General features: G+C 36.2%; 1 protein-coding gene, 1 non-coding gene and 1 pseudogene across 2 annotated transcripts; 1 reads left to right on the plus strand and 2 right to left on the minus strand.

The window, feature by feature from the left end:
* Window positions 1–573: 573 nt before the first annotated feature.
* On the minus strand, window positions 574–1,123 carry LOC132266264 (uncharacterized). Its single transcript, XM_059767118.1, has 2 exons — window positions 1,006–1,123; window positions 574–875 (listed from the first exon to the last, which is right to left on the minus strand). The coding sequence occupies exons 1-2, from the start codon at window positions 1,121–1,123 to the stop codon at window positions 574–576; spliced, it is 420 nt and encodes a 139-aa protein (XP_059623101.1).
* A 5,283-nt stretch (window positions 1,124–6,406) lies between these two features.
* Window positions 6,407–6,505, minus strand: LOC132267794 (small nucleolar RNA R71; annotated as a pseudogene).
* A 26,316-nt stretch (window positions 6,506–32,821) lies between these two features.
* TRNAK-UUU (transfer RNA lysine (anticodon UUU)) lies at window positions 32,822–32,894 on the plus strand. Its single transcript has one exon. It is a non-coding gene; the product is annotated as a tRNA-Lys (tRNA).
* Window positions 32,895–72,089: the final 39,195 nt, after the last annotated feature.

Here is a 72,089-nt window from a genome sequence, read left to right on the forward strand (position 1 = left end):
AGTAGGCCTTTCCCATTTCACCACTGCTTCCACTTTTGACGAGTCAACATAAATACCATCCCCAGATCTCACATGCCCCAAAAATACAACTTTATCAAGCCAAAACTCACATTTGCTGAACTTAGCAAAAAATTGTTTCTCTCGTAAAATCTGTAGCATAATTCTTAAATGTTTTTCATATTCATCTACACTCCGAGAATATATCAAAATATCATCGATGAAGACAATAACAAAAGAGTCAACATACGGATGAAATACTGGATTCATTAAATCCATAAACACTGCTGGAGCATTTGTTAACCCAAAAGGCATTACCAAAAACTCATAATGGCCATATTGAGTCCGAAAAGCAGTTTTAGAAATATCACTATCCTTTACCTTTAACTGGTAATATCCTGACCTCAAGTCAATCTTAGAAAACACCTTTGCCCCTTGCAACTGATCAAATAGATTATCAATTCGTGGCAATGGATACTTATTTCTGATGGTTACTTTATTTAACTGTCTGTAATCAATACACAACCACATAGTACCATTCTTCTTCTTAACAAATAACACTGGTGCACCCTATGGTCAAATACTAGGTCCAATGAAGCTCTTATCCAGTAAATCTTGCAACTGTATCTTCAACTCTTTCAATTCTATTGGTGCCATTCGATATGGAGCAATAGAAATTTGAGTTGTTCCCGGTACCAACTCAATGGTAAAATCTACCTTTCTGTCCACTGGTAACCCCGACAATTCTTCTGGAAACACATCTGTGAATTCTCTTACCACTGGTACATCTTCTAGTTTCACCTCTTTATTTTCAATGTCAACTATATAAGCCAAGTAACCCTGACACCCTTTCTTGAATAACTCTCTAGTTTGTATAGCTGAAATGAGACAGTTCGGAATAACATTTCTTTCCCTAATAAATCTGAACTCTGGCGCCCTAGTATCTAAAATACAACTTTTTCTGGAAACAATCTATTGAAGCATGATACGCAGATAGCCAATTTATACCCAAAATTATATCAAACTCTGGTATGCTTAACGGTATCAAATTCATTTTTAACTGTTTATCTCCCATTTTTACTACACAATCTCGATATTCATTAGCAACCACTACCACTTCCTCCATTGGTGTAAAAATAAACAATTTATTATTTAGTGATGAAAGTGGTCTACCCAAATGCATAGCAATAGATGATGTAACAAATGAATGTGTTGAGCCGGGATCAATAAGCACAGTAACATTTCTATCCAAAATAGAAAGTGTACCTATCACCACTTCCGGCGTTGCTTGAGCATCCTAAAGTATCATAGCAAACAATTTTCCCTAGGCTTGTGAACCGCATGTAGCATCCCTACCTCCTCTTGATGAGCTCCCCTGTGCAAAACCTCTACTAGAACTAGCAACACTACCCACTGAGGTCACTCCTGTCAACATAGGGCAGTCTCTCTTCTGATGACCCGACTGATGGCAATGATAACACTTTTCTATTTTCAACATAGGACAATCCTTCTTCTGGTGACCTTCCCTTCCACACTGAAAACAACCCCTGCCAGTACCATGTCCTCCAAAGCTACCTTGTTGTACAGATTATTGTTCGAAAAACCCTTGACATCTTCCAATACCTGCTGTCTACCCTTGAGATTCACTACCCCTTCCCCTTTCATACTGTGACTTTTGACCTCCTTGACTTGAAATTCCTTTACATCCTCTTGATTGTGATGGTTCAGATCTATTTCTTTTGTATTGTTCCATTCTTTCTTGCAATTCTTTCACATCCCTTTCGGCAATCATTACTTTATTCACCAGTCTATTGTAATTTGTTTCCTCAAAAACTGAAACTTTGGACTTAATAGCAGCCTCTAAACCATCCTGGAATATTGTACATTTATCTTCTTTATTCTGTACAAACTTAGGTGCAAACCTCGATAAAGCTGTAAACGTAGCTTCATAATCAGATACAAACATTCTATCCTATTTTAGGAGAATAAACTCCTGCTCCTTCTCCTTTCTGTAAATTGGAGGGAAATACTTCTCATAAAAAGATTTAACAAATGGATTCTAGAATATCATCTCTTTTTCTCTTGGAGTAAGCAATAAATGTTTTGTTATGTCTCACCAATAACTAGTTTCATTTTTTAACATAAATGTAGCTAAGTTCACCTTCTGGTTTTCTGCTGCACCCATCACTGCAAATATTGATTCCATTCTTCTTACCCACCCCTCTGCTTCTTCTGGTTTGGTAGTACCTAAAAATTCTAGGAGTGTTAGCTTTATAAACCTCTCATAATACGAACCTTTCTTTCTTTTCTGTTGCCTCTCCAGCCTTTCTTGCGTTATGATTTGACTTGCCACAAATTTTTCATTCTGTTATGCCAAGTTTGTTATAGCCTTCTCCATTTCCTGCATACTAATTAACTGCTCCTGTTCTCTTCCCATATCACCCTGAATGGGTTATTCTACTTTAGCCTCAATAGGAACATAAGTGGCTTCTTCCTCAGTTCCATGACAACCATTTCCCCCTTCCATTACTTTTTATCTGTAATGAATCTCAAATATAACAACATATATATATGATACATAATCACCATATATATTTATTAGTATAAAATCAAGTCAAATAAATGACTCTACTACACACCTCCTACTACCACTGCCAGTCTAGACTCTTACTACCTCCAGAACCTAGAAAACCTAGGCTCTGATACCAAAAGCTGACATACCCCAACCCAATTTACACTATTTAATAAATTGAACAATTGGAATGTATCTAACCATCTGCATTAACCTCATTCATATGTAACGTCTTCCTACATCAAAGTGCCTGCTTAACAGTTCACAATGAAAAAATAAACTATAAATCCATTTTGCAAGTTCTAAGAAAATTAAACCGTTAATTACAAGTCAAAATATTAAATTCTACTACAATATTTACATTTTATACAAAAGATGTTCCATTATTCTTTTCCCCACTTACACCATAGACTCTAGACCTAGTAGTAGCAATCCACCCTTGTTCCTGAAAAATTATAGATATGGAAGGAGTGAGCTTGAAGCCCAGTGAATGTAGCACTACTATATCAGAGTAATATAAACAAATATTATCTGATAACTTCAATTAAAATTCATTAACAAATATAACTTCCAGCTTTACAGGCATTAAAATATAGTACTCTCCTTCTAGGCTAGAGTATGGACCTTATATAATATAGTAATTTCCTTCTTGGCCAGCGTATTGATAAGCGCTGAAAAATGCGTATTTAAACCCCTTAAGCTTAGGCATTCTAGTACCTTTATCTATCTTACTTTACCGTTTGAGATTGATTTCGTATTATTTTCATTTTCAGGCACTTATCTTGAAAATAAGCTAACTCAGCCAAATAAGAGCTTAATTGAAGTAATTCTGGGATTAAACAAAGAAAGGAGCAAAGTGGAGAAAGAAAGAAGCAAATGAAGCCAAAGGTGGGTAGCAGCAAAGTTCGATCGATCCAACTTCAAGGTTCGATCGATCGAACACTTATCGATCTCAGTACTTCAAGATAAATCCAAACTTTGACCCAAAGCATAAAGTCCAAAGTTCGATCGATCCAACACCACCCTTTGATCGATCGAACATTTTTGTCCTTATTCAAATGATTGATCTTATCGACAGCTGTACCACCCACTAACCACTTTTGTCCTTTTCCCAAAAATATCTCTTAAAATATCTCAGATTTGTCTTTTCCCAAAAAGCTCAACCAGTTGGATCGATCCAGCCTCAATTCAATAGATCTCAGCCAAGTTCGATCGATCCAAGTCCAAGGTTCGATCGATCGAACTTCCTCCAGTGCGAAAAAGTTAAATTTTCAGCTTATTGAAAGTTGTCCTTTATTCAATCATTAGGGAATATTGTGTGCACGACCCCAGCTCATTTTGGGTGTGATTTGAACTACCTATATAAGGATAAGGATTGCTTTTTACAAAGGGAGGCTAATATCATTTTTCATATTATCTCTTGGAGAGCAAGCTTAGAGGATGAGGAGGCTAGAGACACCATTGGAGACTCTTCATTAACAAGGAACAGATTTCTTCCGTGGAGTTAGCCCTTGAGGGTTGGAGCAACATCACCATGAATGGCTAGACATCCTCTTGGGGCTAAAGTTAGCCCCAAACATGTTTTTTATATCTTAATCTTGTGTATTATTGAGGGATTAGTGCTGTAATTAATGTTTTGACACTTTGACATATATAGATCTTGATTGTTCAATGATTTATGTAGTTAAATGCTTCCAATTGATCATTTCATTCTATCCATATGTCTATGTATGTTAGAATAGATGTTCATATACTTGTCTCTAGATTTTGTGTTATTAATGCATGTCTATGTGTATTGATGCTATAGATTTAGAGATTGTCAAAATATAGTGCTTAATGGAATGCTCTTGTGATTTTCTTGATGGTTCATACTTATTTCTTGATGGATTATGCCTCTCCCCTAGTTTATTTTCATGCTAGTAGTGTAGATGTAGTGTAGTTGTAGTGTAGTGTTAAATGGGAGGACAATCCATGCTTGTTGTTTGATGATCCAAACTTTTGAATGCAAGTAGCATATGTCTCTAACCTTGTGTTGTATTTGGATTGTGAGCTTAATGAAAGGATTAATGACTTGTTTTGATCCATTGTGCCTTTCACATGTTGTTTAGACAATATATGCTTCATTGCTTAGATATATTGTGCCTTTCACATGATGTTTAGACAATACATGCTTAACTAGCCATCCTTGCTTGTTGAATCAACCAAACACACACACACCAATATTACAACATACCATTTGCCCTCATTAGTCACTTGTCAATAGTATAGAAATGCATTGCTTGGTGGTGATCTCTAAACCCTAAGACTCTTCTCTCTCTTACTTATTCCTAGTTGCATTCTTTTGTTATCACTTAGTTTAATTTAGTTGCTCTCTAGTCTAATCAACCAACCAACCAATTGTTTATCACTCGACCTACTAGCCCTAATAGCGATTCCACAACCTTGTTTGACCCTCACAATCCCTTGGGATGATCCCTACTCGCCCTAGCTATATTCTTAGTGAAAGGTAGTAGTGGCTTTTATAAATGTAAAACTCTTGGCCCTCGCCTAAAATTCACACTCTCAAACTTGATGGTAGTGCGACGAACCGGTCAGTTTTTGGCGCCGTTGCTGGGGATTGATTTGATTTGGCAATGTCGGATTTGTGGAATCAATTAGGATTAGTACTCTTTTGATCGTGTCTTTACTTTATTTTTTATTTTTCTTTTTGGTTACTTATTGTGTTGTTCTTACTTGACTAGGTGCATTGTTGGAGAGGAAGCAAGCAAATGAGCATTCAAGCAAAGCAAAGAAAGTAAAAAAGCTAAAAATTTAATTTTTTTTTGCTAAGCTAAGCTTTAAATTTGGAGTTGAAGTGCTGAAGGACCTTTGTGAGACTTTCTTTACTCAATCCCTTAGTTAAATCGTTGGCCCACATGGAGGCTTGTTTTTAATTTCTTAAACAAATCGTGAGCCCGCGTGGAGGCTTGTTCTTAATTTTCTTTGCATCATTATTGTTAAAGCATGGGAGTATGAATTAAATGTTTGTGGAAGAAGTCTAATTGCATTGTTGTGAAGGCATAGTGTTTGTCATTCTTTGTGCTTATTGTGTTTTGCATTATGCATGCATGGACTTCGTTCATTAAGACCCACTCTTATCCCTTTGGATTTGCATCTTGAATCCATCGTTAGAAATCCTAGAGGAAGAGGAAGTTTAAATAAAACCAATCTATCAATGGATAACCATAATGATGATCATGTTGAGGACCTTGGTCATATAGACTAACAAGGTATCCTTCATCCAAATGTGCACAATGAGAACATACAAGTACCATTAGCCATGCCTAGGCCATACATTCACCAACCACCACAACAACAAGGCCAAGCTCCATATGGAATGCCAAGGCCAATGTATGCTCCACAACCTCCCATCATCAATCAAGGAATTCAAAACCAAGGTGTTCATGTTGTACCTCAAGTAGCTAATCCACCTTTTGATTTAAGAGACCATTATGTGCCTAATGAGTATAATGCACCTACATGCATCCAATTGCCTCCATTTAGAGCACATCATTATGAAATTAAGCCACAAACCATTCAAATGCTTCATAACTATCATGGACTTCTAAGTGAAGAACCTTACAAGCATTTGGATAAGTTTCTTGAAGTATGTTCCACCATAAAATATACGGACATGCCGGAAGAGGTTTTAAGACTCAAACTTTTTCCATTCACCTTAAAAGACAAGGCAAAGTATTGGTTTAACAATCTTAGACCTTTTTCAATCACTTCTTGGGCATAAATGCAACAAAAGTTCTTGAAGAAATGCTATTCGGTTTCAAAAACCAATGGCATGAGAACCTCAATTAGAGAATTTTCACATGGGGATGGAGAAACGTTTCATGAGGCATAGGAACGTTTCAATGAATTGCTTAGGAAGTGTCCACATCATGACATGCCCAAATGGCAATTAGTTCAATATTTCTTTGAGAGCTTATCGGACAATTATAAGGGTATGGTTGATGCTTCCATGGGTGGCTCATACATTGATAGGCATGAGGATGTCGTGTGGCGTCTTTATGAGAGTATGAGTGAAAATTCTTTGCATAGAACATTATCATCCAAGAATGGTAGAAATTCATAAGGTAGGAAGAGTGTTGGCTTACATCAAGTCGACCATTCAAATAAAATAGCCACCGAAATGAGGTCTTTATCTCAAAGGTTTGATCAATTTTTGATTAACCAAAACTCGGCGAACCAAGTATCTTCCTTCCCTAACCATTCTCATCGTGCATCAAATGAAACATGTATGACTTGTTCTAGTGTTTTTCATTCTACTTCTCATAGTCCTCACGGACAAGTGCAAAATGAACCTAATGAACAAGTCAATGCAGCTTTTGTGAACCAAGGGAACAATCCTTATGGTACTCATTATAATCCAAGTTGGAGGAATCATCCGAATTTCTCTTGGAAAAACTAAGGAGAGGGCTCAAACCCTTCCCAAGGCGGTTTTCAAGGGAAGTACATTCCACCTCCACTTCAAAACCAAGGATCCCAAGGTTATAGACCTTATTAATCACAAGGGAATCAATTTGCTAATTCTCATTTTCCCAACCAATCTTATTCTCAAGGAAATACTAGAAGTCCCACCTTTGAAGAAAAAGTTTTGAATGCTTTGGGCACTTTATAGGCTAATACTCAATTGTTTCATTCTCACTTTCAATCTATTGCGAAGCTAGAAACCCAAGTAGGGCAAATAGCAAGCACTCTCAATGCAAGAGAGAAGGGAAAGATGCCTATTAATGCCCCACCTAAGCAACAATGTGTTGTGGAAACCCATTCCTCATCGGAAGGCCACACCATTAAACATGTTAATATGGTGACTACCTTGCGGAGTGGTAGGATTATGGACAATCAAGTTGAAATGTCCAATGAAGAGAGTGAACCGGTGCAACCTCAAGTTGTCACCCATCCCGTTTCACATCCCATTCCTCCTTCATTGCATATACATGATCTTGTGAATGAAAAAGTCTTGAAAAATGTGTTTGAAAAGGAAGTTTTGAAAAATGATGCTGAAAAAGTTTTGCTGAAAAATGATTTGAAACAAAATGATTTAAAAACTTCTTGTGTTGAAAAAAGTTCAAAAGAAAATTCTGAAAAAGTGTTTGAACCAAAAGTTCTATTTCGGATGCATTAAAATGATCCATTTCAAAAGACAAGCAAAAGGCAAAAACCAATGAAATTATGGAAATGTTTAGGAAAGTAAAAGTTAATCTTCCACTTTTGGATGCAATCAAGCAAATTCCGGCTTATGTCAAATTCTTGAAAGACTTGTGCACCCAAAAGCGGAAGAACAAGAGCCAAGCACCAAGAAAAGTGGTTTTGACCGAGCAAGTAAGCTCAATTTTGCAACATAACACTTTGCCAAAGTTTAAGGACCCCGGTTCACCTACTACTTCATGCATTATTGGTGATCATATCATTAATCGGGCACTTCTTGACTTAGGAGCAAGTGTCAACCTTTTTCCATACTCGGTTTATGTTAAATTTGGCCTAGGTGAATTAAAACCGACGTCGGTAGTTTTGCAACTTGCCGACCGATTCATTAAGAAGCCTAGGGGTATAATTGAGGATGTTTTGATTAAAATTGATAAATTCTTCTTCTCGGTTGATTTCGTTGTCATAAATACGGAACCGGTCCCCAATCCTAAGAGCCAAATTCCCGTTATCCTTGGTCATCCTTTCTTGGCAACCGCTAATGCCAACATCAATTGTAGGACGGGGATAATGAAGATCTCGTTTGGCCACATGAAGGTGAAGTTGAATATCTTTAATCCCACACCCAATTCATTTGACAAATATGATGGAGAGGTTAATGTTGTAGATAAATGTCATGATCTTCAATGTCAAGGAAGTGAGCTTTTATGTAAGACCAAAACTTCCAAAGAATCATCTTCAACCTTGCATTCTAAAAGTGTTGTTTCAAATTCTTGCTTTGAAAGGGCATGGAAGCCCAAAGGTTGTGATTGCATAGATCCAACAAGTTCTTTAAAGAACCATTTGTTAGGTGGAGTTCAAAGCATCTATCACCCCAACAAGGAGGGGATGCATTACAAGATCTTTGATCCGGGCTAAAAGAGCCCAATGTCTTGCTAGAGACGTTAAAGACTAGCAAAAACATTTCGTAAGGTGTCAAAACCCTATTCCTCCCCCATTTCTATCTTAAATTTCATTTCTTGCGAAGTCTAGATACTTATTTTTGGTTCATATGCATTAATAGGAACTGTGATTAGGATTGCATGAATTTTGTGTTGTGATTAAGCATTTTGCATAAGTTCGATTGATCTCAAATGAGAGTTTGATCGATCGAACTTCCACCTGCATCCAACACTTAGAAAAATTTTCTACCTACATCCACCTGCATCCAAATCACCCCTCTGTCCCATCGTTCGAACTTATTCTTAGATCGATCAAGAGACCTTCAATCGATCCAACTTCAAAGTTTGATCGATCTCATGATTCAACACTTAGAAAATTTTTGAGCCTGTATCAACCTGCATATTTCAGCTCTCTGTCTCATCGATCGAAACATTTCAAGATCGATCTGAAGTTTTTTTCGATCGATCCAACTTCAAAGTTCGATCGATCTTCAAGTTCCAACACTTAGCCAGATTTTTGAACCAAAAACCTGCATATTTTTGCTCTCTGTTTGATCGATCGAACTCTTGTTTCGATCGATCTCAGTTCTTCATTTCATTATTTTGACTTTATTTTGACTTTTCAAATTTCAAAAATCCAAAAATATTTTCATTTTTATTTTATTTTATTTTCATTTCATTTCATTTTATTTTATTTTCAAAAAGTTTTCAAAAATTCAAAAATATTTTAATTTATTTAGTTTTTAATTATTATTGTTTATTCAATTAAAAAAAATAAAAATAAAAACTAAATAAAAATAAAAATCCAAAAATATTTTATTCCATTTTATTTTACAATTTCTTTTTAATTTGAATTCTAATTTTTAATTTTAGTTTTTTATTTTTCAAAAATTTCAAAAAATACTTTGAGGAGAGTTCATCAAAGTTAGATCGATCTGAAACTTCAGTTCGATCGATCGAACTAATCGGGAAATGTTTTTAAAATAGACCTAGAAGGTCTCAAGATCGATCATTTAGATCGATCCAACCCTCTAAACCTTAACCCCCTTCTCTTTCGTCGCTGTCACTGTGCATACTCATCTCTTCCATCTCCTGCGAGATCCAAGCTACACTCTCTCCCTCATCTCGGATTTCACTTCCTTCGTACCTTCTCCATTTCTTTAATCGTTTTGAGGTAAAATCCGAGATCTCATATATGATTTAAGCTTCGATATGATGCTTACATGCTTTATATGTTACATTCATGCTTTATACATGATTGAATCTCCATTTTTGAAGCTTCGAAGCACTGAGTTATAGATATGTATATACGTATATATATGTTTGAATATATGTTGCATATATTTATTCATTTTGGGAGAATGGGCCTTCTACAATGATGGGATTTGATGATGTGTTGTGTTGATGGGCCCACGAACACGTTCGTATGGGCCCCGTGCTTCCAAAGTCACAGATCTGTGACTGTTTCTATTCATCGCACAGTTCGATCGATCGAACTTGTATCTCAGATCGATCTTGAGAGATCGATCAAATTCATATCTTAGATCGATCGAAGTTGTGAGATTGATCTCACTTATTTTCGATCGATCTAACTCTTGTGATCGATCTTACTTCTTTTTTTGATCGATCGAATTTCACAGATCTCACACACACACTTCATTCTTCATATTTTGTATTCATGCTATCTTATATATGCCCAATGCCTGTGATATTCCACATTGGATGCATTTTATACGTACATTGTTTAGCATGTTTCATATCTTGTCACTTGCATAGATTCATGTCATCTATATGATTTGTCTATCTTATTTGACATGCATGTTTCTATTTCGTGCCTTCAATTCTTAATTCTGGTACTAACTCCCCTTAAAAGTTTTAAAATTATTTTACAAGCTATGACTAAGCGCAAGACTGTTGCCAAGAGGCAACACGGGCCTCAAAGACATATTAGACCACGGATAGAGGAGCCAGCAGAGCCCTCTCATGTACAGGAAGAGCCAGCATAGCCTACACCACCTCAGTCACCTGCTCATGAGGCTGAGGATGACCATACTCCATTCACCTCTACAGCTCCACCTGCATTTACACCATCACCATCTCTACCACATGCTGGAGCTGAGTGTTCACCAGAACTATCTCCACCACGCCAGCCAGCTCAGCCAGCTCAGGAGCGTGATAGGCCCGTGCCTAGATATGCGCATATGACAGTTGACCATGAGTCAGTGTTCAACACAACCTTTTTCTTCAGATCGGTGCTGACCCGATCAGCTTACCACGATATCATTCAGAGGGGCCTTGCAGCTATTCTTGCCCCAGTCACAGAGCCAGTCTACCCGTGGCTGGTACGGTTGTTCTTCCAGAACCTCCGACCATCCCCGCGTACCACAGCTGAGCTGGTCACTGCTACAGATGGCCATTAGATCACTATCACAGTGGACTCGCTAGCCCGCTCTTGCTAATGCCCATACCGCTGTCCTCCAGAGCTTCAAGAGACATATCCGAGGCTATACAGGCCTTCTTATGCCGACATGGCAGTCTTTCTTACAGGTCACCATGCCGGTGGCGAGACCTTCGCCACCCGGACATTCCTTCCAGATGACCTATGGTTCATTGATTCCGTACTTTTCCGGAACATCTACATGGCAGGGCACAAGATTCAGAGGAGGGGAGATTATTTGACAGCCCTCTACGCCTTCTACACCGGGCACTGGGTATCTATTCCCGCGCTCATCTGGAGCGTGATGAGGAAGATGTTTGATGAGTATATTAGCAAGGAGACGCCCGGACAGGCTAAGTCTCTCCCATTCGGCCACCTCATCACCCAGATTTTGATTGACCAGTGCTACCTTATTCATCCTCAGGAGCATCTTGAGAGAGGTTCCTGTCACTTCTTGAAGAAGGACTGGAACAAGAGCTACAACGCCATTATTACTAGACTGTAGGACCACGCGGTAGTGGCTGCAGAGGAGCTAGAGGCTGAGGAGGAGGCAGAGGCAGCAGTTCAGACAGCAACAGCAGATCCCGCAGCAGACGACGCACCAGTTGATCTAGCTGCCGAGCATATAGATATTGATTTAGAGCGCCCTGCAGACAGCACAGAGTAGTACTCTCTAGCTGGGTCGCCCATTCACGAGCAGGAGCAGACTCAGGAGTTTTCTTCTGATTCATCTATACCCGAGGCTCCAGATTTGAGCCCCAGCTTTGGAGTATGCCTACAGACTCTTGAGGATGCTTTTGTTGCTATACGAGCTGATCTTACAGCCCACAGAGCTGATTTTGCTACCTTCCGTACGGATGTTACGACTATGTTCTGAGATCTATCTAGAGATATCCGCGGAGCCCGACCTGCCCGTCCTACCTCATCGTCCTGAGTTCCCAGTTCCTTCTATCTTTTGATCCCTCTCCGCTCTCTGATCTCTGATCTTTATTTTTGTCACTGTACAATACTATTATTTTTACAGCCGGTCTGTCGGTTTTGATATTTCTGTTGTACCTACACTTTATCTTTTTTTTTTATTTTTTATATATATCTGTTTTTGCTATGGATGTCATATGATTATATTATCATATCTGTATGTTTGACTCCATCAGATGCATCACAGTGACTTTAGTGAGAGAGTGCTACCCGATTTTTCAGGACTACCCTTATACCTTTCTCATCTCTTTATCTGTTTATCCCATTTACACTTGTATATCCAGTGTGCACTAATTATCCCATTTTGTTATCTGATGAGTTTATCCAAGTGCCAATTTTCAGGACCACTGTTCATCCCAAGTTTGGGGGGGCCATGCCACCCACTTCGGATACTTCAGTCCCGATCATTCTTGCTTAGTTGCACTGGTATACTCTTTCCCTTGTTCTCTTTGGACATTGAGGACATTGTGCCATTTAAGTTTGGGGGGAATGGTGCTTTACAGTGTTAGTTTTAAATTCAAAATTTTGAGCATGACTTGTGTAATTGAGGGATATTTCTATGATTGGTCCATATCTAGCTATGATTTTGATCTTTTGAGGACTATATTGCTTAAAATTTAAAAATTGCTTGACTTGAGAGTCCAATACTCCTTGTATGCTTTGTGGAAGCCAATTAGGAGTAAATTTTTTGAAAGATTGATATCTTGCTTGCACTTGTGGTCCACATCTTTTTGATTTTGTGATTATTTTGAGATTCATTTTAAGATTCTACACTAGCACAGGCGTACACTAGAATTCATTTGTGGGGTACATGCTTTGTTGATTATTGAATTGGTTATATCCTAATTGAGCTAGTAGTGCATTGAAAGCTTTTATTCTTGATAAAGGTGGATAGCAACCCCTTTTCACTAAGTAGCCGGGATTCTAGCCTCATCAAACACTGAACTTCTCACGCCGAAAGGTGGAGGGCCCAAACTCTAGGTTAATAATTAAATACAAAAAAAAAAAAAAAAAGAAGTTCCAAAAGCAATAAAAAAAGTGAGGACTTCTCCCAAAAGGTGAAAGTGGGAAATGATTAGATGGTTGTTGTCTTGATTTGTAACCTAATTGATTTGAGCTTGTAAGTTCGTAGGGGTATTTGAATGCCTGATGCCCTAAAGCCATCTAGTTTGGGAGTCATTGACCTAACGCTCGACCTCATGAATCACTAAAAAGCTTAATAGATCAACATATTGCACCATGCTTCCATCTTTGATCCTATAAAAAAAAAAAAAAAAAAAAAATCGAGTGAAAAGAATAAGCGCACCTAGAACAATAAAGCTTTAATAAAAGGTCCACTTTTTATCTTGATGATCGTACTAGATTTGTGTGCTAGTTTGTGGGTAAGGATGTGATTAATTCTCTAGTTGGCTAAGATAGCAACACATTTGATGCCGGTCCACTCAGAAAGGATTCTAGAGTTGTTTTGATTTGCATGATCATTTTTTTGATGTGTGGAGAACCATATTTGTTTGCTTGATGTTGAGATTTTGGGAGATTGCTTGAAAATATTTGAAAAATTGCATACTTGAGGTAGTTTTCTCCCAATGCTTGTTTGCAATATTGGTACCTCTTTTAAAAGAATGAGTTAATGTTTGTTGGTACCATTTCTGGAAACCCTCACGAGACTTCACTCGTCCGCTAGGGGTAACCTAGGGGTTTAAAAGGCTTGTTGCATGTGCTAAGTGTAATCGTGTTCCCTACGAAAGTGGCGTTATCCATTTATTATTTTCTAGATTCATTACTAGGGACTAGCAATATTTAAGTTTGGGGGTGTGATGAGTGCTGAAAAGTGCATATTTAAACCCCTTAAGCTTAGGCATTCTAGTACCTTTATCTATCTTACTTTACCGTTTTAGATTGATTTCGTATTATTTCCATTTTCAGGCACTTATCCCGAAAATAAGCTAATTCAGCCAAATAAGAGCTTAATTGAAGCAATTCTGGGATTAAACAAAGAAAGGAGCAAAGTGGAGAAAGAAAGAAGCAAATGAAGCCAAAGGTGGGAAGCAGCAAAGTTTAATTGATCGAACACTGATCGATCTCAGTACTTCAAGATAGATCCAAACTTTGACCCAAAGCATAAAGTCTAAAGTTCGATCGATCCAACACCACCCTTCGATTAATCGAACACTTTTGTCCTTATTCAAATGATTGATCTTATCCACAGCTGTACCACCCACTAACCACTTTTGTCCTTTTCCCAAAAATATCTCCCAAAATATCTCGAATTTGTCTTTTCCCAAAATGCTCAGCCAGTTGGATCGATCCAACCTCAATTCGATAGATCTTAGCCAAGTTTGATCGATCCAAGTCCAAGGTTCGATCGATTTGAACTTCCTTCAGTGTAAAAAAGTTAAATTTCCAGCTCATTGAAAGTTGTCTTTTATCCAATCATTAGGGAATATTGTGTGCACGACCCTAGCTCATTTTGGGTGTGATTTGACCTACCTATATAAGGATAAGGATTGCTTTTTACAAAGGGAGGCTAATATCATTTTTCATATTATCTCTTGGAGAACAAGCTTAGAGGAGGAGGAGGAGGCTAGAGACACCATTGGAGACTCTTCATCAACAAAGAGCAGATTTTTTCCATGAAGTTAGCCCTTGAGGGTTGGAGCAACATCACCATGAGTGGCTAGACATCCTCTTGGGGCTAGAGTTAGCCCCAAGCATGCTTTCTATATCTTAATCTTGTGTATTATGGAGGGAATAGTATTGTAATTGATGTTTTGACACTTTGACATATATAGATCTTGATTGTTCAATGAATTATGTAGTTAAATGCTTCCAATTGATCATTTCATTCTATCCATATGTTTATGTATGTTAGAATAGATGTTCATGTGCTTGTCTCTAGATTTTGTACTATTAATGCATGTTTATGTGTATTGATGCTATAGATTTAGAGATTGTCAAAACATAGTGCTTAGTGGAATGCTCTTGTGATTTTCTTGGTGGTTCATACTTATTCCTTGATGGATTGTGCCTCTCCCCTAGTTTATTTTCATGCTAGTAATATAGATGTAGTATAGTTGTAGTGTAGTGTTAAATGGGAGGACAATTCATGCTTGTTTTTTGATGATCCAAGCTTTTGAATGCAAATAACATATGTCTCTAACCTTGTGTTGTATTTGGATTGTGAGCTTAATGAAAGGATTAATGACTTGTTTTGATCTATTGTGCCTTTCACATGTTGTTTAGACAATATATGCTTCATTGCTTAGATATATTGTGCCTTTCACATGAAGTTTAGACAATACATGCTTAACTAGCCATCCTTGCTTGTTGAATCAACCAAACACACACACACCAATATTGCAACACACCATTTGCCCTCATTAGTCACTTGTCAATGGTATAGAAATGCATTGCTTGGTGGTGATCTCTAAACCCCAAGACTCTTCTCTCTCTTACTTACTCCTAGTTGCATTCTTTTGTTATCACTTAGTTTAATTTCGTTGCTCTCTAATTTGATCAACCAACCAACTAATTGTTGATCACTCGACCTACTAGTCCTAATAGCGATTCCACAACCTTGTTTGACCCTCACAATCCCTTGGGATGATCCCTACTCGCCTTAGCTATATTCTTAGTGAAAGGTAGTAGTAGTTTTTATAAATGTAAAACTCTTGGCCCTCGCCTAAAATTCACACTCTCAAACTTGATGGTAGTGCGACGAACAGTCAAGTATGGACCTTATTTAATATAGTACTCTCCTTCTAGGCCAGAGTATGGACCTTATATAATATAATACTCTCCTTCTTGGCCAGAGTATGGACCTTATATAATATATTATTCTCCCTCCAGGCCAAAGTATGAACCTTATATATTATATTACTTTCTTTCCAGGCTAGAGTATGGACCTTATATAATATATATAAGCATTTCCACATCAAAATAATATCTTTGATACTTCAAAATACCTATTCAAGTATAAACTTCCAGTGAGTACACTCACCTTTGCTACTTTTCAAATTATTTATTTTTCCTTCAGCACTGTCAATGCGGTCTGTTCAATCTCCTTGCCTGAACAATATTATAACCATGTTATATTTCTTTCTAAATATAATTAAATAATAATTATCACCGCTATATTAAATCCCACACTTTACACATAATTATAACTACATTTCTAACCACAAATCTTTAATTACTAACTTCATCATTTCAATAAACTAATCATGGTATCAATTCACATAAAGTAGCCTTTGATTCAAGTAAAAAACTATAAATAAATGGTATCTATGCTGTAATAGTTAATTGAATTAAGTACTAAAAGATTAAATAACAAAATTTCAATATATAATTTAAATATACAACCCCTTACCCATCCTTGAATTCGCTAACACTTTAGAGAGGAAAAATCTTCCCTTTTTATACTCCTTTTCTTCTTATGCTTCCTTTTTCCTTTGTTCTCTCTCTTTTCTCCTTCTATGGCCAAAACACCCTCCTCTGTTTCTATTTATTTTCTTCTTCCTTTTCAATCTCAGTATATCTCTTGTTTAACACTATTCAACTCACACATGCATAAGTGTATTGTGTGTGTGGGGTGCTGGCCGCAACACACATGTGCACGTATACACACACCACCGCCTTATACTAAGCTTCTGGAAGGAGCTTTAACATTCCAATATTATCTTATTTGGTACACAAGCAGCAGTCCTCAAATTAATATCATGTATATAACATACCCAACATAAGTAATAATTGTTTAAGTGTTTTCTTGATGTGCTGAAATAGAATATAGTTGTTAACATGAGATTCACATATAACCTCAGTGCTGGACACATGTAACATTAATTTAATTGGTAAAAACTTTCCAGGAAAGCTTTAATATATAATATATGATATTAATATAAAACTTCTTTATAAATTAATCATTATATACTTTCAATATCACCTACACCCACTTCATTTTGCATTTACCAAATCAAACACTTCATAATATCACACACACACTAACACCCACGCACCACATGCTGTACAAATAAATAATAATAATAATAATATTATTATTATCTTCAATTGGCTGTTATTAGTAAACTCAACACACACCAGAACTTCACAATACCCCCACTCTAGACATGCTACCAAATGTAAGTGCACGTAAACATGTTCATATGGAAATCATATTTATTAAAATAAAATTATGCTCATGAAGAAAATTATGTATAGGGTCTGACAGGATCATAGTGTTTGGTTCTGAAACTTTGCACACCAGTTTCCACTTGAATTACTGTTTCACTCCCAAAGGCTAGAAGAAAAGGGGTTTCACCTGTTGGGGTTTTTGTTATAAATCTGTAAGCCCATAATACACCAGGCAGCTCCTTCTGCCACCCCCTTTTGCTTTCTCAAGTCGCTTCTTAATTAAACTAAGTATTATTCTATTGGCCACTTCTGCTTGTCCATTGGCTTGCGGATGCCCTGGTGATAAGTAATGATTTCTTATTCCCAACTGGGAATAAAATTTTTTGAAGACAACACTGTCGAACTGCTTACCGTTGTCTAACACAATGACATGGAGAACTCCAAACCTGCATACTATAGACTTCCAAGTGAGGTCCTTGACATTGTTTGCCGTGATGGTAGCTAGTGTTTGAGCTTCTACCCACTTGGTGAAATAGTCGATTTGTAATGACCCGGTCATTTTCTTTCCTTTCCTTTTTCTCAGATTTGTTACAGATATTTTTTTTCCGTTGATTTTTCTTTTCAAAGTTGTATTCTCGTCACTTAGTGTTGACTTGAGTACTCGGGAATGGTTTCCGAGACTCTTTTCTTTAGATTAACAACTTCCTTTAAGGACCGAGTCATTTCCATACTTTCACTTTTTGAACACTATTCACATTCCGTCTTTTTACCATTTGACACTTTGTTAGCATAACCTCACTTTTTGTGTTCGGAGTTAAGTTTTGACTTTGTGAATTTTCATTCCAGTTGATTTTCTTGAAATGTGTAGCTTTACTTTTGGAGAAAAGTTCGCCGACTGTCTCTTTTTCCCTTATGGGCGTGGATGAAAGGATTATTCAGAAACATTCTTGTTTCTTAGGGTATTTTTCTTAAATATCTTTTGAAGATATTTATTTCAAGGGTTTTTAAGAAAATATCTTTTGGAAGATATTTTCATTCTCGCCAGTTTTGCAGTTATCACTTTTTGTAAGGGCATTGTACAATTAATGAAAGTTATTGCAAAATGCCTCGTTTTGAGCCTGGATTCTCGTACAGGATTCATTTTCATTTTTTGTTGAGTTGCATACTCTTAGAATTGTCTTCTGGTCGTTTTCCCCAGTTTTAGGGTTTCTGACCCCAGTTGTCGCAAAACTTGTTTGGGGCATATCTTTTTGTTCGGGACTCAATTTTTGATGCCATTTCTTTTGTTATTATTTTTTTCTCATTTCAGTTCTTTTTTGTTCACAATATTTTACCGTTTGAGTGCGTCTGCGCAAATTCCACTTTTCAGGACCCGGCGGGACCCGTTTGGGGCACTTTTGGGGTTTTTCTATAAATAGGGGGTTATGAAATGAAAAAGTCAACATTTCTCTTCTTCCTTCCCCTCTTGGCCAGCAACCATGACAACCCCTCAGGCTGCCACCCTTCTTCTTCTTTTTCCGGCCTCTTCCCTCATGATAAATGCCGTAGTGCTTTAGTGTTTATTGTAGGCCTTGGTGAGATCTTTCTTTCCCCCTTCTTAGAATCCCTTTTTGACCATTTTTGAGATCGGGTTTTGAGTTCAGGTTTGAATTTTGGTGATACCTCCTTGGTGTTTAATGTTCACCTTGTTGTCCCCGACATAACCTAGGAGTATCGTCAGATTCAGAGCGGTTTCTTTTCGGTGGGATTTGAGATGGAGGTAGGGGATGTTATAGGTTTATATTTTTGTTGTCTTGCATGCTATTGATGCTTATACAACTTGTATGCATACTTTTGTTCATAATCTAGAATTTAATTTAATTATTTTCTTTATGTAAGATTAAATTCACATGGTTGTATATGTGATGAAATTAAATTGTGGCATGTTATTAAATTAGGCCTTGATATGTTTATTAACATATATTAAATTCAGGACATTTGAATGAGTATTGAAGCATTTATTTAATAATTTTCTTTTACGAAAGTTTAATTCACATAGTTGTAACTAGCATGAAATCAACTTGAAATGTAATATTAAAATAGGCCATGATATGTTCTTTAACGTATGTTAATTTGACGACATTTGGAATTGTTTTAAAATCTAGAGAAAATTAATTAATTAGTTTAATTAATTTTATTTTAAGTGTTTTAGCCACTTAATTGGATTTTTGACTTGATATTATTGGTAACCGTGCTATGTTTTTTAACATGCATTAAATTGAGGCTATTTGGAATTGATTTGAAATCTAGAGAATTTAATTATTTTTATTTAATTAAATTATATCTAATTGTTCCATGGATTTAATTATGTTTCAAAAGTTGATTCTATGTATAAATCATGGATTTAGACTTGTTGTGTATTCACTTGGTGATACTTTAAGCATTGAATAACATTGTTGTTAAATTTATATTCATGAGAACATGTTTCCGATATTGAATATATTATTGTCTTGTGTAATGAATCGCACACTTCGTATTTGGCATTATATATGCCATTTTAAAATTGAAACTCTAAGACATGGATTGTGTGGTTTCAACCTACTTGTGCATGGAAAGTGGTTTCGTGTATTATTTAATTATGTACAAGTTTTGAACTTATTTATTGATTTTGGAGTTACTTGGGACATTGTTACTTTGACATGGATAGAGTTTAGCTCTAGTGCGAGAGGTATGAGGTCTCCCCAATTTATAGTGAGCACTAGTGTGGTATTCCCAGCGGGTTAGTGCCCGGAATAACCGTTTAGGTCTTGGTTTTACTCCGAGATTTGATATCCAAGTCTTTCACTATTTGATTTCGCATTCAATTCTAAGTTGACAACCAATGTTTAATTGTGACTTGTGGTTTTGGTTATTAGTGATTTAATATTGTTAAGTACATTTGTGCATTATGATTTTTAATGAATCATTGTAGTTTCAATGTTGTTAAGTACATTTATGCATTATGATTTTTAATGAATCATTGCAAATTTTGATATTATTCAGTACATTTATGCTATATTGTTCAAATATAACTTATGAATGATCCTATAGATTCATTTGGAACATAGACGTTAGGTGGCATGACTCACTTTAGTTATTTTCGCATTTTAGATTTCAAGTTGATAACTTTGATAATCTATATATTGTTGCGTTGTATCGTATGTTCCTATGCTGTTTAATTGCATAAAAATGTGGTTTATGCTAGAAATCATCTAAGGTAGCTTGGGATGCTTCCTGAGTCTCACCTTTGACATAGACGTTAGGTGGCATAACCTTTTAAATTGTTTCGCATTAACGAGATAACCTTGTAAAATGTTAAGTCTTTGCATGCACATTCCCTACGAGTAACTTGTTTACTCATCCCAAAGTTATCGGGTTATTTTTCAGGTATGGATACCTTAGTTTGGGATGCACAATATCTCTAGGTCGTTTCGAAGGATTGAGGTTCATTTAAATGTATTCTTGTTCACATGTAAGTGTTAGCATGTTTGAGTTTTACTTTTGAAGTTGTAATGTATAATTAGGTTAAAAATGTCATTTTTACATTGAGACTTGTAATGTGTGCCTAAGCATACTTTTTGATATCCATTTTATGTTTATGAAGTATGGCCAAGGGCCAAACGGTCTTTTTAAAACAGCTATGAGTTTTTGTTTTAAACTTTTCTTTTAAAAGTCATTTTAGGCAAAATTGAGGGTTGATAGGTCATATTTTGCATTGGGGGTATTTTGAGGTCATGAGTCATTGTGACGCATCTTAAATGTCTTTTTACGTTTGTGTTCATATCCACATCTCACAAAACTCTTAAATTTCAATTTTGGAACTTTCATGGGATGATTTATGAGTTTTTATGCAAATTTCATGCATTAAAGTAAGTTTCAAGCTTCCCTATCGTTTTAGCATGTTATGGATGCTTGTATGAGGCTATGAAATGTTTTTAAACTTTTTTCAGATCATATAGGATGCATGTATAGCTTTAGAGTTGGACCGAGCACCTTCCACACACTTGACAATAGCAAATTTTACTGATATCAGGTGCATCGGTTGGCTAACAACTGATGTCAGTCGGCTGATAGTCTCTCGAGACCAATTCCAGTGAGTTTGCTTGTGAAAAAGGTCATTTCGGCTGGCTGATCCTTGCCATCAGCCGGCTAATGATTGAGTTTTGGCCGGCTAATCCTTCCCGTCTGTCGACTGATCCTCCCTGAAGCCCTTCCTTTTCAGTTTTTCTTAGACAGCTTTCTTCCACCAACTTCAGAGGGTCATATTTCACTCTTTTTTTTAATCCAAATCAAGTCATTCTTGAGTCTAAATTCAAGAGCTTGAAGTTAGCTTTCTAATAGTACCAACTACACATCAAAAATCCAACCATAGTGAGAGTTATTATAATTTTAGTGAGATAGGGTTTTGGTATCTCTTAAACGGAGGATGCCACTTTGTTCCATTTTCATATCTTTTCCGTTCGGACTCCGAATCAGGCTATTCTTGAGTCTAACTTTGTTCATTTTTTGTTGTCTTTCCAATGGTGTGCACGGTGGCATCCATTTTAGTTTGGAATGACCATTTTACTCTTGGTGATTTCTTATCGAGTTTGAAATCCTTGCTTCAGTACTTGACTCATTGGAGTTCTTTGGCTTCATGGGGAGTCATTTTGGTGCCTTAGGGATGACGTACATCTCTAGAGACTATTTTACTTCTTTCGCTTCCGTATTTTAGATTCGTTTTTGGGTCAACTTTAGGTCATCACTAATGCACTGGGTTTACAAAACTTGGGCCATCACAAGTGGTATCAGAGCTCCTAGGTTTGAATATCTTGGACGACGGGTTTTGGGTGTATTTCATGCTTTTGTTGATTTATTTTGATATGTTCACATTCTTTTTGATAACATGTTTACGTGCGTATGTGTTATATGTGGTATGCTGTTTGTTTAGAGTGATTTTATTCTAATATAAAGAGCATAACATATGATGTATGCTAGATTAGATTTGTATATGCATAACTGTGTTACATATTTGGCATGACATGAAATTGGTCATTAAGGCACGAGTTGAGGTTGATAGTGATTGTAGTCACAGTTTCGTGGTAGTATAGGTTGTTGTTGACCTAACATTGGTTTTGAGGTAGGTGGTGAGACACCTTTTGTTTAGGCTCTTGTGAGGTGAGTCATTAGGCGCTACCGTAATGTTGGATTTGTTGGTTTTAGGCCATGATGAGGTTATGGACCTCTTAGGATCCTTGGTTATTCAAGATGATTCCCCTGGGATTGCAATTTTCGTGGGCGGGTACGTTTGTGGGCGGGTGCATAGCACTGTCATGCTACCGTACTGGCTAGCTACAAGTGCAGTTCGGATGGAATCAATGTTGGTTTTGTTTTGATAGGCATAATCCTTTTGATCGAAGATGATGATGCTTGTTTTGGGGATCTGTCGTAGTGATTGATTTGGTTATTGTTGGTATGGCTATAGTTGCCATTTTCTTTAAGTTCTCCTTGCGTGATGACACTTTTGGGATCAAGTCGATTGCTTGATATTTTGGGTAGAGAGAGCATTGCATTGTTAGTGTCACTTGTAGTGTCACCTCTAGATTTGGAAATGGATTATTAGAGTCTTAGCATTATGGTAAGGGCTCACGATTGTTTTGAGACAAGTTGTTGTTGCATTAGTTTTTGGAGTCAGATTATGGCTAGGACTAGTCTTTTCTTTTACCTAGGCCCTCTAGGACATGATGTCCATAGGGTTTATTGTTGCATTATTTTTATTTTCTGCAGTTTCGTTTACTACCATGTTAGTAGTATGATTTATGATATTGCAATGCATGAGTAGGTGGAGGTGTATCCACATTTGCTTTTTTGTTGTATGGCATTAGAATGCCTTATTTATATGCTTAGAGATGTCATGTTGTTACTGTGCTTTAGTGACATGATTTTGTGCTTACGTGGAAATGTGTTACATGTATCCTTGATTTTTATCTATATGAGTAGATGTACTTCCTTGGTAGTTGCATTTCCTTGTTATTTATATGACTTCCATGTTTAGTTTTCCTTTTTGTTTCCCTCGGACACACGTAATGTGTATGCGGGTTTCCACAATGGTTTCGTTGTGAAATTCCTTGTAGTGGTGTTGACACTTGTGAGAGAATAGGGTTTTTCCTCTTTTTCTTGGTTCGTGTTAGGGACTTCACAAGGAGTGAGTCTTTTTTCTTCGTCGCCTTATGCACGGTTTTGGGGTTGATCGGTCCGTGAGGATCACCATTATCATCTTGAGTCCTTGGTGAGGATTTGATAGATTTTGGTTGACTTACTTCCATGTAGGGGGTGAAGTCTTTAACATTATTGTCTTTTATTTTAGAGATAGAGTCGTGGTGCTCAGAGTGAGTTGATTGGTGTGAGATCATTTTACGGGGACTTGTATCCATTTGATTGAGGATTTGGGTGACTCATTGTGTGAGTTTGACGCTGCTTAGGGATGTCTTTTGGAGACTTGCTTTTGGTTTTGGAGACTTAGATGTGGTTGACTTTTAGGAGAAGTTTTAAAGGATCGCTGTTGGATATGGCTTGTTTGTGGGGTTTTCTCGTCCTAGTTATGACTAGGCATAGTTTTGAGGAATCGTAGTTCCAGTAGTTGTTTATGGTTTGAAATTGAGAAATTTTGATTTAGCTTGGTATTGCCAAGTACGGTTTCGAGAGATTCATTTTGTGACCTTGGTTGTCAAGATTTTGATGTGTATGCCACTTGGTGGACTTGTATTTTGAGGATTTAGTTATCCATGATAGGGATGTGGATTTGATGTTTGATTACGGGTGGTCATGTAGTTGATCTGTTTTAGGGAGATATGTAGGACTTTCGATGAAATGTCTTGTAGTAAGGTTCGTTTGATTTTTAGAGGTGTTGATTTGCTTGTCAGGCTTTGAATTCTTGGTTAATGTTGTTAATAGGAGTATTTTGAGATGTTGAAGATGTTGGTTTTGCTGTATTGAGGATTTAGGGCCTTAAGCATAATGGTGCCTATGACATTGTTGTCAGAGTTTGGGATTGGTCGGGATGGTCTGGAACGTATGTGGACCATATCCCAACTCTCACAGATGCCTGGTTCCCACATTGCTTTTGGCCATGATCGTTTTGCGACATTGATCTCATTTGTATCGAGAGGTTTCATGGGTAGACCTGGTGGGGGCAGGTTATGAATTAGTGCCTTATACTGTTATTATATTGTATAAAGTTGTGTGTTGTAGGCAAGTGTTAATTGCAGTCGATGCTACCTTATTGATGAGTAAGTGTGGGCGGGTACTAGGCACTGTCATTACTACCACACATTTGAATACGTCGTGCGCGGGTTTTGGTTGCTTTTCGTACTGCCACGTCATCTTTGTTCGGTGCCCTGATATGATACGTGGTTATCTTAGAGTTCTTTTGGTGGTTATTTTTGGATCCGTATGATGTTTTGTCAGGAGGGATGCTTACGGTTGTTGTTTTTCGTTCCTTGTTTGACCTTGGGTTCTGTGTGTGAGTTTTGACTTGTCGTGTGGCCGTATGGTCACTTTTCTTTTGAGATGTTGTCTTGTCATGAACACGTGGGTGAGAATGACATTGGTTTGTACGTTGTCTTTCAGTTTTGAGATTGTTTTTGCAGTATGTTGTGTGGGATACTTGGAGATGTACTCCGTAGTTACCCTAATTTCACCTTTTGTTTTGTTAGGGCTGGATTTCGAGGACGAAATCTTTTTAAGGAGGGTAGGTTGTAATGACCCGCTCATTTTTCTTCCTTTCATTTTTCTCAGATTTTTACGGATATTTTTTTTCCGTTGATCTTTCTTTTCTTAGTTCGGTTCTCATCACTTAGTGTCGACTTGAGTCATCGGGAATGGTTTCCGAGACTCTTTTATTTGGATTGACAACTTCCTTTAAGGACCGAGTCATTTTCATATTTTGCAGTTTTTGAACACTATTCACTTTTTGTCTTTTTCCCATTTGACACTTTGTTGGCACAACCTTAGTTTTCGTGTTCGGAGTTGAGTTTTGACTTTGTGAGTTTTCATTCCAGTTGATTTCCTCGAAATACGTAGCTTTACTTTTGGAGAAAAACTCACCACTTGCTCTTTTTCCCCGGGCGTGGATGAAAGGATTCTTCAGCAACATTCTTATTTCTTGGGGTGTTTTTCATAAATATTTTTTGAAGATATTTATTTCAGGGGTTTTTAAGAAAATATCTTTTGAAAGATATTTTCATTCTGGCTAGTTTTGCAGTTATCACTTTTTGTAGGGGCATTATGCAATTAATGAAAGTTATTGCAAAATGCCTTATTTTAAGCCTGGATCCTCGTATGGGATTCATTTTCACTTTTTGTCGAGTTGCGTACTCCTAGAATTGTCTTCTAGTCGTGTTCCCCAGTTTTAGGGTTTCCGACCACGGTTGCCACCGAACATGTTCGGGGCATATCTTTTTGCTCGGGACTCAATTTTCGACGCCGTTTCTTTCGTTATTCATTTTTTCTTATTTTGGTTCTTTTTTGTTGACAGTGTTTTACCGTTTGAGTGCGTCTGCGCAAATTCCACATTTTCGGACCCGGCGGGACTCGTTCGGGACACTTTTAGGGTTTTTATATAATTAAGGGGCTATGAAATGAAAAAGTTAACATTTTTCTTCTTCCTCCCCCCCTTGGCCAGCATCCATGGAAGCCCCTTGGGCTGCCACCCTTCTTCTTCTTTTTTTGACCTCTTCCCTCTTGGTAAATGCCGTAGTGCCTTAGTGTTTATTATAGTCCTTGGTGAGATCTTTCTTTCCCCCTTATTAGAATTCATTTTTTACCATTTTCGAGTTCGGGTTTGGATTTTGGTGGTACCTCATTGGTGTTTAATGTTCACCGTGTTATCCCAGTATTGGATTCGGAGTGGTTTCCTTTCGGTGGGATTTGAGATTTCATCTCAAATGGAGGTAGAGGATGTTATAGGTTTATATTTTTGTTGTCTTGCATGCTATTGATGCTTATACAACTTGTATGCATGCTTTTGTTCATAATATAGAATTTAATTTAATTATTTTTTTTGTGTAAGATTAAATTCACATAGTTGTATATGTGATGGAATTAAATTGTGGCATGCTATTAAATTAGGCTCTGATATGTTTATTAACATATATTAAATTGATGACATTTGAATAAGTATTGAAGTTTTTATTTAATAATTTTCTTTTATGAAAGTTTAATTCACATGGTTGTAACTAGTATGAAATCAACTTGAAATGTGATATTAAAATAGGTCATGGTATATTCTTTAACCTATGTTAATTTGAGGACATTTGGAGTTGTTTTAAAATCTAGAGAAAATTAATTAATTAGTTTAATTAATTTTATTTTAAGTGTTTTAGCCACTGAATTGGATTTTTGACTTGATATTGTCGATAACCATGTTATGTTCTTTAACATGCATTAAATTGAGGCTATTTGGAATTGATTTGAAATCTAGAGAATTTAATTATTTTTATTTAATTAAATTCTATCTAATTGTTCAATGGATTTAATTATGTTTCAAAAGTTATTTCTATGTATAAATCATGGATTTAGACTTGTTGTATATTCACTTGGTGATACTTTAAGCATTGAATAACATTGCTGTTAAATTTATATTCATGAGAACATATTTTCGTTATTGAATATATTATTGTCTTGTGTAATGAATCGCATACTTCGTATTTGGCATTATATATGCCATTTTAGAGTTGAAACCCTAAGACATGGATTGTGTGGTTTCAACCTACTTGTGCATGGAAGGTGGTTTCATGTATTATTTAATTATGTATAAGTTTTGAACTTATTTATTGATTTTGGAGTTACTTGGGATATTGTTACTTTGACATGGCTAGAGTTTGGCTCTAGTCCGGGAGGTATGAGATCTCCCCAATTTATAGTGCGCACTAGGGTGATATTCCTAGCGGGTTAGTGCCCGGAATAACCGTTTAGGTCTTGGTTTTACTCCGAGATTTGATGTCCAAGTCTTCCACTATTTGATTTCGAATTCAATTCTAAGTTGACAACCAATGTTTAATTGTGACTTGTGGTTTTGGTTATTGGCGATTTAATGTTGTTAAGTACATTTTTGCATTATGATTTTTAATGAATTATCGCAGTTTCAATGTTGTTAAGTATATTTATGCATTATGATTTTTAATGAATCATTGTAAATTTTGTTGTTGTTAAGTACATTTATGCTATATTGGTCAAATGTAACTTAGGAATGATCCTACAAATTCATTTGGAACATAGACGTTAGGTGGCATGACCCATTTTATTTGTTTTCGCATTTTAGATTTAACTTTGATAATCTATATATTGTTGCGTTGTATCATATGCTCATATACTGTTTAATGGCATAAAAATGTGGTTTATGCTAAAAATGATCTAAGGTAGCTTGGGATGCTCTATGAGTCTCACCTTTGACATAGATGTTAGGTGGCATGACCTTTTAAATTGTTTCACATTAATGAGATAACCTTGTAATATGTTTGGTCTATGCATGCACATTCCCTACGAGTAACTTGTTTACTCACCCCAAAATTATCAGGTTATTTTTCAGGTACGGATACCTTAGATTGTGATACACAGTATCCCTAGGTTGTTTCGTTGGATTGAAGGTCATTTAAATGTATTCTTGTTCACATGCAAGTGTTAGCATGTTTGAGTTTTACTTTTGAAGTTGTAATGTATAGTTAGGTTAAAAATGTCATTTTTACCTTGAGACTTGTAATGTGTGCCTAAGTAAACTTTTTGACATCTATTTTATGTTTATGAAGTGTGGCCAAGGGCCAAGCGGTCTTTTAAAAACATTTATGAGTTTTGGTTTCAAACTTTCTTTTAAAAGTCATTTTAGGCAAAATTGAAGGTTGATAGGTCATATTTTGCATTAGGGGTATTTTGAGGACATGGGTCATTGGGACGCATCTTAAATATCTTTTTACGTTTGCGTGCATGTCTATATCTCACAAAATTCTTAAATTTTAGTTTTGGAACTTTTATGGGGTGATTTATGAGTTTTTATGCAAATTTCATGCATTAAAGTAAGTTTCAAGCTTCTCTCTCGTTTTAGCATGTTATGGATGCTCTTATGAGGCTATAGAATGTTTTTAAACTTGTTTCGGATCATATAGGATGCATATATAGCTTTAGAGTTGTACCGAGCAGCTTCCACACACTTGACAGTAGGAAATTTTACTGATATTAGGTGCATTGGTCGACTGACAACTGATGTCGGTCGGCTGATAGTCTCTCGAGACTAATTCCAGTGAGTTTGCTTGTGAAAAAGGTCGTTTTGGCCGGCTAATCCTTGCCATCAGCTGGATAATGACTGAGTTTCGGCTAGCTGATCCTTGTCGTCGGTCGACTGATCCTCCCTGAAGCCCTTCCTTTTCAGTTTTTCTTGGACAACTTTCTTACACCAACTTCAGAGGGTTATATCTCACTCATTTTTAATCCAAATCAGGTCATTCTTGAGTCTAAATTCTAGAGCTTAAAGTTAGATTTTCAATGGTATGAACCACACATCAGAACTCCAACTATAGTGAGAGTTATTATAGTTTTAGTGAGATAGGGTTGTGGTATCTCTTAAACAGAGGACGCCACTTTGTTCCATTTTCATATCTTTTCCGTTTGGACTCTAAATCAGGAAATTCTTGAGTCTAACTTTGCTTATTTTTTGTTGTCTTTCCAATGGTGTGCACGATGACACCCTTTTTAATTTGGAATGACCATTTTACCCTTGGTTCATTTCTTATCGGGTTTGAAATCCCTACTTCAGTACTTGACTCATTTGAGTTCCGTGGCTTTTTGGGGAGTCATTTTGGTGCCTTAGGGATGATGTACATCTCTAAGGCCATTTTCATTCTTTCACTTCCGTATTTCGAATCCATTTTCGGGTCAACTTTAGGTCGTCACTGACGCACCGGGTTTAAAAAACTTGGGCTATCACACGATTGCCACAATAACATATTTGGTTTGCCCTTTCCCTGTAGCCAGTGGACCAATTAAGTCCATTCCCCATTAAGCAAAGGGCCATCGACTTGACATCAGCACTAGTTCCTCTGGTGGTTATCTAGGGACATTGGCAAATTGTTGACATTTATCACACTTCCTTACAAATTCCAGTGTATCTCTCTGCATGGTGGGCCAATAATAGACTTGACGAACTGCCTTGTAAGCCAAGGATCTGCCCTTTACATGATTTTCGCAAGCACCTTCGTGTATCTTTTTCATGATATAGCGAGCTTCCTCTACTGAGACACAATGTAAAAAGGGCAGAGAAAAACCCCTTTTGTAAAGAACTCCATTGACGAGCGTATACCTGGGTACTTGAACCCTTACCTTCCGAGCTTCCACCGGGTTTTGTGGTAGCTCCCCATCCTTGAGGTACCTGATTGTTAAGTTTGCCCACTCTAACCCTAGTGCTAACTGGTTTACTTCCTTGTGCTCTTTGGATATACTAGGCTCTTCCAAATACTCAAGTAGTATAGCCTTAGTACTCTCAAGCTCCACTGCGGTAGATAGCCGAGCTAATGCATCTACATTCTCGTTTTCAATTTTGGGTATTTGTTTGATTGTAAACTTTTTGAAGCAACCAATTAGGCCCCTCACCTTATGCAAGTACAATTTCATCTTGTCATCTTTGGCTTCGTATTCTTCACAAACTTACCCTGTAATAAACTAAGAATCAGTAAACACCTTCAATTGTTACACTCTGAGAGCTTCTGCTAGCTTTAATCGTGCTGTCAAAGCCTCGTACTCTGCCTCGTTATTGGTAGCTCTGAAACCAAATCGAAGTGCATATTTCAAATTCTCTCCCTTTGGTGATATAATCACCAATCCTGCCCTACAGGCTCGGGTGTTGGATAACCCGTCAACATAAAGTGACCAAGCATCCTCCGAATGCATCTGATTCTCAAGATCAATTTTAGCTGTGGTTGTGATCCCATCCTCTTCTAGAGAGGAAGAAAACTCAACCATAAAATCAGCGAGTGCTTGGCCTTTTATTGCTACCCTTGGCTCGTACTAGATGTCGAACTCATCGAGCTCCACTGACCACTTTGTGAGGCGTCCTGATCTCTCTGGCTTGTATAAGACCTGCTTTAGTGGTTGGTCTGTTAGCACTATTATGGTGTGTGCCTGGAAATATGGTCTGAGTTTCTTTGCTGCTATAACCAGTGCAAACGCTAGTCTCTCTATTGGCGGGTACTTTTCTTTTGCTCCCCAAAGTACTCGGCTAGTATAATATACCAATTTTTGAATACCGCTCTCTTCCTTAACCAATACTGAGTTTACCACTGCCGGGGAAACTGCTAGGTAAAAAAGGTACAAACTTTCTTTAGAAATTACTCGAGACAATAATGGTGGTGAGCTGAGATAGTTTTTTAGCCCAATGAATGCCTGCTCGCACTCCAGGGTCCACTCGAAGGCTTTCTTTAGTATCTTAAAGAAAGGAAGGCACTTGTCAGTGGCTCAAGAGATTAACCTGTTCAAAGCTGTGACCTTTCTTACTAGCTTCTGAACCTCTTTGGTTGATTTAGGTGATCTCATATCCAGTATTACCCGAATCTTTTCAGGGTTTGCTTCGATTCTCCTTTGGCTTACCATGTACCCCAGAAATTTTCCCGAGGATACTCCAAAGGTGCACTTGCTTGGATTCAAGCGCATATTATGGGCCCTAAGCACATCAAAAGACTCCTGTATATCAGCTAAGTGGTCTTCGGCCTTCAGGCTCTTTACCAACATGTCATCCACATAGACTTCCATGTTCCTCCCTATTTATTGCTTGAACATTGTGTTGACTAGTCTTTGATAGGTGGCACCAACATTCTTTAACCCGAACGACATCACCTTATAGCAATATAGACCTCTGTCAGTAAAAAAGAAGTTTTTTCACTGTCAGGAGCACACATAGGGATCTAGTTGTATCCAGAGTAAGCATCCATAAAGCTCAGTAACTCATGTCATGCTGTTCCTTCAACCAACATATCGATTCTTGGCAAAGGAAAACTATCCTTTGGGTAACCCTTATTTAGATTTGTGAAATCAACACAAAGCCTCCACTTGTCATTTTCTTTATTGATCAGGACCACATTTGATAGCCAATGGGGGTATTGTACCTCCCCGATAAAGTCAGCCTTCAGGAGCTTCTCGATCTCCTCTGATATAGCGAGGTTCCTCTTTAGAGCAAACATTCGCCTTTTCTGTCTTACTGGATTAAAAGATAGATCCATATTGAGTCGATGCTGCACAATGGAAGGGTCGATGCCAGGCATGTCATTATGTGCCCATGCAAACATATCTTTGTTATCTCTGAGAAGTTGAACGAGTGAATCTCGAATGAGTGGGTTGATACTCACTTTTTTTCTAGCTCTTTCTTTATCCAAATCGATCTCTACGAGGTCCTCCACTGGTTTCACCCTTTAAATGGATTCCTTTTTAGTTATCCCTTCTGGTTTCTCAATGGCCAATGCTTCCTGTAACTTTTTGTTCTTAAAGTGGCAATATAACACTCCCTTGCTATTACTTGGTCACCTCTTACCTCACCAATGCCTTGCTGTGTAGGGAACCGCATCAATAGGTGGTATGTGGAAGTGACAGCTCTCATTGCATTCAAAGTTGTTTTCCCTAGGATTATATTATACGTAGATGGACAGTCCACCACCAGAAAATCTACCATTACGGTTATTTGTTTCGGAATGGTCCCGACTGTCAATGGAAGTGTGACTACACCTAAAAGGAAAACCTTTTCTCCAAAAAAACCAACAAGGGGGGACTTCATTGGCTTTAACCTTTCCTTGCCAATACACATCTGGTCAAATGCATTAATAAATAACAAGTCGACAGAACTACCATTGTCGATTAGTACACAATGGATTGCGTAGTTGGCCACGACCATTGTCACTACCAAAGGATCATCATGTGGCTGCTGGATTCCCTTAGCATTTTATTCTGAAAAGGTAATGTCCTGGCCCTCCACTCTAGGAGACTTTGTTGGGGTTTCATAAATTTCAATTTCGTTGACTCTTGCCGATTTCCGGACTCTCCTAACATGGGTTTTTCGTGCCAAGCTTGATTCTCCCTCATATGCCAAATCCTCCCATAATCACCTTTATTTCTCCCAACGGGTGGCCAGGAGGGTTGTTCTCTCTGTTCTCATGGGTAGGTTGAGTTGCACCTTTTTCACCATCTATAGCATATCTGTGTAACTGCCCCCATCGAATTAGGCTTTCTATCTGGTTCTTTAAGTCGACGCAATCATCGGGATTGTGCCCATGGATAAGGATGATTTCTTTAGATCCGTATTACACTAGAATAAGAAAATTAATTCCCTTATTAAATACTATAACCTATCCTATAAAAAGGGTAGTCAGCCAATTCAAAAGGTATACAAAAAATATCCCTAACAGAGTTCATTTATCTTCCTGGTCTTGTACTAACTTGACCGTCGGAGACTCTTGGGCCGGTACCGTACCGGTGCCTTTCCGACAACTCTTTCTCTTCTCTGCAGGTTACGACTGATAGAATCTTGCATTATCAGTTGGCGCCGTCTTAACTCAGTTGGTAGAGCGCGTGACTTTTAACCACGTGGTCATGGGTTCAATTCCCACAGACGGCGCCAACTGATGATGCAAGATTCTGTCACGACCCGTCGTAACCTGCAGAGGAGAGAAAGAGTTGTCGGAAATGCACCAGTACGGTATCGGCCCAAGAGTCTTCGACGGTCAAGTTAGTACAAGACCAGGAAGATAAATGGACTCTGTTAGGGATATTTTTTGCGTACCTTTTGAATTGGCTGACTACCCTTTTTATAGGATAGGTTATAATATTTGATAAGGGAATTAATTTCCTTATTCTAGTGCAATACGGATCTGAAGAAATCATCCTTATCCATATCACTTCATGATTGTAGCTTATCTGACTTCTTAGCTTCCGTGTCTATTAGAACTCATGTATTCGTGTTGGATTATAGAAACCGTATCATCAGATTGTATAGATGTAGTGTACCAGTATGGTATGGTGGCATTCTAAGGATGGATTAACTTATTAGTTAAGTGCTGCCTATTTTTGTATAAGGGAATGGATTAACTAAAATGTTAAGTCCTACTTATATTCATGTCAGGTCAACTAAACAAGTTGGATGATACATAGTGGTTTACTTTATATTGGATAGGATGGATGATATATATATATATATATATGCCATGATATGAGCTTGAGTCTCAGGATCAGTGGTTAGAGTGGGTATATTGCCAGGGATGTGTAACTAGATATAGTATAGTTGTGTGCCCTGGTAGGACTAGGTATCATGCCCACTATATGTGCGTTTTGCATGTTGCCTACTATTTAAGTTGAGGCAACCCTATAGTCTAATGAGGTTCCTTTAGTATGTTTATGTATTTATAGACTATGTAGTTATTGCATGTGTTAGCTATAGATGTGTAGTTTCTCCGGTCTCTATTTGTGTTGTCGTAGAAAGAACTTATTCATGGGTCTGACACACTATTATTTTTCAGGTGTTCATCAGTTTCAGACATAGAGCTTGTTCGTGCTGAGTAGAAACAGTCCAAATCATTTTTCTGATTCTACGTAGGATTCTTCTTCATGTTTTAGCTTTGGATTATATTTCATTTTAGTTATTTCAGTTGGAATATTATTAGGGGTCCACTAGATGGATTCCCAGGTTGTAATGATATCGGAGGTTTTGGATATTTCATTTTTAGGATTATTTATTTATTAATTTAAGGATTTATTATTTATTTATTAATTCCCGAGCAGAGACAGTCCATTTATGGAAGTTTACACTTGCCCTAAAATCCTCCTCCTAGATCTCAACTTTGGGCCTTTCCTGGGTTGGTCCCTTTTGGATTGTTCCACCGTAAAGTTAGGCCCACTGTCAAGAATGACTGGGCTAGGGTGTTGATGGAACTTTCCCATGAAGGGTGGGCTGGGCTTGATCTGGCCCAGTGGGATTTTTGTCCCTTCATCTTGCCCCTACAACTGTCCCTCGTGAATGTGGGACATTTATACACATAACCACGTTCTCGAGTCGCGCATATGGAGTCTTGGGTAACTATGCCATGGTACAGCGTGGGCTGTTTGGGCTTTGTGCTATCATCATTGCTTGACCTTTGAACTTCTCGATCGCATTTACTTCTCTGTCTTTATATACTTCTCTTTTCTGCCTCTTATGTCCTTCATTACCTCTTGTGTACTTTACTTTGTTTGAAATTGATTGTTGACTCAACAATCATTGTTCCTTCTTCTCCGACGACTTCTTCCTTACAACAAACTTTACGAGTGTGGTTTCGTCTCTCCCTTTAGCGAGGTTAGTTGTGCTTTCTCCTTTTTATTTCTGGGTTTCCAGGGTGCTAATTTACCATGTTTATTGATCTTAATGTCCTTCGTGGAGTCTGTCAGATCCCAAACGATGTTAAACTCAGAGTTTATCCCAATGATTCAGATTATGAGATCGGTGAGGGTCTGTCCGAAGGGGACATGATCTTTTCTTCTTTACACTTATATATATATATATATATATATATATATATATATATATATATATATATATATATATATATATATATAATTTTACAACCGTATCCCTGTCGTGTCTGTGTTCTATTTTTTTCAAATATGCCGTGTCGCTGTATCCGTGTCGTGTCGTACCCGTGTCTCGTGTCCGTGCTTCATAGCTAATAATGTATTACGTTTCTTTGAGTTGACTGTTTTACATTTCCTAGTAGTTAATGTCACTCATAAGTTAGAAGGGTTAATAATATGTATTTTTTTGCCTAGTAAAATGGAGATAAAAAAAAAAAATTCCAAAAAAAAATATTTGTTCTATCATATTAATATACAGTATATTATATGGAGTAAAAATCTAAGTTCTTTCTATAATTATAAAAAAGGTAAAGTGCAAATAACCCTTGAACTATATTTTGTGCATAATGCCCCTTAAACTATCACATTTTGTTGTAAAATACCCCAATGTCCATACTATATTTAATTACATGACTATAATGCACATTCTTATTGAATTATACTTAATCTATTTTTCTTATTTAAAAATTTTTTGAAAAAAATCCATACTAATTTGATGACATTTTCTCTATTAATTTGCATAAATTTACCTTTAATTTTTGAAATTAATTATTTAAGTAAAAATATTTAGTAGAAAATTTTAAAAAGAAATAATTAATTTTAAATTTTTTAATGTATATATTACATAAAAAGAAGGTATTTTTTAATTTATTAATTTTTCATCAATATATGGTATGAAAAAAAAGATATTTTTGTACGATAAATTTTATTTAACTTGTTATAATAAGTTTTATAATAAATAATACTATTTTAATAATAAGTTAATCATTTTGGAAAATGGTAGTTACAAATCTTTTTTTTTTCATTTCTATGATAAATTGATAGTAATAATAAAATTAAGGTAAATATTATAATTAATATTTAGATAAGAGAAATGAAAATAAACATAATTTAATAAGAAATGAAAATTTTAATGAGAAATGGTAAAATAGTCTTTTGTGATGGGTTTATCTTTAATTGCAATAAATTAATAGTTCATGGAGGCAAATTTTAGTTCAGGGGAGTTTTTTACAAAAGGGTAATAGTTCAAGGGATTTTTTTTCACTTTACCCTTATAAAAAGAAAAAAAAAAAACTATTCTCAATTAAAATTTAATATATAATTAGAAAATTAAATTAATGATACTTATTCATTATATATATAAAATATACATTTAATTTTTTAAACTATAGAATTTGCAATAAATTTTCACAGTATATATATATATATATATATATATATATATATATATATATATATATATATATATATATATTTCAGTATATAATTGTACTTCAGTACATTATTGTGTTTCAATACATTATTTTATAATAAATGAATAATAAATTTACCTTCCTTTTGTAATCCACGTTCCTTATAATATTAATATTAATATACTTTTATCATATTTTGAGTAGTCTCCTTCTATTCCTAAAAATCAGAAAAAATAAAATACCCTTTGTAAACCTTCTTTGAAATCGTAGTAATATGAATGGAATTCAACTTAGACAAGGAAATATATAATATTGAAAATTTTATTTAATAATATAGTAGTACAACCTAATACTACTACTAATAATAATATAGTTGTATGAATTCAAATTAGAGAAAGAAATTTATAATATTAAAAAATTAAAAAAATTGAAATTCAATAAAAGAAAATCTAATTAGAGAAGGAAATATATAGATATAGACAAATCTAATTAATTAAAGAAGGAAAGATATAAAATTGAAAAATTAAACTACTGAAATTCAATAAAAGGGAATTTATACAAAATTATTTTTATATTTAGTTTTTTTATAATTTATTCTAAATTTTTATAATTTTATTTATTTCAATAAATAATATTGTTTTATAATGTTATTATTTATATATAATAAATAATAATGCAAAGTTATTCTTATATTTTTTTTATGCTTTATAATTTTGTATTTTAGTGTTAGCGGCACGTGTATTTTACTAGTAAACTTAGTGAAAAAAAAATGCCTTAAATTTTCAATAATATATATATATATATATATATAATTCATAGCAAAACACAATTTAGTCTCACAAAATCCTTGTCTTCTTGCTGCATGATGCAGAAAAACATACGTGTAGTCAGACTCTGAACAACTCGAATCCAGAAAAATGAATTAAGAATATTCTAAATTTTCAATTGATTCTAAAACATTTAACGAAATCAACGAAAATTCATCTATGAGTATAACCAAGTATTAACAGATTCATTTATTTTGGTCTTGCATGAAATCAAAAGGACGATTTTGAATAAAATGCAGCATGTACACACAAATTTTGTAGTCTGCAAATAAGAACAAAATAGGGAGCAAAAATAATATTTTTATTAATTTGGAAAATTTTGGAGTACAATCCTCTGTAATATTCTTTTACAAAGAATAAGGTCCTTTGATTCGATCTCCTTTTTGGTTGGTTAGATCTAAGGGCTGCACGAGCTTGATCTTGAATCACCGGGGAATTTGGATGAAGAACCGCATGATTTGATGTGCTTGTTGTTGATCACCGTGGATTTGGTGAAGAACGGCATGATTTGATGTGCTTGGTGTTCTTTGCCTTTGGGTTTGGATGTTGGGAATAAGTATTGGCAGAGTTTCTGTATTTCTCTCTGAAATTCTAAATTCTGAATTTGTGTACCCCTTCCTCCTTCTTCCAGACCTCTATTTATAGGCTTTTTAGATTAATAGGATGATGACACGTGTCCTCTTCTAATAAGGAAAAAATCATAACTGGGTCGGGCCGGTTATATTATGATAATTATCCTTAAAAATAATTATTCCAAATATATTTTATTAGGAATAATTATCTTTCCATTTAATCATCTAGGCTGGGCTAATTAAATAATTTAAGTGGACCAAGCTTGGGCCAATTAAATAACCTAATTAAACATTAGACCCATTTTTGATGGGTCAATTTGTCAAAACTAAAGCCCACTAAAATTTTAGTGTCTACAAATTGCCACCACTTTGAGTCCAAGATTTGACAGGACTTGTCTCATTTTTCAAGTGGGACTTGAAGTATCCAACTTGGTCTTTGGATATGTAAAGTATCCTTTTTCACTTTTTTATTCAACTTTGGATTGTAAAATTTCTCTTTCCCTTTTCTATCCAACTTTGGATTAGAATTTTACTTTCCCATTTGAATTGAATTATACAAATCCAAGTACAAATAGAAGATATTTTATTATCTATATATACCTATCCATGCTATAGGGTTAGACATCAACTCCAAAATCTCAGACTTCAATCGCACATAACGGACTAATCTTCAGGAATGCTTCTTTCTAAGCGCCCCCCCTCCCCCCCCCCCCCCCCCCTTTTTTTTTAAAACTTACACATGAGTTTGTTTAATCAATATCTTGATTTGACAACACATAATAATCATACACGTATATAGGATTTAGCACCCACAATGGATCAGCACATGTAAAGAAGTCACTCTCTTCATAAGTTTTCAAACTGAAACATCCACTGGGCAATTAAAGAATATCACTTTTTTTTTTTTTTTTTTTCAAATCCATGCATCCATCTGACAAATACTTTACAGCTAGGATGCTTCATCATTAACTCTTTATTTTTCGTCTTTTTCTTCATTGACTTTATTCATATGATAACTTTCAGATCCATATACAATATATACACCATGTATAATGTATAATCACTATGCACGCGAAACGAGAAAACAAAGGAGTAACAACTTTTCTTCTTTCAACTGATGGTTGATTTTTTTTTTTTTTTTTTTTCACTCTTTTTTTTCACGCTTTTTTTTTAACCTTTTTTTTTTTTTTTTTTTTTTTCTAACCCCTTATTATTATTATTATTATTTTTTTTGAAGGGCTTGATTGGGTATAGCAATTTGATTTTGTCAGCCGTAGCAGAAATTGAAATCCTTCTTTTAGACAACACCGATCGAGCTTTAAAATCTGTTTGTTGTTCCATCATGGTGGTATTCAAGTGTTTTATAAAACAAAAGATGACTATCTTAGAGAGAGAAAGTGATCAAAGAGGCCAAGGAACCACATTAAGTGTATTTGACTCTCTTCTTGGTCGCAATGCCATTCAAGTGCCTGATCCTAACAAAAAACATTCTTTACCAAATTGGACATGCAAAGCCAACTACAAACTCACTAACTTTGGTCTTGATCAGATTAATGAAGAATCTATTGTCTCTGAAGCCTTGATACTAAATTCTTCACTTCATGAGAGAGTTATTGAAGAAAACCAGTTTTCACTCTTGGGTCTCAATGTTCAGGCGAAGAAAGTATCATGGAGCATTCCCTGTATACTTTCTGCTGCATTGCTGCACACCAAACTATATTGGGAGTGGTTAGAAGATGTCTTGACGCGTTTTCATGACTTTCTATCAAAACAACTATATGGTGCTCTATTCGCCTCCCTATTTTCATATGATCGCCATGAAGATGTACTCAAAGCATTCCTTGAATATTGGTGCCCAACCACTAATACTCTTCATTGTTTTATTGGCGAGCTGTCAATTTCCCTTCGAGATTTATATATGCTTAGTGGTTTCCCTCATCAAGGAAAAATTTATGATGAAGTTATTCCTTGCGCATACGAACTCTCGAGAGCTGGCAACAACAAAAATTCTCTCCCCTTGAGTTGTCAACACCTATTTTTGGCCTTCCACAGACTCTGAAAGAAGTACAATGGAGATTAGAATGTGAAGATATCTGACTGGATTAATTTCTGGTTCAAAGGTGCATCAAGACATGTCAAACCCTTAAAAAGAACAACAAAAAATTAAGTTCAACGTCCAAGGGGGACTCGAAACCCTTCTGGTATTATCCCTCCTATCCGGCCGATATCCACCAAAGAGAAGGAAGTATTTATCAACCTTGGTGTAGATGAAGTATTGAGAAACACCATTTATCTAGCTGTTTTTTTAGCATGTTCGCTCTGCAAATTTGCCTTGCCTACATACCCTGGCAACATTATTTGTCGTGGGACCTTCAAGGTTGTAAGCATGTTAGTAGATGGCTGCAACATTTGTCTTTCCATCCCAGTTTTGGCCAGTATTTACAGAGGCTTGAACGAGATTGTTTCCTCACCAAATCCTAGAAGCTGCTCTGCGATATTTCCTATACACTATGTATTCGGATGGTTGAGTGAATATTTCAGACTAATTTTACCATTCCTCACATCAACTATTGGCCTCAAATGACATTATATGTAGGCGAAGGAGGAGCAAGACACTTTGACGATTTTGAAGCACAAAATTTATTGAGATTATATGAAGGAATAAATTTAACTTGTATGGCTAAAAGATCTTCAGAACAACGACTCATTATGGATAATGGCAAGATGATGAAGGCCGACTTTGACTCCTTAATCAGTCTTCGATCATGTTATTTGACATTATGCCAAAATGACCGTCTCATCATTGAGCCGTACAGTCCACATAGATTTAGCTGACAATTTGGGCACCACCAAGGTATTCCCAGAAAATTAAAGAATAACTTTCATAGTTGCACCTTAGAAGAGTTTTTAAAGCATTGAAAATCATCCGTCCATTATTCTTCTGGTTGCGTTGCGTTGCTTCCCTCAACATCTAGCCACCAGAAGTCCCCCGTTACCAAAGCATATGCCAAATGGTGGTCCAGCGTATATATTGATCCATTTCAAAATAAAAGAGCGACCTCACTGTCGACCAAGCGTATAATTGCTCCAAAGGAACCGCCAACCAAAGTCAGAAAAGTCATCATTAATGGACCCAAGTCGAATTCTCTTTATAGACAAGAAGCTATTGCAAATCACAACATCAACAACATCATTGCAGGCACGCCAATAGAGCAATTTCTATTACCGGTAGAATCTCGGCATAGCTCTCAATTGTTAATCCATTCAGATAAAGAAACTGATGATGAAGACCATAACTGGAAACATGTAGGAGAAAATAACTTCTCATATGATCGAGCTATTCTTCCTCGTAATCTAGATCGCTTGTTTGAGGGAGTTCATAGCAGTTCGGAACCCATCCAAGTAAAGATTTTTTTTCACATCTAATAGTTTTTTTTTTAGACAAAAGGTAATGAAGGCTTTCTTGGAGAAGATGTTATTCTGGTTACAAATCTTGGATGAAGTGGAGAATCTACTTATGGACCATATGCGTTTGATTTAGCAGCTAAAAGAAACCGTGCAATTACTCAAGATGAGAACAACCATTTTATACAAGAAGTGGAGTCTCTCGAAAAGCAGTCACAACCCCAAGCCTTGCCGGTTGAAAATAAAGTCTAAAGTCAACAAAAGAGTACGGATGTTGAAGAAATTGCGCTATCGATTGAGAGACATCACCTTGGGCATGTCCAGTCATCTCAACGAATTACACCTTCTGCAACTTCCTTTGACCTGAGGAGTGCTATTTCCGAGATTAAGCAAACGGCAGCCAAAACATTTGGGAATATCATCAAGAGTAAAGTAAAGTGTAGCCCGCTTTCGAAGATTCCATCTCTGTGATACCCCGATATTTTAAAGGATTTATTAATTGAAATTAATTACTTTTATTTTATTTTAAATGATTTATTTGATTAATTTGAATTAATTGCGTTTATTTTAATTTTTAATTGATTTATTTTATTGAGTGCTTAGATTAATTGTTTTATTTTAATTATATTTCGTGATTATATATGGTGATCGTTTGTGTATGTGCTTGATTATGAATTGAATTATTGATTTTATTTGTATGTTGCGACTTGGTTGTAATTTCTTATTTTGTTTATGTGCTTCATGCAACTAGATTATTTTAATTTACGTGTTTATTTAATTATTTGATTTATTTAAATTAATTGGATTTGGGCTTAAGGGAAGTTCGACCAAATGATTTAGTCTTAGGCTTGAAGGAGGCCTTATTGGGTTAAATTAATAAAGGTCCATGGTTGTTTAATTATTTAAATGATCATTTTTGGTATTAATTATAAATATATAAAATTATATATAAATATAATTAATTAATAATTGTTAGGGAAAAATATATATAGAGATATATATTTATGGATATATATAGGTTTATATGATTGAATTAACTAACGGTTAATTATGGAAGATAAATATATATATGCTTGAAATATAATATATGTATATATATATATTATATTAACTAAAGATTATTATCTTATTAGTAGTTCTAGTTGGAATAGGAGTTAAGTTTTAATATGTATAAATATACACATAAGGTTTAGGGTTAAAAAGTTTATACGTTAGAAAAATAAGAGAAGTAGAGAGAAAGAGAAGAAGAGGAGTCCGGCAAGGAGGAGACCGAATCGGAGAAAGAGGATGTCGGGATTCGAAGAGTCTTGAAATGTCGGTTTTATTTTAAAATCTTCAGGTGAGTTCTTCTCTATCTTTCCTCTTAGAACTCATAAGCTTATCACCTTGATTATCGAAATTATAATTTTATTTTATTAAATTAAATTATTAATCGGATTAGATGAGCATGTTTATTCTTTACAAAACTATAGGTTTAAACATGTGAATATATGTATGTATCGTAATTTAAATTTTGTATGTGAGGTTAGCTTAATTGAACTTTGTTTTTTTAAATTTTTATAGGTTGCTTTTATTTTGTTAGCATGATTAATTAAATTAAACAGATCTTAATTTAATTATATATGTTCATTTATGCTTAGAATAATAAATAAAGCTTTTGGGATTTTTCTGGAAATTTTCTGGAATTAATTTAGATTTTTAATGTTACTTTAGGAATTTTTATATATATACTGTTATATATATATATATATATATATATCTATATATATATATATATAAATATTTGTTGTTATACACATACTGGGCTGGATTCAAATCGGCGCAATCCAGTGCGTTGCAGTCCATGGTGGTATGGTGTGCCGCGGATCAGGACCGTGGATGGGGTTGATCAAAGGGAGGGTGATCTGGTGTGTCGCAGCCCAACACGCTATGGTGCATGCGAGGATCAGAGCTGCTGATGGCGGCTTGATTACAGGAAGCGGATCCGGTGTGGGCAAGCTTACCTGGACACAAGGGGAGGACCAATGGAGGCACGCCAGCACACGCAGAAGGCTCACAGAGGCGTGTGAGGGCACGTGCAGGCGCGTGGACGCGCCTGCCAGTGTGTTTTAGTGCGTGGAAGAGTGTGCAGAAAGTGGAGGCGCGTTTGGTGGCACGTGGGGGCGCGTGCGAGGGTGTTTGAGGTTCTGGTAAGGTCCTGTGGGGTCCAGTGAGTTTCCAGATTTAATTTTAAGTCTGTGAATGTTGAAATTAGCCACTAGAGGTGGTATTCCTAAGGTTTTGGAGAGCTGTTAAGTATTACTAAATATATAGTAGCATTTATTTATGTAAAACAATTATTTAATAATTGATTACGGATGAGGGGTATGTATATATATATATACAATTGTTTATATATATATAGGGATATGGTTTAATTAATTTGTGATCAGTATGGAATGAAGTGAATACATATATATATATATATATATATATATGGAAGGAATGGAATTATACATATATATATTGTATAATATATTGGTATATGTATGTATCATTTAAGATGATTTAATTATTAGTCTTATTTGGTATATATGGATAGGCTAGTTATTAAATTAATTATATACATATGACATGCATGGAATGCCTAGGTAGGTGTTGTTTTGTTGATAAGTTAATTTGCCTATATATGGATTGTTTGGTTGATAAATTAACTTCTAAGGTTTAGTACATGGTTGAATTTTAGGCATGGATAAGTTGCCAAAGGGCGTAAATATATTGCCTAAGTATAGGGATAAATAAAATATAAATAGGAAGCATGGATGAGTTGCTAAGTTAAAAGTATAAATATATATACTTAAGGAGGCATGGTTGAATTGCTAAGGTATAAATAAATATACTTTCAGGAGGCATGGTTGAATTGCCAATATATAACTAAATATATTTTTTAATGGCATGATTGATTTGCTAATGTATAAATAAATATACTTAAGGAGGCATGGTTGAGTTGCCAATATATAAATATATATATTGTAATAGCATGGTTGAATTGTTAAAGCGTAATTAAATTATTATGTGTTAGATGATTAAAATATCATCTATGGTTATTGTACGTATAGGTTGGATTAGGTTTAAATATTCTTAAATTAGAATAGTCTAGTACTTAAAGGTTAGTGTATTATTTTATGCATATTAATAAAATTATACTGGTGGAGACATGGATGATTTGTCAAAACTTAGATTTTGGATATGTGATTTAAATAATTAAAATCATTATCGGGTTTGGGATTAAATATTATATTCTTTTTATTATAATTTATTATTTAAATGATTAAACAACTAATTAGGATGGGATTAAGGTTAAAGGAGTTTCTTTTTAAAATAAATGGAAGATTGGTCTAGGAATGATTATTTTTTTAATAATTATTTAATAGGTATGGAAATTTAATAAACCTATTAATGGATGTGATTAGTATAGTATATATAATTATATATAGACATGTATATCGTGCTTTATTAAAGTTAAAACTTTATTAGGTTTGGTTTTGATCAGAGATGATCTGCTTATTGGTTTTCAGAAGCCTGGTAGAGTGAACTTGCTCGTAGGGTTTAATCCATGATTTATTTTTCAAGTTATTAGAGGTTCCAATCTCGAGGTTGAGGATCCGCAGCTGGGAGACTATCATTCATCTATTCATCTTGTGTACTTTTAAGTAGTATTGGATAATGTTTTAAGGGGTCCTTGAGTTATGGGATTCCCGAGCTGTAACCATTGGATAATTATTAATGGATTTATTATTTAATAGATTTTCCTTCAGCGAGTTATTTATTCTTTTTATTTTCTTTTTGTACTCTGTACTTGTTAAATACTTTAATTATTTTGGTATCCCTTAATTTTGTGTGCGGATTTGATCAACCCATGTTATGAAATTAGGGGGTATCACAATCTCTTAGACCAAAATTTGATGAGATTTTTCTCGAAATCTCTAAACAATATGTAGATTTTTCAGAGTTCCGCCATAGAATTAATGCATACATTCAGAATGGTGAAGAATACAACAAAGTTCGAATCAAGCATGATCATGCCTTACCTGAAGAAGTATGCGCTCAACGTTTAATCGATGTTGATTCTCGCCTCAATGAAGTTCTCATTTTAGATGATATAGACACAAAAGAAATCAAACTTTTGCATACTAGTATTGAACAACATAAAGCCGCCATTGAAGAGGCCAATTATCGGATACTCCAAAGGAAAACTAGCATTGCAAAATTTAAGGAGGAACGAAATTCAGTTGAAGAAACCCCCATCATAACCGGCGATGATATAGGAGCCCTGAATTTATTGGAGAATTTGTTACAAAGTGCTCAAAATGAGATTGAGGATCTCTCTTTATTGCCTTAATATATATATTTTCACATACTTTGTAATAAAAATATCATTTTATTACGACCAAGCAATGAATCATATTTATTTATTTTGCCATTCATAGTTTATACTCTTGCGGACCAAGAGTGATGATATATATTTTTTTTGGTTGTACTGAACTTTGAATAAAATCATCAGCTGCCTACGTACCCTCAAAAAAGGGATCAAGTCATCACGTAGTTCATTTTTTTTTTTTTTCATTTTTTTTTAGCAATCATAGTTTTAACTCATGTAGGCCAAGAGCATAGTGTAGTTTAAGCTCATACGATCAGGAACATAGTCTTCATGGGTAGTAACGCTTCAGGAATTTGCCATTAATGGGCCCCACTCTTACTCCGTCTTCATCAATAATGAGATATGCGCCGTTAGTATAAACTTCGCGAACAATATATGGTCCATCCCATTTAGATACAAATTTATTTCCCTTATGATGATTCATGATAATTGGTCTACGAACAGCTAATACTAAGTCTCGAACTTAAAATGACCGAGGTTGAACTTTCTTATTGAACGCTTTAGAAAGTTGAGCTTGATAACACTCTAACTGTTGTTGAGTTTTTAATCTCTGCCCATCCAATGCTTCCAGTTGTTGAAGACATAAGATAACATTTTCTTCACTTGTAAGGCCTTCTTGTATGGCAATTCTTAATGAAGGGATCTATTGTTCCAATGGAAGAACCACTTCTATGCCATAGACAAGATAACACGAAGTTGCTTGAGTAGGTGTACGATGCGTAGTGCGGTATGCCAACAATCCTTTTTCCATTCATTCATGCCAATCTCTCTTTGTCTGGTTGACTAATTTCTTCAATAACTCACAAAAAGTTTTATTGAATACTTCTGCGAGACCATTTGTAGGGGCATTATACATGGAGGATTTATATTGTTTGAAGCCAAACTTTTCACAAAGGTCAGTTACCTAACTGTTTTTAAAATTCATCCCATTATCAGTGATGATATATCGAGGGACACCATATCGATAAATAAGGTTAGATTTGATGAAATCAACAACTGTTTCCTTTTTCACATGTTTATAGGGTGCAACTTCTGCCTATTTAGAAAAATAATCAGTAGCAGCCAAGATATATAAGTGGCCTTTTGAAGACTTTTCTAGAGGACCAACTACATCTAATCCCCATGCATCGAATGGCCATAACGTCACAGTAGGGTGTAACGGCTCCAGTGGTTGGTGTATGAAGTTAGCATAGAATTGACAGGCTTGACACCTTTTCGTATACTCCAAGCAGTCTTTGACCATAGTGGGCCAATAATAACCCATTCTTTTGATGCGAAAGTAAAGTTTTGGACCAGATTGATAGGCTCAACAAATTCCAGAATGTGCCTCCTTCATTGCGTAGGTTGTTTCGTCATTTCTAGGGCAACGAAGGAAAATGCCCTCATATGAACACCTATACAACGGATCGTTATAATAGATGAAACGAGGTGCTCGTCTTCATATTTCAGTCTTGTGGCGTAGGTCTTTGGGAAGCTTTCCATGTTTCAGATAATCAATGATAGGGCGTCTCCATTCTTCTTCCTTTTGTGTCCAACAAGAAACCAAGTTGCTTTCTTCAAATTTATCTTCCAGGACTTGTGGCAAGACCCATCGTTGATATACAAGAACATCAACCAGGTCCTTATCAGTCAACGCCAATGTTATAGCTAAATTTGCCAAAGTATCAACTATCCGATTTTCTTTCCTTGGAATGTGTTCCAGCATAACGCTATCAAAACGTTCCAATAGATGAGAGGCATAGCGATGGTACGGCACTAGATCATCTTTCTTAACCTCATATTGCTTAAGAAGTTGGTTGATCACCAATTTAGAGTCTCCATATATTTCAAGATCCATGATCTTTATCTCATTCACCATTTGAAGGCTGATGATCAAGGCTTGAAATTCAGCTATATTATTTGAGCAGTTTTCAGTGAGCGCAAAAGAGTATGGCATAACATATCTTTTTGGAGAAACAAAGACTACACCTGCTCCGGCCCCGTCTAATTGTGCTACCTCAATGAAAAACATCATCCATGGAGGGAGGATGTCCACAAGGAAGACTTCTTCATTAGGAAAATCTTCAGAAATTTCCCAATCAGCTGGAATAGGATGCTCAGCTAAGAAATCTGCTAGGATTTGTCCTTTCATTGCTTTTCGTGGCACATAAACAATTTCAAACTCATTGAATAAAATTGACCACCTCACCAAGCGTTCGGAAAGGACCGATTTAGACATGACATATTTGAGAGGATCAGCTCTTGTAATAAGATGTATTGTATGAGCCAAGAAATAATACCTCAATTTCTAAGAGGCGAAGGCAAGCGCGAGGCATGTTTTTCTAATTGAAGGATAATTTTGCTCTGTCGAGGTGAGCCTGCGACTTAAGTAATACAAGGCTTTCTCTTTATGTTCTTCATTATTCTGAGCAAGTAAGGCACCCAGCGATTCTTCTTGCACAACAATGTAAAGTATAAGTGGTTTTTCAGGTACAGGTGTTCCTAATATCGGAGAATTGAGAAGGTACTTTTTGATGCTATCAAAAGCATTTTTGCAAGATTGGTTAAAAGGCTGACAACGACCAGCTAAATTTGAGATGAACCGATGAATGAACGCAAGTTGACCTTGTAAACTTCGAAGCTCACGTAAATTCTTTGGTGGTGGCATCTTTTGAATGGCCTCAACTTTATTAGGATCAATCTCAATACCACGATGACGTACGACGTATCCCAGGAATTTTCCTGAAGTCACACCAAATGCACATTTAAGGGGATTCATCTTGAGCTGATATTTTTGGAGGCGATTAAAAATTGTACGTAGATCCTGTAAATGATTTCTTCGTTCTTTCATCTTGACCACCAAGTCATCAACATAACATTCAACAATCTTGTGGAGTATGTTGTCGAAGATCCTTTGCATGGCATGCTGGTATGTTGCTCCTACATTTTTGAATCCGAAAGGTATAACTTTGTAGTAATATATGCCTTTAGGAGTGCGAAAGGTAGCTAACTCCTTGTCCCTCGGAGTCATTCTTATCTGATTGTACCCGGAGTAACAATCCATGAAAGAGAGAGCTTCATGCCTAGTGGTTGCATCTACAGTGAGCTAGAGGATGGGAAGAGGAAAATTATCTTTTGGGCATGCCTCATTCAAATCACGAAAGTCCACACAGATTCAAATCTATCCATTTTTCTTTATTGGAACAATGCTCGAAATCCATATTGGATATTTGACCTCACGAATAAACCCTACCTCAATCAATTTGTTGAGTTCTTCCTTTATCCTCGGAACTAGCTTTGGACGGAAGAAACGTTGAGACTGCTTAATCGGACGTATCCCATATTTGACAGCAAGATTGTGCACTGCAATTTTAGGGTCAAGACCGGGCATCTCTTTGTATGTCCAAGCAAAGACATCCTTGTACTCAGACAATATTTGAAAGTAATCATTTTCTTCTAAGGGGTTTAGGAATGCACTAACGAAAACTGGTTTGGGTTAATCATCAGTCCTCAAGTTGATTTCCTTGAGTTGATAAACAGTAGCCTGCCCCCCATCTTCTAGTGTTGGTGGAGCTTTCTCGATTTTATCTAGTTGTTCAGAGTCAGGTTCCTCTTCGATAATGATGTGGTATGAAGTAACACGAGATGATTTACCAGTGACTTCTGTTCTGTCCATTTCTTCTGATTGATTAGTGAATACAATGGTTCGCTTTCGAGCTTTTAGTGTATCATCATTGGTGACATCTATCTATGTCTTATGTTTTATTCGCGAAGGCATTAGGTTCCAAACTCCACTATTGTTCACCACGTCGATGTTAGCTTCCTCTCACTTTCCATTATTATTGCTTCATAGCGGTACATCATTGATAGTACCAATTCGAGAAAATACGGACTTTCGAGATTGAGGGTGTGGAGATTTTCTTCCTTGGTCATGAAAGCTCATTCTATTAAAAACAGAGGTACGAGGCAAACTGCTGACATGAGAACTTGAGACATTTGACCTTTGGCTTGACAACCTGTTGAATATAGATGTTTGGTCACATGGAGCTCCTATATGGTCAAAGACTGATTTTTGATGTATAGTCTGTTGGTCTTGTTCATCCTTAACTTCTTCAAATACAATGTAAAAAGTGTTTGACTTCTTATCCTTTTTTGTGATTTGAATTCGAAGTGGCTTAGAAGCTACGAAACTGAGACCGGACTTGGGTGAAATGATCTTATGCCCTTGTTTTTTCAACTTTTTCTGTGTCTTATTGAGGCCATGCACTTTCTCACCAGTGACCTCATAATTCAGTTTTCCAAGGCTTGCAAGATTTGTAAAATCATACCTCGATTTAGCCAAGAGTTGGTATGCTTTAGGATCGAATCCTTCATCAGTTCTTTGTTTTGGAAGTGATCCATGATCGACTAGAGATTGAGAAGGCCACACGAACCATTTTAATAAAGGCTTGGAAGGTGAAGACCTTTGAATCTTGGTGAGAGGAAGAGTTAACTCTCCTTGCAGCTTTTGTATATCTTCTTTTTATTTGGTTTGCGACATTTTCACTTTAAATTCCTTGGTCTTAAGTATCTCGATGATAGGTGGTTGCCATTCTTATTGTTGAGATTTTGGAACACACTTTAAAATAGGTTTCGTCTGATGTGCTTTTATCGAGACCCCTCGCGTTTTAGCTACCTTTACAATGTCTGTCACTGAAACATCTAATGGATCACTTAATGTTTCTTTTGTTTTTATAGATTGAACCTCTTGTGTAGATGAATGGCTTGGAATGGGCACTTCCGAAGGTGTATCGGGATCAATATAGAACTTGGTAGCGGCAAAATGAGATTCTGCTTCTGTAAATGGTTTATGGTTTGCCACAACCGTTTGTACGCCATTCTTGTAGAATTTGAATCACTGATGGAGAGTCGATGAAATGACGCTATTACTATGTATCCAAGGCCTTCCCAACAACATATCGTTGGACATCTTTGCATCAATAATGTGGAATAAGGTTTCAGCTTGGAGCTCGCCAATAGTTAGCTTCGCCCGAATCATGCCAATAACTCTCTGTCCTCCTTGGTTAAAACCTTGAATAATAAGACGGCTATGAGATAACTCGTCGACTGTGATGCTGAGATTTTTCATCGTAAATTTTGGCATGAGAGTTACCGCTGATTTGCCATCAACAAGAATTCGAGTAACTTTTTGTTCTTTTATGTAACGGGAAACGAATAAAGGACAATTATGCGGCTTTGAACCCAATTGAAGATCCTCGTCAGTGAAAACAATTGGTGCACAACATGAATCAAGCATACCTCTGACTACTTCTTTATCATCAGAATTTTTAATGATGGCTGTTTCTTTTGCATGGTCCTCCACAGGCTGGGCTTCATCTTCGTCTTCGCTATTCTCATCATTAGGGCTCATTTTCTCAGTTAAAACCATGTAAGCCGTCACAACTTCGTCATCTAGATATCCTTCTGGAAAGAATTCTTGCAAAGTAATGGGCTTCTAGATCCCTTTACTCATAGTGGCGTGTTTCGATGATTGTGTCTTCTTGACCCATTTTCTATTATGGCCATACTGTCTATGGCGGTATTGAGGTTTCTTCTTCCTTTTCCCCCTGTCAGAATAACTAGTCTGAAAAATGTTAGCTCGTTGCTTCCATGGTTTCTTTCTTGTCACCAGAGTCCATCTTTCTTCATCATCCCGAGGAAAAACTCTTCCAAATGTTGAAACATTAAGTACACTTCCTTGGCTAAGATAGATGGGGATTGGTTCGAATGAGCCAAACTAGATGGTTCTGCAATATACCTCAAAATTTGAAGGTTGACAACGAGCACTCCCCACGATAGAGGTTATCAAAGTAGCAGTAGTATGATTTGAAGTTATAACTTCGTCTGTGTCCAATAAGATTTTTCCTTGTTTTGCCATATTCATCACCACCTCCTTGAAGATAAAACATTTCTCAATTGGATAACTGATAATACAATGATATTTGCTGTAGTTTGGGTCATTAACAGATCCCATCTCTTGAGGGCGTTTGCATTCAGGGAGTTCTATAACTTTACTTTCGAGTAAACATTCCAATATGCTAGGGACATCAGAATCGGGGAAGGGGTATTCCTCCCTCTCTAACTCCTTTAGCATAGGACGCTGTCTTTCCCCCTCTTGAAACTGGTGAGGCTTTTTATCATCCTTCTTGTCATCTTTAACAGATATCTTGATTAGGGTAGTTGAGATAGCCATGGAATCTTTAACAGTGGTTTTTGATGACTTGTCGCCCTTCTTCCAGTCCTTCTTGTCTTTGCGTGGTTTTATGGTCACTGGACCTTTGTCGTTATAGGATTTTATACTGATTTCCATGTCATAGGCACACGTAGCAAACCTTTAAATGTGCAAGGTTTTATGCCTTGAAGAATGTAAAAAAGGCCCCAATGCATTCCTTGCATATACATCTCCACAGCAGAGATTTCTGACAATCGATCCTTGCAGTCAAGACTGAGTGCTCGCCATCGATTAATGTAGTCGATTATAGGCTCATCCTTCCATTGCTTCATGCTAGTCAATTATATCATATTAACAGTACGATGAGTGCTATAGAACTTGTTCAAGAATTCTCATTCCATTTGGTCCCAACTATCAATTGATTCTGACTTTAGGTTGGTGTACCACTTGAACACGTTTCCTTTAAGGGATAGGACAAACTATTTAACTAGTAAGTCCCCCTCAGTTCCGGCATTGTTACAAGTCTTGACAAATGGGCAATGTGTTGTTTGGGGTTACCTTTTCTGTCGAATTGCTGAATCTTTGAAGGTTGGTATCCTACATGAATCCTCATACTATTGATTCTCCTTGTACAGGGCTTTGAGTACATGAGAGTGCTCTATGAGACGCCTCTATATTGGGCTTGGATTGTAGTCATTATCATATCTTGCAATTGTTCGACAGATAATGAAGAGAATGAACAAGCATGATTGGTTTGACCAGCCGCCTGTTCTGTTACTAGCGTTTGTCTAGGGTCCTCCGTGCGAGTACCTTGTGCTGTAGAATTAGGATTCCCAGACGGTGGTGGTGTGGAAGTTGCAGGATTCTGAGATGACACTGCTGTGGAAGATGTAGGATTACCAGACGGCACTGCTGTGGAAGTTGTAGGATTCCCAGACTGTATTGGTAATTCACCGAAGGTCTGAACTTCCAATTTGTTCATTAGTGTAGCGTTCTGCAAGACCTTTTCTTCAACAGTCTTTGTGAGGTTCTCAATGGAATGAGCCATAATTGCTAGTTGTTCCTCTACCGTGGCGGCTCCAGTTATCATAGCAGCACATCTGAGTATGATAGGCCTTGAGAATCAATGTTCCTTGAAGTGATTGATTGCTCCGAAGTCTAACGTGGTGACTCTGGGGGTAAACCGACACTAGAGTGAGCATCATAGACGGAATGAGGTAAATCTGGTGGTGGAATCTACTCTGGAACAACGTTAGGGTTCTTGACATGTTGAGTTTTCACGTTCATCGGCTTTGCAAGATCGGTTTTCACCAAGTCTTGCTGATGTTTGGATGTCGCGATTGCCTGGGACTTGTTATGTGTTACAAGGCCCGCCAAGGTACTTCCATCACTTGATTTGGCCTTCGTGCCACTTTTCATGGTGGCTTTGGCGTCGATCTTTGCAGTAGCGATGTTCTTTTGGGCTTTTTTATCTATTTGAGTCTTAGGGGGAGCCATAGAATCTGACAGAGAAGAAACTTGATGCTAGGAGAAAGAGATGAGAGGCAAAGGAGGTCCCACCGGGCGTGCCAGAAATTTGTACACACAAATTTTGTAGTCTGCAAATAAGAACAAACTATAGAGCAAAAATAATATTTTATTAATTTGGAAAAATTGGAGTACAATCCTCTGTAATATTCTTTACAAAGAATAAGGTCATTTGATTCGATCTCCTTTTTGGTTGGTTGGATCTAAGGGCTGCACGAGCTTAGTCTTGAATCACCGTGGAATTTGGATGAAGAACGACACGATTTGATGTGGTTGTTGTTGATCACCATGGATTTGATGAATAACAGTATGATTTGATGTACTTGGTGTTCTTCGCCTTTGGATTTGGATGTTGGGGATGAGTATTGGTAGAATTTCTGTATTTCTCTCTGGAATTCTGAATTCTGAATTTGTGTACCCCTTCCTCCTTCTTCCAGGCCTCTATTTATAGGCTTCTTGGATTAATAGGATGATGACACGTGTCCTCTTCTAATAAGGAAAAAGTCATAACTGGGCCGAGCTGGTTATATTATGATAATTATCCTTAAAAATAATTATTCCAAATATATTTTATTACGAATAATTATCTTTCTATTTAATCATCTGGGCTAGGCTAATTAAATAATTTAAGTGGACCAAGCTTAGGCCAATTAAATAACTTAATTAAACATTAGACCCATTTTTGATGGGTCAATTTGTCAAAACCAAACCCTATTAAAATTTTAGTGTCTACACAGCACAATCGAAGGAAAGAAGAAAGAGAGAGCAGCAAAATCAAGGATTGAGAGGAGAAATCAGCAGAAACAAAGAGAGAGGGGGAAAATAAGGGAGAGTGAAACAACGTTTTAGTTTTCAATTTTCCAGCATTTTATTTTATTTTATTCTTCTAAAGAAGGATACTAATTTCGGCCTTTTTTTTATTGGACTAAGCATGGGTTTGTTGCAATTTCCTTGTAATTCATTTAATTTCTTTGGAATCCTTTCAATTCATTTTTGTAGCTATTTTAAGCATCAATTACAATGGAGGTTTGAGGTGAGGTAGGGAATGAATTATTTTTTGAAAAGGAATAAAATTAAAGCAAAAGGAAGAGAGAGAAGGGTCGCCACTGGACCATAGTCTGACAATGGCTACTCCGCCTGACCAATGGCCGGCGACCATGGTCACTGTTTCCAATGACTATGGGTCGCTGGACCTCCATGCATGAGAGCATAAAGCTATCTATTTTGTGCAACACCAAATCCCAGCGGCTTATGTTAAAATTGTTATTTTAATATTTGTACTTTTTCGTTTTTTCTTAAAATGAATCTTTTTTTTTTTTTTTTTTTAAATATAATGTGTTAATTGTCTCCATAAGGTAATTTGAACAAAGTGTATTTTAAATGTGTCACATAGGATTTATTTGTTCAAGTAGGTAGTTTAAGGGTGTTTTTTGCACACGAGAAGTGTGATACGCATTATAAATATACTATTATAGTGTTTTCTGCACTTAATCCTTTTTATGACTTAGAGAGACCTCAGTTTTACTGAAAAAATCTTCAAAAAAACATTAGAAGATCTCTAAAATTTTGATAGTAATTGGAAACCAAATCAGCTACTATTTAATCTTGACTAACTTGGACCAGTGATGATTTTTTTTTTTAAAAAAAAAAAAAAAAAAATCAATCTAGACAAAATTTAACTACAACTCATTCTTGTTCTTATCTAAGTCACATAAAGCGGGAGTGGGAGTGAAAGCGAATTTGAGAGCGGGAGCGTGAAAGAGGCAAAATTAAGTCATAAGTAGGGAGAATTTGAGCGAGAGCGTGTAAGCGGGAGCGCGCTCAAAACGTGAGAGCGACACGTATTGAGAAGAATTGTGTGACTCAAGTTTTTACTCAACCGATTGTGAGCAATCTTGATTATAATAAATTTATAACCGGTTCTAAGATCTAGACAAATGATTGTAAAGAGCTATGTTTTTAAAACCACTTTGAAATTTTTTTTCTTAACACTCATTTTACCTCACCTAGGTATTCAATCCAATTCCATTCAGGCTTAAACTTGTGATTGTTGGGATTCTCTGTGGTGAATGTTATGTATTTGTTTTCCATGAGATGATCGTGGGTGTCCCTTTTGTGATTTATATGTATATGAAAGGTGTTCATGCACGAGGAATATAAATCATGGATAATATATTATCATAAAATGTTCACATTTGAAGATAGAAGATGGACTCTCTGTCTAGAAAAATGGAATCGGATCAACGATAAGTTGAAACAATTGTGAGAGTAGTTGTAGCAATTGTTCCTTATCAAGAATGAGTCGAATGACTCAAGCATGAGAGAGTGGACGAACCTTTGTGTAAATTGGTAGTTTCTTTGATTTATTCGGTGGGACTTAGGGTCTAATATCCGGTATTTTAGGTAACTATAAATTGATTGCATTGGAACATGCTCTCAAGAGTTGATCTGTGCTATATTATTTATTTTCACTTGATTAGTTTGATTACACAAATTAATAAGTATCTATAAGTGATGTGTAGGAGGGCGTCTAGCCTCTCCAATCTCATCCTAGAGTCGACGCATCTGTATGAACACCAGTTGGGGTATAGACACCCAGTAGCCGGCGTGGAATGCATAGTACGCATCCACTATCTCTGTGCACCACCCTATCTTAGGTCTGATAGGGTGAGCATTGACCACAAGGACTATATCTAGAAACCAGAATCATCGCAGAAGCTGTGACTTCCATATCGTCTCTAATGTGGTGGAGTGCTTCCCCTGACCCAGAACTCTGACCATTGCCTATTGCCTCTCTAGAGAGGCCAGGGGGAATTTGTGGAAACTGCTCCTGAAGAGCAGCAGGGCATCTATGGTGGCAGCCCATAGCTCTCGCTGTAGCCGCACAGTCCACTGTCAAGATTAAATAGTAGCTGATTTGGGCTTCATCGTGGCTGTAAAATAATCCTCGCCCTCATGGGCTTCATCGTCCGCATGTAAGAGCAGAGTACTGTAAAAAGAAAGCACCAATCGAGGATAGGTAATCTGTGCTGGATGCCTCAGAAATCCTGACAACTTTTGAGCCTGCAGGGCCTTTACGGCCCAGAACGTATCTCTGTGCTGCTCAAAATACTCCAGCACAAAATCTGTCTCATGGCGGATAGTGCTATACCTCCAAGCATCATCCAATGCCATAGCCAGAGTCTGAACAATCCTCTGTCGCGGACGTCGAGGCATCTCTATAACAGTGCAATCGCCTCAGCAACTCCTCCCAACAACTGCCTTTAAAAACTCAAAATTATGTCCCAAGGCTTGAGCCTAAGAGCCTATGGCTTGAGCCTTCCACTTGTTGAGGCTCGAGCTTTATGTTCTAATGCTCGAGCTTACTGCAAGCAATTGCTTGAGCCCTAACATGAGAGCTCGAGCTTCCTAGGTTTCAACCAAAGCAAAACCTTCTCCAAATCCTTCCAAAAACGTTTCAAATCAATCCAAACCACCCCTAAACTTCTCCTTAATTGCCAAATAACCCCAAACTCCAACAATTTCACCCCAACACCTCCAAAACACCCAAACCCATTTTCTTCAAATCCTATATTTGATCTGGAATTTTTGCAAGTTTGGATGATTATAAAGGATTAGATAAGGTTATAAATGATTAAACCTATTTTTGTAGGGAATTTGGGCATTATTTTGGGGCAAAACCGTGATATATATATGGAAATATATACATATATATATATATATATATATATATATATATGATTTGGGCATTAAAGTACTAGAGCTCGAGCCCAAGGTTTAAAGCTCGAGCATAGCCGCTGAAAACCCTAAAGTTAATGATGATGGAGAGTTTGAGCTTAGCGTGTGTAAGCTCGAGCTTTTGGTAGTTGATGCTTGAGCTTTGAGACAAATTGTTGTATTTTTCTGTTCAATTTTTATTTTCTTTTTCTTAATAAACCTAACCCTAATCCAAGCTAAAAATAAAATAACAGTAAAAATAACTAAAACCAAAAATAAAAATAAATATACGAATAAAAATAAACTACGGTACAACATACAAATGCTAAGTTTAACGTCGATAGCTCGACGAAAACTGACCTCTTTAGTCCAATTAAATAGGATTATGAAGTTCTACTGCCTCCACTGTGCCTCTTTGCATACTACCCTCTATGTAGGGTTTAAGTCTCTGTCCATTGACTTTGGACAATTGTCTGGTCTTGCAATCCTGTATCTTTATTGCACCATAAGGTGTAACAGAAATAACCATGTACGGACCTTCCCAACATGACTTCAGCTTTCTAGGAAAAAGTTTCAGTCGTGTATTAAGCAACCAAACCTTCTTCCCGGGCTCAAAAGTCTTACGCACGATATGCTTGTCATGAAATGCCTTAGTCTTTGATTTGTAAACCTTAGCACTCTCATAAGCATCATTACGTAATTCTTCGAGCTCAGTTAGTTGAAGCTTCCTGTTAGAATCAGCAGAGTTCATATTAAAATTAAGCTTTTTTATAGCCCAGAAAGCTCTGTGTTCTAACTCTACAGGAAAATGGCACCCTTTACCATAGACGAGACGGTAAGGTGACACACCAATCAGAGTCTTAAAAGCTGTTCGGTAAGCCTACAAAGCATCATTTAGTCTTAATGACGAATCTTTATGATCTGGCTTAACCGTTTTTTTAAGAATTCTCTTAATCTCAGGATTGGATATTTCAACTTGGCCACTTGTTTGGGAATGATAGAGAGTAGTAACTTTATGAGTGATAGAGTATCTTTATACCAAAGTACGAAAATACCTATTACAGAAGTGAGTACCCCCATCACTAAAAATAGCTTGTGGCATACCAAACCAACTAAAAATATTCGTTTGAATGAACTCAATAACGACTGCGTGATCGGTGGTTTTAGTAGTCACTATTTCAACCCATTTAGACACATAATTAACAGCCAGAAGAATATATTCATTATGATTTAATGAACAACCCATGAAGTTAATACCCCGTATATCAAAAACCTTAATGACTAAGATCGAAGTTAAGGACATCATGTTTCTTCTGAAAATTGATCCTAACTGTTGACATCGAAGGCATAGCCTACAGAACAAGTATGCATCCTGAAAGAGTGAAGGCCAAAAGAAACCACACTGAAGAATTTTAGCTGTAGTTTTCTTTGCACTGAAATGACCTCTACAAGCTAAACTGTGACAAAATGTCAGAATACTATGAAACTCAGTCTTAGGGACACATCTACGAATGATTTGATCAGCATAGTACTTGAAGAGCTGGGGATCTTCCCAATAGTATATCTTAATCTGAGAGAAGAATCAATCTTTTTCCTGCTTTGACCAAGACAAAAGAATTTTGCCTATTGCGAGGTAATTCACAATATCAGCAAACCAAGGCAAATCCGTATGAGAAATCCCAAACAGCTGTTCATCCGAAAAGGAATCACAAATTGGAAGAAGTGAAGTTGAGGTATCCTTAATCAAAATTCTAGAAAGATGGTCAGTTACCACATTCTCTGACCCTTTCTTATCCCAGATTTCATAATCAAACTCTTAAAGCAAAAGGATCCATCGAATCAAATGGGTTTTGGTTTCCTTTTTGGAGAGAAGATGTCTCAAAGTAGAATGATCAGAATAGACCACTACTTTGGAACCCAATAGATAAGATCTAAATTTGTCCAAAGTAAAGACAACTGCAAGCAATTCTTTTTCAGTAGTGGTATAATTCAATTGTGCATCTGGAAGAGTTTTTCTCGCATAGTAGATAACATAAGGAAGTTTATCTACTCGTTGTCCCAAGACAACACCCATAGCATAATTAGATGCGTCACACATGATCTCAAATGGAAGAGCCCAGTTTGGCGGATTCATGATAGGAGCTGAAGAAAGAAGAGGGCGAAGCTTATGGAAAACTTCTAGGCATAATTCATCAAAGACAAAAGAAGCGTCCTTTGAAAGTAGATTACACAAAGGATGAGAGATTTTACTGAAATCTTTAATTAAACGTCGATAGAACCCAGTATGCCTAAGAAATGATTGCACTGCCCTTACGGAGGTAGGAGGAGGCAATTTAGAGATCAAATCTACTTTGGCTCTATCAACTTCAATACCTCTCTCTGAAATGATATGTCCTAAAATAATCCCCTCTTGAACCATAAAATGGCTCTTCTCCCAACTAAGAATAAGATTAGTTTCCTTAGAACGCTGAAGCACTAGGGACAGATGTTGGAGACAGTTTTTGATTGTGAACCCGAAAATAGAGAAGTCATCTATAAAGACCTCAAGAAACTTTTCAACCATGTCTGAAAAGATAGACATCATACACCTCTGGAATGTTGCTGGTGCATTACATAATCCGAAGGGCGTCCGTCTATATGCAAATGTACTGAATGGACAAGTGAAAGTAGTTTTCTCTTGATCCGTAGGATCAATGGCCACTTGATTATAGCCAGAATATCCGTTTAAGAAGCAATAATAGCTCTGGCTAGCTAATCGCTCTAGAATATGATCAGTGAATGGTAATGGAAAATGATCCTTTCTAGTAGCGGAGTTGAGTTTCCGGTAATCAATACACACACGCCATCCAGTGATGGTGCGTTGTGGAACTAATTCTTCCTTGGAATTCTCAACTACTGTAATACTTGTCTTTTTTGGTACTACCTTAGTAGGACTCACCCACTTGCTATCTGAGATGGGATAGATGATTCCTGCATCCAGTAACTTCACAACTTCCTTCAAAACCACCTCCTTCATATTAGGATTCAATCTTCTTTGGAGTTCCCGAGATGTTTTGGAATCCTCCTCCAAATGAAAATGATGCATGCAAATTGTGGGCCTAATTCCTTTTAAATCAACCACACTCCACCCAATAGCCTCTTTATTTTGCTTAAGAACTTTTAAGAGACTACTTTATTGGGAACTTGAAAGATTGGAAGTAATGATCACTTGGAGAATTTCATTTAAACCCAAGAAAGCATACTTGAGCTTGTTCGCGAGTGGCTTAAGATTAAGCTTAGGTGGAGACTCTAAAAAAGGAATAGGCGGAGTACTAAAGAGTGGAAGAAGATGCTCAAGTCTAGATTTTCATGGAGGAAAATCTGTGATAGGAGTGGAATTGAGCAAGGAATTCACTTCAGCTATTGAAGATTCGTTATCGAAGTCTTCATAATTGAAGTGATTTAGACAAGCTTCTAAAAGATCATTGGATAAAATAGTTAGGAGTGATTCCGCAACCAACTCATCAATAACATCAAGGAAGAAGCATTCACTACTATCGTGGGGATGATGAATAGCATTGAAGATGTTCAGCTTGACTTTCATATTTCCAAAAGATAAATTCATGGCTCTAGTCCTACAGTTAATGCAAGCATTTGCTGCGGCTAGAAAAGGATGCCCAAGAATGACTGGAATATACTTTTTGGAATCGTGGACCGGTTTTGTATCAAGAACTAAGAAATCGACCGGAAAAAAGAACTTGTCCACTTTTATGAGTACATCTTCAACAATACCTCATGGTTGTTTAACAGAATGGTTAGCAAGCTGTAGAACAACTGACATAGGTTTTAACTCTCCCAAACCTATCTTCTCATACACCGATTAAGGAATAAGATTCACATTTGCTCCAAGATCAAGAAGTGCTTGCTCTATCACATTATTTCCAATGATGCAAGAAATTATAGGAGCACTAGGATCTTTAATCTTTAGAGGAATGTTGTACTTAAGAATAGCATTGACTTGCTCGGTGAGACAAAATTTCTTAGGAACTTGTCTTTTGGATTTTCTCTTAAGAGTGTACAAGTCCTTTAAAAATTTGGAATAGGCTGGAATTTGCTTTATAGCATCAAGCAAAGGAAGATTGATTTTAACCTGTTTGAAGACCTCCATCATATCTTGAATTTTTTCCCCTTACTTATCAAAGTGGGAAGGTTCCTTGAGACGTTCAGGATAAGGCGCTCTTGGTTCATAAGCTGTCTCAAGGTTAGGAGCAAATGAAGAAGTGACTCCACCTTGAACTCCTGTGGTCGATTGTGGAACAGAGTTTGAGAAAACATCCTTGGGATGTGAATTATGAATGATAGGAATAATGGAAAACCTAAGCCTCTCTTTTTCATCCTGTCCTTTTTCAGCTTGATTATCAACCACTTTACCACTCCTTAATGTAATAATAGTCCGGACTTGCTCATAATGAATACCTGAGGAATTGGTTTCATCAATCATGTAAGTTTACCTTTTCGGGTTGGCTACTAGCTGACTTGGCAGCTTTCCATCCTCTTTTCGAGATAAAGTACTCGCTATTTGCCCAACTTGTGCCTCTAGCTTTGCTTTGGCTTATGAATGAGAATTAAGAAGTTAGGTGTTGGCTTTAAGATCAACAAGAGCATTGAGTATTTGATCCTCAAAAGCAGAATTTCTAGGAAGAGGTGAAAGATTATGAGTTTGAGTGGGTTGATTCCTAAACTGAGGTAGACGATAAATACCAAATTGATTGAAAGAATATATTTTGTGGCATAGGATTGGATGAATTTTGGTACTGTCCCTGTGATTGAGGAACAGTGGTTCCTTGACTTTGATTACACCATGATAGATTTGGATGATCTTTCCAGCCAGAATTATATGTAGAAGCATATGGATTGTAAGTTAGTCTAGAGAATGCAGCATTCACTTGCTCTTGTGGGATCTTAGGTGATTGTCCTATCATAGGGCAAGTGTCAGCAAAATGGGAAGGATTAATACAGATTGAACAAACTTCCTTTGGTAAGGTAGTTTGTGGATTAGCAACAGGAACAAAGCCAGATGATAAGACTTGATCAAACCTAAGGTTCAATGCTTCTATTTGAGCGGCTAACTCACTAGATCTGTCTACCTCATAGAGTTTTTCAACCTTATGCATTCCAGGTGAAGACCTAGACCTAGAGGAAGAAGCATATTGCATTGAATTTTCACTTAGGGCCTCAAACAGTTCCCAAGCGTTAGCCTGACTCTTACGCAGAAAGGCTTTATTACTAGATGCATCAACCATGTTTCTATAAGAATCAGAAAGGCTATCATAGAAAATCTGTATTAAGTACCATTTAGCAATATCATGGTGTGGACACTTTCTTAGAAGATCATTATATCTTTCCCATGAATCATGGAGCTATTCTCCTAGGATTTGGGAAAATGCCATGATTTCTCTTCTCATTTGACAGGTTTTACCCACTGTATAGTACTTTTTGAAGAACTCTTATTGCAATATGTCCCATGCAGATATGGAATTTGGTGGAAGGGACTGCAACCAAGTTCTTTGATAAGCGCTGAAAAGTGCACATTTAAACCCCTTATGCTTGAGTATTCTAGGACCTTAATCTATCTTATTTTACCATTTTAGTCTAATTTCATGTTATTTCACTTTTTAGGCACTTATCCCCAAAATAAGTCAGTTCAGCTGAATTAGAGCATAAAAGATGCAATCTCAAACTTAGTGGAAGAAAGGAGCAAATTGGAGGCAAAGTGGTAGAAAACAGCATTCTTCGATCGATCGAACCAAGCCCCGATCGATCACACAGTGATCGTTCCAACCATGCCAAGATGGATCGAGCCTTTTGTTCTTATCCTCAGAAAATTTCCCTGTTCGATCGATCAAACATTCCTTCGATCGATCGAACATTCTTGATCTTATCCCCACCTACCACTTTTGTCTTTTTCCCAAAATATCCCAAAAATATCTCAGCTTTGTCTTTATTCTAAAAAGGCATCACCTTAGTTCGATCGATCGAAACAACCTTGTGATCGATCGAACTTCCTCCAGTGCATGAAAAACAGAGTTCCATCCAATTAAAAGATGTGCTCGTGGTGCAATCATTTAGGGGCCCTAGTGCACGAGTCCTAACCATTGGGTGTGACATTTGAGCTACTTATATAAGGATTTTGGCCTTTTGGAGAACAATATACAATCATAAGGAACCATATAGAATAGAGAGTTTTTGGAGGAGGCTAGAGATCAGAGGGAGATACACACCATTTTGAGAGAGCTCTTCCATTCATCTAGGGTTTCCATCAAGGAGAAGAAGATCATTTCTACCATGGAGACAGCCTTGAGGGTTGGGTGACAACGTCAATGAATGGCTATACCATCCTATTGGGGCTAGAGATAGCCCTAAGCATGCCTTCTAAACTTTGATGCTTTGTAATTTAAGAGGATTTGTGTTGTAATGTTTGTCTTGACATCTTATATATATATAAATCTTGTTTCTACAATGATTTGTGTAGTTTAATAATTTTAATTGATCATTTAATTCTATCCATATGTTTATGTATGCATGTCTATATGTATGCTAGGATTAATGTTTATGTGTTTATTTCTAGATTTTGTGATATTGATGCATGTCTATATGTGTTGATACTATGAATCTAATGATGGTCAAGGCATGGTGCTTAAATAGATTACTCTTGTGGTTTATTTGATAGTTCATACTTTTTTCTTGATGGATTGTGCCACCTCTTTAGTTTAATTAGTTTAATTTTCATGTCACTAGCTTAGATGTAGTGTAGTTGCTTTACTTTCTTAGATAAGTGGACAATCCATGCTTATTATTTGATATTCTATGCATATGAATGCAAGTAGTATATTTCTCTAATTTGGTGATGTGCATTAATTATGAACTTAAAGGAAGGAATAATGGCTTAATTTGATATGTTGTGCTATTCACTAGTTTGGTTAGACAATATATACTTACTTGGCCATCCATGCTTGGCAAGTCAATCAATGGCATACACTTTTGTTGCAACATATAATCCCCCTAATCCATCAAACATTGAATGTCTAGGAAGGTGGTGCTTAGTGGTGAACTATAAGTCCTAAGACCTCTCTCCTTTATCTTTTCCCTATTTCCTAGATTGCTAATTCACTTGCATTATTTTTAATTGAATCATAATTTAACCAACCAATCAAACCACTTTTTGATCATTCGACTTACTAATCTGAAATCAGTTTCCAAGCTTAAATACACTCCGTTTCCCTTGGGACGATCCCTACTCACCCCAGCTAAATTATTAGTTAGTGGTAGTAGTGGCATTATCTAAATTTAAAACTTGGCCAAACTTCATTGTTTTTGCATATTGATGCCCCTGCACCCTTATTTGTGTTCATGCTATTAGATTTATGCCCCATGCCTGTGTTTTCCACATTGGTTGCATTCTATACTTATCATGTCTAGCATGTTCACTTATTTGAACATTCAATGTATATACTTGGCTGCAGTACCACTTGCATAGATAGATTCATGTGCATATATTATGAGTTGTCTATCTTCACTTGATAAACATGTTTCTATCTGTTATGCTTTCAATTCTGAATTTCATATACTGTTTTCTATTACTGACTATATTTGTAAGTGTTTTTTTCGTTTTGCAGACTATTACTCAGTTGAAGACCACAGCCCACCGGACATATGACCATAGGTTCTGACAGTGAGTAGAGAAGCCTGCGGAGCCAGTTCCTTCTTAGTCCAAGTGTTCCTCCTCTTATGCATCTGCCTCTTCATCTTCATTATCTCAAGAGGCCGAGCACACGCCACTTCCTTCACCCATTCCAGCACCACCACCGACACAGTCCGGTATGGTCCGTGACAGATTGGAGAACAGATATTTGCGCCTTTTAGTGGTGTACGAGTTAGTTTTCCATTATAAATATAGCTACCACTAACTATTAATATAGCTAGGGTGAGTAGGGATCGTCCTATGATACCCCCGGATTTCCGGATGTGGGTTGGCCAGGCCATGCCCGAACGCCCAAGGATATAAAAATTAAATGGTAATAATCGAACACAGAGTATAAAATAGATAACAGGAATAAATTAATGACAGAAAGAAACTAAAATGATAATCCATTAATAAAACCTCAGAATAAATTTTCATCAATAAATTCTTCTGATACAAATAATCCTCCATATGATACAACCCGGGAATCCATACTATGTGGACCCCTAGAAAACCAAACTAACCAAATGACAGTAGAAACTGTCCACATCAAAAAACTAAAACATAAAAGAACTCCTAAGTAACATAATCTAGAAGAGTGAAGTAGACGAGCCTTGCTCAGCACGAACAACCATACTCTTGACAAATAACTGAAAAATGATGGTGGGTCAGGCCCACAAATAAGTTCTACTCTACTACAGTCCGATCAAAGACCCGATATGTAGATACATCATAGATAACTTAACAATAACTATATAGTCCATAACTATATATATAACCACACTAAATGACTCTCACTGGACTACAAAGGGGGTCTCAACCAGAATAAAAGGCAACATGCAAAACACACCTGAAGTGGGCATATGTACCTAAGCCTAACAGGGTATACCTCTACCATCATAGCTAGCTATGCATTCCACTGCATATACGCTCCCTAACCATCGATTCTGAGACTCAAGCTCATATCGCAGTACCATAAATATATATTTAAAATCCTTCCAAACCAAGGTAGTGCCACTCAACTGTTCGTTGCCATGACACAAAATATAAGTAGGATTTAAATGTTATAATTAATCCATTCCTTTATTCCAGAATAGGTAGGAGTTAGCGTTTTGATCTAATCCATACCTAAAATGCCACCGTCCCATACCGGTGCATATAATCCACAAAATAAATTAATAATTGATAAAACAGATAAAGCAGCTCAACAATTAAAATCCAGGAGTTCACGTTTTAATCTAATCCATACCTAATATGCCACTGTCCCATACCGGTGCATATAATTCACAAAATTCATATAATTGATAGAAACAAAATTAAACAGCTCATCAATCAGTCTAGAGCAAGCATAATAAAAAATCTTATATGTACTCCAGCAAAATAATAACTCTAAGTAAAATGCATTTAATTTTTATAATCATAAATTATTATGCATCTCAAAAAGATTATTTTAACCTCCAAGACATAGTTAAACTATTTAAATTCAATTTATTGATTGAATTAGTTTAACTCCATTATTCCTCCATTTAAATTACTAAATAATAGCAAACAATTTAATTCCTTCAATAATAACACACAGACCTATTTAAAGTGTCGTATTGTTCAAGTCCACTAACCTGTTAATGTAGATTATGCATTGTAAGAGTTAGTCCCATCATCTTAACCATTTGATTTATCTAAATTGTCACAATGCTAATGGAACAACCCAAACTGCCATACAGAAATTAAAAAAAAAAATCAATTTCTGCAAGTTCCAGCGCGAGAGCAAGCTCTCAAACTTCGAGAGCAAGCTCTGCCCTCTTGGGAACCGGGTCCCCACAAGTGGGAGCCAGATCTGTAGTGTTGGGAGCCGGCTCCCTCCATTAGGGAGCCGACTCTCTCTCCCTTGAGAGCCATCTACCTATTTCCGTCATCTTCTTCGCCTCTGACAATGTGCAAAACCCTCTGTAATATTTTATTAAGGTTCCTAGAATTAAATCTGTGACCTATATTTAGGCATGCACAGAACACAAGTCTAGGGGAGAGAGTAAGAATAAAACTTGCCTTTGGTTTTAGTTTTAAAACCTTAAACCGTCTTCGCTAATATTTCCGACAACTCTTTAACTGCCATCCTTAACTACCGTCTACTGCTCCTAGTTCAACCCATAAGCAACCCTCTTCTTTCCTCCTTGGTCCGACCTTCAATCTACGGCCAAAACCCCAACTGATCCTCTCAGTTTGTCTCAAACTTCTCTGTATTTTTCCCTGCCTCCACTGATACGTGAACATTGTTCTAAAACCTTTGGCAGACACAACCTTACATATATATATATATATATATATATATATATATATATATATATATATATATATGTTTATACAACCCTAATCCCAACCCTATTAAGTCGGCTAACACAAAAGAAAAGAAAATAAAATAAAAAAATAATTACGTATACATAAACTGCACTATACGTGATCACCAAATATATATATATATAATTTATAATTTTATATATATAAATTATATATATATATTTGGTGATCACGTATAGTGCAGTTTATGTATACGTAATTATTTTTTTATTTTCTTTTCTTTTCTTAATCCCTTAACATAAAATTTATTATATATATATATATATATAATATATATATATTATATATATATATAATCCCCTAACATAAAATTACTATTATTAACATTAAAATAAATAATTATTAATAATAATAATCTATCCTTTGAAACGTATAAATTAAGTATATATATACCCAACTATGTATGAGTAATTATCCGTACCCATATACCCAACTACTATCCAAATTCATTCTTTTAAACTAAAAATAAAATAAAATAAAATACACATCAAAATCAAATAATAAATAATTTCATTCAACACTTTCTGTAAACAAAACACTTAAGCAGACACTTACAATTAAACAATTAATTCAATTAAACATACACATGAAACCATATAAACACATATCTACGTAAGCACCCAAAATATAATAAAATAAAATAATTAACTTCCAATTATAACCTTTTAAAATTAGGGGTATTACATTCTTCCCCCCTAACAAAAGGAATTTTGTTCTCGGAATTCACAAAACTCTGAATTATTGTTGTTAAAATTCATATCCGTTCCTTTGTGGATTCTGCCTCTTTATATAGGCTCCACTGAATTCCAAATCCTTATAGAAAAATTTAGAGGTTCGATATTTAAGAAACACAAAAATTATTCTACACGTAGGTTGTATTTAACAACTACTCATCCTTACCCAATCTCATTTATAGGGGTAAATATCCACATTCCTCCAAGTTTCATAGGATATACGTACAAAATTCCTATGCATCCAGCGCGAACAAGTTGGTAACGCTAATCGATAGGCGACTGCCTCAATTTATAAACACAATCCATGAAAAGTCAATTTAATACGTAAAAATTGACCTTCCTCTAAAAAGCACATGGCTTCCTATATGGAAGACATTCCAAACAACCGTTTCCTGATAGGAAAACTCTAGTGTACGAGTTTAACTATTTACAACATCCTACTGCCGCCTCCAAACCGTGCGTAATCCATTACAAATGAGAGTATATCTCTCCGATGTATCCTTTAATGAAGTCAAGGTCAGATTGTACAACCCTTACTTTCATTTCAAACCAACAGGTGAGAGGTTTGCACTAAATAATATACAAAGCCACAAGCGTTGTCACACTAACCTCCTTATGCGAACAATATGATAGACAAAAATCTGAAATGCTAAGTAACCACTTCCAGTTATTCATGAAAACCTAGGATATATGTCCCAAGCATATCTTCCATGATCAAATATAATGTCTCGATTAAATCCCCCATCCGGAGATGTGAAGCAAAGTTACTGCTCCAATCATTGTCAGAAAATTCCTTCAAAATAGCACTTTTATCCATAATAACGGATATCCACATGCTAAAATGTACTCCATTATCAGTGCAATGTTCAACTAATATGAAACTCCAAAGTGAACATTACCCTAATTAATGTTCATAAATGAACGTACTCAATCCAGTACTCTAATCCCATATAAAAATAAAAATGCTAAATCAATGTCAATAATTTCTACCAACCTTCCAGTCCTTATTAGTCCTACTCCCAATATGAAAAAGGAAGTGGCAAAAATCTCCAATGATATCTGATTATCAATTTTTCACCTTTCTACCAGGTTTTAATCTTATAGACAGTTTTGTACATGTCCCTATCCATACCGGCGGACCAAAACTACCATTAGACATCCCAATGTAATGCATAACCATCTAAGTGTACCATATATTTTACATTTGAGGCACTCCGACCTCCATAACATCAGTTACAAAATCGACTAAACCTCCTCCAGTACCTTAAACTCTATCTGAGTAAGATAACACCGCCTCCAGGTCAGCTCCAACATTCTAAGTTGACCTATTCAATTACCCTGGTAATATCAAGTGTCATTATTACACAAACTAAAACTTCAATTGCTAACTCAACGATTAACCAAAAGATTTGAATATCATATCGGTTGTTGAGAGCGTTCAGTTCCATATTCCCTTCCACCAGACAAAACTTAATGCAAAGTGTGAATCACCACTTTAATGCATCTAAGTCGTCTCGTAATCCACTCTATTCATATGAACTGATGTCCTACTAGTTCGAAATAAACAAGAATTGAGCTGATTTAATTTAGAAATCAACCAATATCCCAACCAGAATCCTGACCCTTTTGTAAAGTCAGCAATCCCTCAACTAAATCCATAAAAATGCTCTATCATTTTCACTTCAGTATAGAAAATGGCTGGAAGGATCTAGTGATCTCTGATGGTCCAACTCGATTATCTAATAAATATTAGAATTGAAGACAAAATCACTTTGTCCCTCTTCCTGTCTGTCCTCCAAAAATCTGCTCCATATCGTTAGTGCATCATATTTCCACCTCGATGAATAAAGAACTAAGAGTTCTGAACCTCAGTCCTTGCATCCTCTTTCCAATTTGTCTACAGAAAGTACCATTAGTCTGGTACCACTAGCTTTCGTCTGCACCCATTGTCTAAATTGGAGCATCTTTAAAAGCTAACTCTGTAACTAAATTCTTACATACTAATCTGTGATATACTTATCACTAATGAACATCAATTGGTATTTCTATTTATCGAAAGTCAACTAGCTATGACTTTTCCACACGCACTGTGCACCTCTTCCTTATATAGGTGATCGGTCTCACCATCCTGTCTTTGACACACCCTACTTCTTTAATATAAGTGTCAATCTGACTTCTTGTCTAACTTCAAAAGAATATGGAACCTCTCCATCATCCAAACAAGTCATCAATTTCGTAGCAACAGCTATTTGTTGCGAACTGTGACCTAAAAAAAAATTCCCATATTATTTATGCAAGTGAAAAAGACTTAATTTCCTTTTCCTTGTGCAAACCCGGCAACTCCTCCTAATGGCACACCCTCATGAAATGATTCTTGATTAAGAATAGACTAATGAAGATTCATCTCGTCTAATGTCCTCACTTGGCATCATTCCAATAAGTACTTAAATCAGTACAAAATCCTCCTTCCGACTTGGTGACAACTTCTGGAATTTCCAATAAAATGTTCTACAACTCCGGCACCTCCGACAAACTATCGTGGCGTTACAGTGGTCTTTATTTACCACAACCTCATGGATACCGAAATATTAACAACCACCATTATCATGGCATTGTAATATTATATGAATCCATACCTAGTGTAACGTATATCAAAGTAATCGTTCTAGATTATTTGACTCGTATTGATGGTTTAATTATCCCAACCTGAAAACATACTATAATAACGCATGTCCAGGTCTAATAGATTGGTTAGAATTTATATATATCTACCAAATCCTATGACCACATGTTCACAATCCTAACGTAAATAGCGCTATTACTCCATGTTATTAAAAACAGTAGTTGGCTGATCACACCCTTGTGTCCCCAACTAAACCACATACCAAATCCCAAAAAATTAATGAAAATAAAACACGTATGTTAAACACAAAATAACAAAATAGAATCCTACCCAAGACATCGTTCTTTCTAGAAAAGAAAGTCTCCTCTAAAATCAACCTTACCAGATTGTTTCACCATTTCCTTTTTATAGTTTCGTTGCTAATCATCCAACCTTGAAACAGATCCTTTAATCATAGCTTAAAAGCAACATATGTTTAGCCTAAGCAAATACCAATGGCTTAACCTGTAATACCCCAAGTTTTCAAAAGGATATAATTGGAATTTAATTTTAATTTCTTATGCATTTTTAATTGATTATGTGGCTATATGTCAATTTGATAAGTTTTTTTATTTGAAATAGGTGATTTAATTATGTGATAATTGCTTGTTTAATTATGTGTTTAATTGTATTTGGTTGGCTTATTTGAATTTACATTTTTTAAATTGAGTTATTGGTATCTACTTGTGTGTATTTTTGTGTAAATTATTTGTTAGGAAATAAATGATTTAAATGTTTATTTTGTTTTATTTATTTATGGATGGACTTGGACAGTAGAAATGGACCAACGGTTTGGGTCACATGGATTACCTGGATTGGGGATTAAATGGGTACGGTTTTATCCATAGATAGTTATACATATATATATGGGTAAATATGTATATAAGATTATGTTAATTATTAATTAAAATTAATAGTTACCTTACTTGTGATATTCAATATATGATATATTATATAATTATAATGGGTTATATATATATATATGTGTGTGTGTGTGTGTGTTATATGTCTATCGTAGGGTTTAGAAAACCCTATTCACGTATCTGTTAGAGAAGCAAGGAGAGAGAGATAAATAGAGAGAGAATAGGGCTAGGGTTTTGGCAAAAGTCCAAGACCGGACCAAGGAGGAAGAAGGGGAGGTTGTGTGTAGGCTAGAACAGTACAGCAAAGGGCTTTGACGTCAACCAGAGTCGCCAAAAAATCTAGGAAGACGGCATTGAGATTTCAGTCCGAAATCTCAAAAGTAAGTTTTATTCTAACTCCTTCCCCTAGACTTGTGTTCTGTGCATGCCTAGGTAGTCTCTAGGATTTAATGGACATTAAAATTAGTCTATTAATCATGCTTGAATTGAATAGAATTGAATTTAGTTGAATCGACTTAAACCGTTGTTATAGTTAATATGTTTTTGATTTAATTCTTGATTTTCCTTGTATGTAAACTTGTTTTAATTGATGTTAGTGATGCATACTAGGTTATATACACTTTGGGGTATGTTGGGACCTAGTTTCAGACATCTAGGAACCTTAGCAATGGAGGACAGAGGGACTGGAATTCGCCAGAAACGGAAAAGATGAAGTCTGGGAGGAGTGGAGGCGGCTCCCTTTAATGGAGGCGGCTCCATTGAAGTAGAGCCGGCTCCACATGATGTAGAGGCGGCTCCTTTGGGAGTGGAGCCGGCTCCACCTTAAATTGGAGCCGGCTCCCCTTTTGTAAATACACAGTAAGTGTATTTTTTATGGTTTTTGGGATTTCGGGGGCTTCGGTGCAGTTTTAAATTTGTATGGATGATTTTAAATGATTTAATTAAGCATGTTAATAGCCAAGAATGACTAATCCATACTAGAAACTTGAGAGATTTAAAATTAAATTTGCATGCTGTTAATGGCTTGG

This window comes from Cornus florida, unplaced genomic scaffold, assembly GCF_030987335.1.
Source record: "Cornus florida cultivar Cherokee Brave unplaced genomic scaffold, ASM3098733v1 CherokeeBrave_3.0.0_Hap2_Chr07, whole genome shotgun sequence".
Lineage (NCBI taxonomy): Eukaryota > Viridiplantae > Streptophyta > Magnoliopsida > Cornales > Cornaceae > Cornus > Cornus florida.

Bases quoted from the DNA above. Each gene is read 5' to 3' on its own strand.
- LOC132266264 (XM_059767118.1), bottom strand. From the start codon at position 1,123: ATGGAGGAAGTGGTAGTGGTTGCTAATGAATATCGAGATTGTGTAGTA. The intron at 876-1,005 runs GTATAAATTGGC...GTCTCATTTCAG, and splicing joins AGAGTTTGATATAATTTTGG to CTATACAAACTAGAGAGTTA.